Source organism: Triturus cristatus, chromosome 6, assembly GCF_964204655.1.
Source record: "Triturus cristatus chromosome 6, aTriCri1.1, whole genome shotgun sequence".
In the NCBI taxonomy this organism is placed as follows: domain Eukaryota; kingdom Metazoa; phylum Chordata; class Amphibia; order Caudata; family Salamandridae; genus Triturus; species Triturus cristatus.
The window spans coordinates 733,487,976-733,560,064 of record NC_140589.1 but is presented as its reverse complement, the minus strand read 5'-3'; the positions used below and the strand labels follow the sequence as shown (position 1 = coordinate 733,560,064).

The 72,089-nt window shown below is 43.0% G+C and overlaps 1 protein-coding gene and 1 pseudogene across 1 annotated transcript; both read left to right on the top strand.

Annotated features, from left to right (window-relative positions):
* Nucleotides 1-41,800: 41,800 nt before the first annotated feature.
* On the top strand, nucleotides 41,801-43,522 carry LOC146817788 (E3 SUMO-protein ligase KIAA1586-like). The gene has a single exon (XM_085609685.1). The coding sequence runs from the start codon at nucleotides 41,801-41,803 to the stop codon at nucleotides 43,520-43,522; it is 1,722 nt and encodes a 573-aa protein (XP_085465811.1).
* A 6,311-nt stretch (nucleotides 43,523-49,833) lies between these two features.
* On the top strand, nucleotides 49,834-57,961 carry LOC146817787 (E3 SUMO-protein ligase KIAA1586-like; annotated as a pseudogene).
* Nucleotides 57,962-72,089: the final 14,128 nt, after the last annotated feature.

The window sequence follows — 72,089 nt, the reverse complement described above, 5'->3', positions numbered from 1 at the left end:
AATACGCGTCCCCTAGAAGTTCCTTCTAGCACGGATACCTACGCACTCACGCTGATGAGGGGGTTGGTAGACAGCATAGGTAGAACCCCAGAAGAGGCGTACCAAGGGACTTTGAGCACAGAGGGTTTACAGAACACCGGTAACCAGGCACAACACCCTAACACAGACATTTCAGCGAGGCTCCCGGATTACAACGACAACTCCTCACAATCCTCATACCCTTTGTCCCCTGGTACCCCACCGGGAGCATACAACCCTTCCAGCCCCACGGCCATCCCCTTGTACAGTCCTGTGTCCAGCCCCGTAGCCATCCCCTTGTACAGTCCTGTGTCCAGCCCGGCTGCCAACCGCGTGTACAGGCATGTGTCCAGCCCCGCTGCCATACCCGTGTACAGCCCTGTGTCCAGCCCCGCGCCCGCTATTGGCAGTATAGATGGTGCTGCGGAGTTGCCGCCATTTATAAGACCGCGCAAGGTGTGCCCCCCTAAGCAGGGTCAAGATGTGTCTGTAAACGCAGAAGATGTATTCAAGGCTCATGTAAAAGAGATGCAGATGGCTGTTCGAAAATTAAGGCGTCAGGGGAGCCGCGCAATCATAAGAATGGATATGGGGTTTTCCAAGCTCTGTAACAAGAGGGAGGCCCAACATCTGATCGCTGCAAGGACTGGGCTATGTAAAAATGGGGTCATAGATGTGTCAGACAACTGTTGCCGACATACATGGTATACAATGGTGACTAAGACAAGACCAGCCCCTAAAGACCCCCACAGCGACTGGTGCTCATAAGAGGCCTCTAAAATATAGCCGTCAGGTCCAGAGGTTAGTGACAAAGTCTGTACGCTTCTTAAAACTGCTCAAGCAGCGCCCATCTGCTGCCCCACACCCCCTCAGACAAGACCCCCCTGTTTCCCCACATCCCCTCAGACAAGACCCCGCTGTTTCCCTAAACCCCTTCAAACAAGGTACCGCAGCTTCAACAGCAACGCCTGAAACACTTAAACCAACACTTCCCCACCAACAATACATAGGGTCAGGGTCTAACATACTGAGGGTCGGCCATTTGAAGGGGGTAGGGGGGCTGGCTTTAAAACTCCAAACACCACAGCATTCAGAAGGACCTAGGGGTGGAACTGTAGCGGCGGCCTCCATGAACAAGGCGTCCAATGATACCGGCCTACCTGTTCAGATAGGCGGGGGTTTTGTATCTAGAAAAGCCTGGGCCCGTAAAAAAAAAACAAAAGTGGCTTAATAGTACAAAGCAACGACGGCTTTTAATACATAAGCTGAAGAAGGCTAGAATATGCGCTACCCGCAGGTTTACAAGGACCCCTGAGACAGATCCCACCCCGATCCCCCAAAATGACACATCAGAGAACACCTCCACAAATCACACTCCTACTGATGAGGGACCTGAGCCCTTGTTTTTAGAGAGTGTTAGAAGTTACACTCGCGAAGTAGAGAGGTTTAGGGCCGTAGAACACTAGGAGGAGTTTAGATTTGTTAACCTACACCAAATAACATCAACCACTCATGGTGTTCTAGCTATACATCAGGCTGTGCAGGAGCTCATAGAAAGGTTGTTACACGATATGGGGCCTAATGACTTCTTCCAACTCCGCTTCCAGGGGCAGGGTTTTGACACTCCTTTGTTCACCAGGCGGAAGACCCGAGATGTTTTTGACGCTGTGCAATTTTTAGAAAACCTCTAAAGGCTTTTACAGAGTAAGGCTGAACTAGTCGCCTATGGCACTTTTAGAGTCATAGCCCTTATTGTACGGGGGGGGAGGTGTTTCCAGACCCTTAAAGAGCATACTATACAGTAAACTAATTGGTAAGAAACAGAGGTGGCTGCTCAACTTTAGCAACGCCTCGGCCAATACATGTCTGGCGGCCAGCATCGTGGGGCTGCTGATGGATCGCAAGACCCCTGATGCTGTCATCATGTCTAGAGCTGCTGAAGCCCATGAGGTTCTTGAAATACCTCCTGACCGAATGGTCGGCTTTGGCGATATAGGTCTTTTTGAGAACTATTTCGCCGTGACGGTGAAAGTTCTTTATCACAACGGTTCCTGGAAGTACTTTACAACCGGGGGACCTGTGAGAAACAAGACCGTATATGTCCTCCACGTTGAAAATCATGTTTACGGCATCTTGATCCTTAAAGGTTTTCTGGGAGCCAGGTATGTGTGCACCCACTGCGACCATATATACACCAATAAAGCATGTCACCAGTGTGAAATGCATTCTAAGATGTGTCAGAGGGACGGTTGTATAGAAGACGCCACCCTGAAGGTGAGGTGTGGCACATGTAGGATGTTTTGTCGCTCGCAAAACTGCTTGAGCATACACGAGAAATCTTACAACTGCGTCCCTAAAAAGGACTGCACCGAGTGTGGGCGATATGTGGCAGTGGATCACAAGTGCAAAGGTATGATATGTCCCCGCTGCCACGTGTCTTACAAGGCCGGCGCCAACCACCAGTGTTATATGGTTAAAGGTCCACCGCAGACCAAGACCGAAGACTATATAGTGTTTGATATAGAGTGCACACAAGAGACGGGGGTACACCAGCCTAACTACATTTACGCACACCATCCAACCTCCGACGACAGTTGGGAGTTTGAGGGACGAACGTGTGTTGGTGATTTCCTAAGCACTTTCATTCAAGCCAAATTCCAAGGATATACCATGCTCGCCCACAACTCGAAAGCCTATGACTCCTTCTTTATTCTACGTGACATGATTCGTGAAAAGATACAGGTGGAACTCATAACCCAGGGTTCTAAACTGATGCTGATGACGGTATGCCCTTTAAAAATACGGTTCATAGACACCCTGAATTTCCTACCCATGAAATTGAGCATGCTGCCAAAGGCCTTTGGGTTCCCAGGATGTAAAGGTTATTTTCCACACTTTAACATCTGGGCTAACCAGAATTATGTGGGACCTATGCCTCCTCCTGACAGCTACGGGGTTGAATACATGATGCCTGATGACAAAGTGCGCTTTCTACAGTGGTACTCTGAAAACCGTGAAAAGGAGTTTCACTTTCTAACAGAGTTGAAAGCTTATTGTCAGGCTGATGTAATGATCCTCCGGCAAGCTTGTAACCTCTTCAGAGATGTTGTGGTGTCTATGACTAAAGAAGTCACGGTCTTGAAACCTAAGACAATGCCTAAGAAAGTCAAGGCCTTGACATCCAAAACCCCTAAAATACAACAAGCGGTCGAATACATAGACCCATTTCAAAACGTCACTCTGGCATCCATGTGTATGTCCATCTACAAACACATGTTTTTAGTGCCGGAAACTATAGCTCTAGTACCGCCAGACCTCTATAACGGTAAACAGAAACGTTATCCAACCCCCTCTATCCAGTGGCTCACGCACATCTCTGAGAAGGAAGACATCCAGATTCATCATGCCTTACAGGGTGGTGAATACCGCTTGGGACCCTATTACCTGGACGGGTACTCTGTAATTAAGGGTGTGCTGACAGCCTTTGAATTCAACGGTTGTTTTTACCACGGCTGCCCCAAGTGTTACAAACCCCACGAGTATAACAAAATGCTGGGTGCCAAATTTGAACACTTATACAGACGTACTCTGACAAAGGCCCAGTATGTTGAAAATCAGGGCTTTGCTATGAGAGTTCTTTGGGAGCACGAGTGGTTAGACATGTTAAAAACTGACAGACCTCTGCTCGTTTCTTAAGACTCATGATTTACCCACACCTTTGGAGCCCCGAGATGCCTTATTTGGGGGGCGTACAAATGCCATACAACTGTACAAGGCAGTTGGTGAGGGTGAGAAAATACACTACTATGACTTCACCAGTCTGTACCCTTTTGTGAACAAAATGAAGTTGTACCCACTGGGTCATCCCACCATCATCTATAGAGATTTTAAGCCCCTATCCGAATACTTTGGGCTTATCAAATGTGAAATCTATCCGCCTAAGCAGCTTTACTTCCCTGTGTTACCATGTAGAGTCGATGGTAAGCTGATGTTCCCCCTCTGTCGAACATGTGCGATGTTTAAAGAGGTTGCGGGGTGCAGACACACCGATGAACAAAGGATGCTCACAGGGACCTGGTGTAGCAACGAGGTACAAGCTGCCTTAGAGAAAGGGTACAGGTTAGGTAGAGTACACGAAGTGTGGCATTTTAAGAGCACTACAACACAACTCTTTGCCCCCTACATTAATTTGTTTCTCAGAGACGAACAGGAGGCCTCAGGGTATCCTGAATGGTGTACTAGTCAGGGTGCAAAACAGAAATACATCGCCGACTACTACGCTCATGAGGGTATCAGTTTACGTCCCCACCTGATAGAGGTCAATCCTGCAAGCCGACAGTTACCCAAACTCTGTCTCAACTCCTTATGGGGAAAGTTTGCACAGCGCACAAACCTTTCAAATACTACCTTAATATCAGATCCTGATGAACTGTTCAAGTGCCTGTTTGCCCCCTGCTACGAGGTGTCCAGCTGCGATTTTATCGATGACGATACCGCAGCTTTGTGTTGGAAATATGCCCAAGAGTACCCCACAACGAGTAACAACATAAACATTTTCATAGCCTGCTTCACGACAGCCCACGCTCGTCTAGAGCTTTATGGGGTTATGGATAAGCTCCAGGATCGCTGCTTGTATCACAATACAGATTCAGTGATTTTTCTGAGCAAGCCTGGGGATGAAGACCCTCCTCTAAGGGATTATCTGGGTAATCTAACCAGTGAGCTAGATAAGGATGAGTATATAAAAGAATATACTTCCTCAGGGCCTAAAACATACAGTTACCGTACCAACAAGAACAAGGTGTGTATGAAGGTCAAAGGGATAACATTAAATGTCAGCAACACCCTAAAAATCAATTTTGATAGTCTGAAGAATCTGGTGCAGAATACGCTACAGCAGACGATTCTGAGAATGCTAAAACCATAGTCGTGAACCAGCCCTGCATAGTCAGATCCAAAAAGAAGTGGGAAATTACAACCCAGCCACTACATAAAACATTGCGAGTTGTTTTTGATAAAAGGGTCCTGACTGCTGACTATAAAACACTGCCTTATGGTTATTAGGCCCATTAGAGAACCAGCCTCCAGATCATGGACACCAGGTTACAGCATCCGTTCTTCTGCGTTCTAGCAGGCCCCTCAAACTGCGGTAAAAGCTACTTTATAAAAAAGCTCTTAGAAAATGCCGACTCTGCTTTATCACAAACCCCTAACAATATTGTATGGCTTTATTCATGCTGGCAGCCTCTTTATACAGACTTGGGCCGTCGGACCCCCATATCAAATTTATAGAGGGTATACCGAATAACCTCAACGATGATGAGCCACTGCCCCCAACCCTTGTAAATATGATAATTGTTGATGACCTTATGCGTGAAGGGGGTGATCATCCCGAGTTAGAGAGAGCTTTTACTCAATATTCACATCATCGCAATCTAAGCATCTGCTACATTGTGCAGAACTTGTTTTACAAGGGCAAGAACAGTCGGTCTATAGCTCTCAACGCTTCATACCTTGTTTTATTTAAAAACCCCCGTGACAAACAACAAATATCCGTCATAGCTAAACAGATGTACCCCGGAAACACACACTTCTTCATGGAGGCCTTTAGCGACGCTACATCAAAACCCCACGGGTACCTGCTGGTAGACTTAAAAAATGAAACTCTAGAAGACTATAGACTAAGGGCTGATATTTTTCCGCCAGAGCTCCCTGTAGTTTACACCCCAAAGCCCAAGACTAGGCCCTATAAAAAGCAACGCTGATGTCTTTTAGAGCCATTTACAATTCAGCCATTATAACGCTCAGTGGTGACCATGTCTGCCCGCCTACGTCGCAATCTAGCGCTCCTGAAAATGCTTGCTACAGCCAGCCCCCAACACAGAAAGGCCATCCTGGGCGCCGCTTCTGACGATTTAGTGTCTGCCATTTCAGAAATAGCCCTAAACACCCTAAAAGGCCACGTTCCTATATCAAAGCGTCAGTTACAGGTGTTGAAGAAGAAGAGGGGTCTTATCAGGAAGCTCAGTAATAAAAGGGCCTCGCTCATCACAAAGAAGAAACTGGTGAAACAGTCTGGGGGTTTTATAGGTAACTTGTTGGGCATTGCTATACATATAATTACAAGCCTCATCACGGGCCGGTGATGGAACATGCCACACAAATGTATCAGGTGCCTAGGCAGCAAATGGAGCATCTGGGGTCTTCCTCGGACAACGCCTGGGATATACGTAGAAATGAGACTCTACGCCTGGATACTGAAATTCAAGACATTTTGGGGCAGGACCGATCTAAATCCCTACGACAAGGCTAACCTTTACACCGCCACTCTCAAAAAATTCTTAAATTCACACACCATGTGGAATACCGTGAAAAACAAGCTGACTCTATATACCCCAGACTCTGAACAACCACCAGCTCCAGCCAACGCCCCGCAACCCATGCAGCCGCCTCCCGATCTTGCAACATCCTCAGATACCTTTGTTGGCGATCTCTTAAAAAATATAAGCCAGAGGCACAGAGGGGCTGCGCAGATGATAATGAGTAAACTCGCAGCTTCTAAAGATCTAACCTCCTGGAATGAGCGAGGTGAATTTCTCTACAAGGGACACCCGATTGCAGGGTCGCACATGTACGATCTAGTCAAAGGTCTCACGCATCCCAAAATCCTAACGCCTCAAAATGCGCCTCGTGGTTGGGAGCAGTTTCTGCAAGCCGCTGCTTAACTCAATATACCCTCCACGCTTGTTGGGAATAATGAACACCGGCGCTTGCTAGAAAATTTGAAGGACCCCCTACTACCATCGCCTATAAGTTCTGAAGTTCGAAGGCTATCCCCGACATGGTCGACCCCTGCACCTGCGGTGCCACCCCGCAAAAAGATTATGCCCAAACCCCTCACGTGGATTACGCCTTGATGGTTCCACAGAATTTTTGAATAATTGTGTGTATTATATGTATAAACGTTCCTGGCTTTTTCTACTTCATTTGTTTCTTCAATAAAGTTTGTGAAACTAACAACCCAACTACCAACCTGTTTGTAATAAACACATGTTATAACTTTTCAATCCGTCTCAGTCGTCTTTTAAAACATTTAAGGTGTATGTATATTGAAATACGGAGTCTGAATACATGTTTTTTTAAAATATAATGTCTTTATTTTACATGTTCAACATTATAAACCCTTACAGTTTTGACAAGCTGCATATTCGGTTTTCACAGGTCTGACCGACGACCTTGTGTTTTCTTTTACATATTTCACAACTATACTGTCATTGTTAACAAGATCCCTTGAATATAGATTTAAGAAATTTCCATGGAATCCTGCACCCTCAGCTTGTTATACTCCACCACCGCTGCAGCTTTTTTCACAAACTTGAATATGGGCCGTGTATAGATACTGTGTTCAGGGAACTCTGCTGTACTGTCAAACACTGTAACCTTGTCCCTAGCTATAAACAAGGCGGCCCAGTGTGTCCCACCCTTGTCATGAGGGTCGGTGTTAAAGACTAGGGTGCTCGGTCTTTCTGGCCCTATTTCGGTTGGTAACCCATCGCTAGGGAAAACCCCTAAAAAGTATTTCCTAGCGTATTTAGGCCTGTTTAAGAAGTCCCGTATCTGCACAGTGTCCATTTCACAAATGTTTTAAAGATAGTCTAACAAAATCTGTCTGGCGTGGTTGATCTGTATGATGCTGTCGAATACCGAGAATACGACCATGTTCACATTCGCCCTCAGCGGTTCGGCGAAACGTACTTCAGCTTTTAGATCCCCGTTTTTAACCAGGTTGTAGTGATCACCATCTTCCATGTCGGGTGTCAGGTCGAATGCGAACAGCGTGTATCCGCTCCCATAACCTTCTCGTAACACAGCCACACCACAGTCCCTTTGATGCTTCCCGGTTATCGAAACCAACCCTTGATATTCCCTGACGTAGTTGGCGGTTGTAAAACTGGGTGTGTAGGGTTTTGCAGGAATCACGTTAACCTCGTGGACCAGCGCCGCGTAGTTGATGTCGTAGTGTTTAAAATTGAAGGGGTTTGAGGCATAGGTGCCGCTAAAAGCTGTATTGTCCACAAAACCTATGATGAAGAGTTTGGGTAGCTGTCCCAGAAATAAATTCTGCTGCTGTGTTAAGCGGGTTCCTGCAGGTATACTGAATACCTTCAGAGATACTCTTTCCACAGCATACTTGGCGTTGGATATTTGTAAAGCTTCGGCGTGCGCTACCCTGACGCTCGGTGACACTTTCCCTCGCTTTACAAACAGGCTCGCGGCCAGGATGCTCAGCTTGTAGTGTTCCGCATCCCCGCTGATGAGGCAGAATGAGTCCTTGTTGCGAGTGAGCTTGAGCTCAATTCCATTGATGAGCAGTTTTGGTAGAAGAGGTCTGAATGTATGCGACCTAGGAGGTCAAAGGTACGACTACTTGCCGCCTGCCCTGCTCTTTTTATAAAACCCTTATTGGCTCCATCCAGAGCTGTGATTTCAAAGTGTCCGTATGTATCCCGGTGAAACAGACCCGCTGAAAGTTGTGTGTCAAGGGCATCGCTACTGTAATTTAGAATGCTCTCGATGTAGGCTCTGTAGGCGTACATGTTATCGTTCTGTGTGATGAGTCGATCACCCAAGGTGATGTCCACTTGGTTAAACAGGGTAGCTAGAGGGTAAGCAATCGTTGCCACTTTAGCATCGTCTTCAATGTCGGTCCCATCGGCTTTGACGATTTTACACATAAGATGTAGCAACGTGTTGTCGAGATCCAAATACATATCCGTGGACCCCGACACAAAAAACTCTATGGGGGCCAGCGGCGTCAATGCTGCTAAAGGTGATACCTCCATGAAGAAGCTGTTTTCTATGCTTGTCTGCGTGAGTAAACAAGTCTAACTCTGATTTGGCGCACTCTCCTGATCCACAATGTACGAAGGCCATAGTGCTGTTTACGAGGCTTTAAAAAATATTTACTTTAGAGCCGTTTCACTTCTTGGCAGCTCTCTTCCTTCTTGGGGCTCTTCTTTTCTGAGTGCGTTTTGAAGAGCTCCTCCTTTTTTTTATAGGGGGCCGGAGGGCCCCTGCCTCTGGAAACCCCACGTTTCCTTTTGACACTCGCGCGTGGCTTATACAGCAGCCCCCGCTCCTTCTTGCGGCTGTTTGTTCATGCGCTCTGCAACCGCCGATGTAACAGACCCCACCATATCCTGGGCAAGGCTCGTGGCGGCCGTTTTAACATGAGGTTTTGCAATTTCATAGCCTCTTCTCAGGAAAGGCATAGCTCTTCTAAACAGACTCCTAAAGAATCCCCCTAAGCCAGCCCCGTACATAACTGGTGAACCTTGAAAGTACGGGGGTCCCCCATAACCGGCTTGACTTCTGTAATAGTCCCTGTACATGGATGGGTCCCCGTATGTTTTCATAACCACCATTCCTGCTGCTTAATATCCCCTGTCATGTCTAGGCCTTAAATGAAGTTTGACAATAACTTTCCCGTATTTAAAGGCCACCGGCTCAGACTGATCGTCGTAGATCATAATTGAAATAGTGTCAAAATGGTTTTTAGAAACGGCGACGTAGTCAGGTTTGTTAAATTGGATGTTGACCATGGTATTATCACCCTGTACATGAACACATCTTAACAGCGGCGAGTAACTATCCCCGATCCTCTGAGCCTCTACAATATCACCATACACATAGAGCGTGTAGAACCCCCCGTTAATATCGGGGCACGTGTGATCTTGTTCCACCGGACTTTTCACATGTTGTACTGTCCCTAAAACCCTTTTTAATTTACCGGAGCAGTTAAACAGGGTATTGCGATTTATGGATTTGAGAAACACCTTCCTTCTAACGTTATCTAGCACCAGATGAATATTCGGCAGCGGTTCTATGGCAGCTATGGATTTGTTGATGGCTTCGACAACGCTTGAAACGCTTGGGTAGTAGCCGTGAGGGAAGGATACGTTTATGACCTTGGGGTCCTGTTCACGCTTGAAGTGGAACTTGGTTTTGGCCGCTGTAAAGGTATTCCATGTTCTAGGGTACTGGATTTCTGTTAGGGCAACCTCCCAGTCCCCTTTCAGGTCCACAGGCTTAGCCAATTTGACTGTGTAATTAGAAATCTGATTGTTGGGGAACATGCCCTTAGAGGCGTTGGATGGTAAGGTTATATAAAAGAGTTTTGTCTCCATCGTATCAGCTGTTTTGAGCTCACATACCCTTCAGGGAACTGGCCAACACCCAACTGTTAAATTTCTCAGGCCATCCCCGCCATTTGACATATGCCTGGCTCTTAGCCCCGCTACCTTTCCTTTTCAACCCTGTACACCCTGTTCGGATCATCTGGCACTTTTTGTAACTCTTCCTTGTAAAAAACCCCAGACACCGTTTCCCCATCGTAGTCCTTTAGCCTGTAAATATACAGCCCTTCCTTAAGCTCCACACTTTCCACCATAAATATTTCATCGCAAAAAGTCTGCTGGTAACCCTTCGTGAAGAGACTCCTTTCAATTTTGAAATCCTTAAGTGATCACCTTTTTTAAAAACAGGCTTCTTCACCTTTGTATCGAAATTACGACCATACACATTTCTCCAAACAGTTAACGAATTACTAGGTGTCACATCTTCGGGGGCCCTTTTGATGGTCCTATGATAACTGGCATTATATACAGCTAAGAAAGCCTGCAGGACATTCATGTATCTGTAGGTGTTGTGGGCCATAAATTACCTCCACATCTTAGACTTTAAGGTTCTGTTAAACCGTTCTACAACAGCTGCTTTTACCTCCGTGTGTTACAAAATGTTGAACATTGTGTTGCTTTAATAATTTCTGAAATGCCTTGTTTAAGAATTCTTTTCCGGCGTCTGTTTGTAGTTTGAGGAATACGCCCCTTATCGAAGATGGGTTTAAAAGCGGCTGTGACGCTAGCCCCACTTTTATCACGCAGCTCCTCTGCGTAGGCGTACTTGGACAACACATCTATGACGGTTAATATATAACAAGATCCGTTGTTATGTTTTGCTATATCTTGTAGACTTATTATGTCCGCTTGCCCTTGATAATCTATTTGCGCATTAACGATTGTTGGGCGTCTCTTAAAATGTCTTCTGGCCTGATTATGGAGTGAATACGCCTCCTCGCCTGATAACCAAGTCTTCACAGCTTCTCTGCTTACCGACTCCTTTTCATCCAAAGCCCTTCTATATAGAGCTTCGGCGCTCCCAAAGCTACCAACTCCCCTAGTATCGTAATAAAGTTTTCTTAACACGCCCCCTGCATGTTATCAGCCGTTACACAATGCAATGAATGACGCTTGTTTTGTGTAAGAACATTTTATTAAAAAATAAAGACTATTAGCAAAATCATAGACATTGGTTTCATATCTTTTCACATTCTGCATAGTACGACTTAACACAGCGTCACCCTTTTGGGTTTAACATTCTACTAGTTTGTTCTAAATACACGCTATCATGTAACGTTACATAAGAACGTGTTTAAAACAGTCTTCGGGAGGCCAAAGACCCTGCTTGTCTATTTTTTTATACACATTACACATACGCCTTGCTATGAGTCTTTCTATCATCCTTCTATTGAAAGCAGTGTCCATTCCCTGCATAACGGTTAGTTTTGAGCTCGGTCCTAAGGCGTATCGGATCTCATTGAGTGCCCCTATCAAGATCATCAACATATCGGGGTGGACATATTTCTTTTCATTGTACAAACCATACACCACCCTTAGCAGTTTATATACCTTGTAAGGGTCTAGCAAAGTACAAATATAACGTATTGCTCTTGTTCTGTATGATTCACACAAGCATTCGTGAGCCGCCTGCTGAGGATCTTTGATTTGATGACCTTGACAAAGGCTGTAATAGTCCCGTTTGACACAATTTAGTACCACCAACGCGGCGAAAGCCTTAACTGCCTGTCGGTCGTCGGTCAATCCTGGCTCTTCCTTTTCACACGCGTCAGAGCCGCATACACACTTATCGCAGCCCTCACGGTTTTGACATGTGGAACTTTCAGCTTGGTTTGAACACCACATACAATTGAAAATTACATTGTTCGCTTTTGCAGGTCGCCACCCTGACACATGCCTCCACTCTGTAGCAGACCTTTTTGGGGTCTCTCTCTAGGTTCAAAAGACGAGAGAATGACAATACGTTAGTTGAAGAAATAAAATACATCATTTTTGTAACTATCTGCTCATAACATTTTCCTACTAACCTCTGCATTTTCACAGCCCTCTGCGGTGGCTCTGAAATCTTGCAAGTCGCTAATGTCCAGCGAGGCCCCATCATCTTCGATGCTTGTCCCAGGCTGTTGCAGACCTTCCTTCTCTGCAGCCGTATTCTCCTGAAGGTCCATGTCTTCATAGACGGGTGTGTTAGGGGGTTCTACAGCCTCTTTACCATAGTGCATTATGAAGTTTGTGCATCCAGCAGGTTTTGCTCTCTAGGGGTCAAAAGAAGCCAGAATGACAATACGTTCGTTGAAGAAATAAAATACATCATTTTTGTAACTACCTGTTCATAACATTTTCCTACTAACCTCTGCATTATCACAGCCCTCTGCTGCGGCTCTGAAATCTTGCGAGTCGTTAATGTCCTGCGAGGCCCCAACATCTTCGACGCTTGTCCCAGGCTGTTGCAGACCGTCCTTCTCAGCAGCCGTATTCTCCTGAAGGTCCATGTCTTCACAGGCGGGTGTGTTAGGAGGTGCTACAACTTCTTCAACGTCCTCCATGTCCACTGAACTGAGGCCAGCAAGCACACTGTCACTACACGAGCCCTCACTTTCGCTGCTGTCGCACTTAACCGGGACCATCCGGCATCCGTAATCCTTGAGCTTAAGTTCTTCCATAGGCCTACACAGGCCGGTGCCAAAACAAGTAACGTCGCAGCCCATATCCCTAGGTGTTTCCCTTTGAGCATTCTCGTCCATTACCAGAGGTGTTAAGCTGCGGTAATATCTATTGATAAGGGTCTGGGAGCCATCCACCCCTGTGCTTTTCACGAACGGGTTGTATCTCTTCATTTTGGCTGTGTGTCCCTTTTCGTATTCAAACGTCTGCTTGCTGTACACGGCTCTTGCCACATGCTTATATGTATTCTAAGAAGCCACAACCCCTAAAAGAGGCGGACACCTCTACAACACGGTCACGTGGCCTCAGGACTGCGCCGCAGCTGTTCACCCACCATCTGTCTGCAACCCCCCAGTTTTAAAACATGCCCAGACATTTCCTACATGCACTCACTTTTCTGCGCAATTTTAAACATATACACAACTATCCATGTTTTGCAGCCAGACCTGCCACTTTTAGGACTATCCCTACATGTCACCCCCTTTTAAAACCAGAGTTATTAAGGCCAACAGTTTGCGGCCAGCCCCGTCAAATTTAAGGCCAGGAGTTTGCTGCCAGCCAGGTCCATTTTTGCTGCCAGGCCTGTCAAATTTAAGGCAAGAAGTTTAAGACTAGACCTGTCAAATTTAAGACTAGACCTGTCAAATTTAAGACTAGACCTGTCAAATTTAAGACTAGACCTGTCAAATTTAAGACTAGACCTGTCAAATTTAAGACTAGACCTGTCAAATTTAAGACTAGACCTGTCAAATTTAAGACCAGCGTTTGCGACCAGACCTGTCACTTTTGCGGCCAGGATAGTTTGACGGAAGCTATAACCTCTTACTACTTAGGGCACTGTCAAAACATGCGAGAAGTAAACACTTAATGCAGACATTTACATTTTTAACACAAATTTTATTTTCAAACATGTTTCCCCCCCAAATAGCAGCACTCAAGTGTCACCTTGTTGGTTTGTGCAGAGCTCTGTATTTAAGACAGGGTTGTGCCATCGGTCGTGAGATGGGGTCGTGCCATCGGTCGTGAACACAAATCCTGTTTTCCTGCAGTGTTCATAAGGAACCCAAAAGAAATGGCATACAGCCCAGTATCAGTCTTACAAAAGACCCAGATCCATACAGAGTGAACACAGTGTGTTCCAGGCTTTGTGGAAAGAAGAATTTTTTTTTCGTAATGTCCAAAAGAGAAAGCTACTTGTCTCCTTTGCAAAGAAAAGTTAATGTCCTCAAAAGATATAACCTGGAGCGGCACTATAAAACACAACATTCTGACTTCACAGAGAACTTCCCAATGTCCTCAAAACCGCATTCTGCGAAGGTGGCATTGCTGAAGTAAGCCCTTCAATCCCATTAAAAGCTCCTTTTGTGCCAGATAAAAGAATCTGAGGCTGTAACTGAGGCATCCTTCCAAATATTTTTTTTTTTTTTTTTTTTTTTTTTTTTTTTCACAAAAAGCAACCACTATTGAATTGGCGAAATACCAGATTCAGAGTAGTGGAAAGATGTTGTTCAACTATCTACTTGACAGGTGGAATATCAAAGATATTGAAGTAAAAGCCTCACTCACGTAATAGTGACATGCTTCATCATAGGCAATTACTCCACACCCAGAGAAGATGGTACTCTCTGGGCGGACTCAACCAAAGATATACTGGGAGTTCCTAGATAAATGAACCACTGGTTAGGCAGGGAACCAGATCAGATTAAAAATACCTATGAGTGTACCCTATTTTAAATTATTTATTATTGGGCACTCATGATATCAGTAAAAACTTATTGTCGGGGTTTCTTTGAACTCGATTTGTTCAATTGTACCCGCTACCGTATGCCAACATGTTTCGGCCCGTCTTGTAGCCCAATCGGGTCTTGGGGCCTTCGTCAGGGCGATATCTTTCTTTTCCTTATGCTATAAGGTCCCTGCGATTAAGCTGTACATGTGCTTACATGCAACTCATTCGTACGTGAGGCCTAATGCACTCACCTGTCCGTATGTGCCTTCCGACTTCAGTAGAATTTTTCTATTGGACATGGGACACAAAGTTAACATGTGTTTCTTTGACGACACAACAACATGAATCTATCTACAGCCCGTCTTGTGCTCGTAGTCGTTGGTTCTTAGTTGTAGTGATGGTGTACCACCTGACTATGTGCTCTCTATGTTAGGGCTTAGTGTAATACATTAATCATTCCAGTTTGCTCACCGCCACATCACATCCACATCTATACACCACACAACGTGATCATCATACTGCTTGTGATTGACTATGAGTGAAAAGGATTGTGGCTATAATGTATTTTCTAGTCATCAATCCTATAGCTCTCTATTCAGGCACCCATTCCCTTGTTGGGTGGCGGTGAGCAAACTGGAATGATTAATGTATTACACTAAGCCCTAACATAGAGAGCACATAGTCAGGTGGTACACCATCACTACAACTAAGAACCAACGACTACGAGCACAAGACGGGCTGTAGATAGATTCATGTTGTTGTGTCGTCAAAGAAACACATGTTAACTTTGTGTCCCATGTCCAATAGAAAAATTCTACTGAAGTCGGAAGGCACATACGGACAGGTGAGTGCATTAGGCCTCACGTACGAATGAGTTGCATGTAAGCACATGTACAGCTTAATCGCAGGGACCTTATAGCATAAGGAAAAGAAAGATATCGCCCTGACGAAGGCCCCAAGACCCGATTGGGCTACAAGACGGGCCGAAACATGTTGGCATACGGTAGCGGGTACAATTGAACAAATCGAGTTCAAAGAAACCCCGACAATAAGTTTTTACTGATATCATGAGTGCCCAATAATAAATAATTTAAAATAGGGTACACTCATAGGTATTTTTAATCTGATCTGGTTCCCTGCCTAACCAGTGGTTCATTTATCTAGGAACTCCCAGTATATCTTTGGTTGAGTCCGCCCAGAGAGTACCATCTTCTCTGGGTGTGGAGTAATTGCCTATGATGAAGCATGTCACTATTACGTGAGTGAGGCTTTTACTTCAATATCTTTGATATTCCACCTGTCAAGTAGATAGTTGAACAACATCTTTCCACTACTCTGAATCTGGTATTTCGCCAATTCAATAGTGGTTGCTTTTTGTGAAAAAAAGTTACTCAGGGAGAACGCAACCACGTTGTTTATTCTCTCCCTCTCTGTTTGTGATAAAAAATCCTTCCAAATATGCCACATGCTTGCAAAACATAAAAAGCCATTTACAAAGGCAGAGCTGGTTAAGAAATGTTTCCTTTTGGCAGCAGACATTTTATTTGCCAACTATCCTAATAAAACTAACATTATGAATGAAATCGGTGCATTACAACTGTCAGATTCCACATGCATACGTAGAATTAAGTCAATGGGTGACAATGTTCTAGCACAGGTTATCAATGCAGTCAAGCTGTCCGCTTTCTTTAGCAACGCTGCTGAGTCAACAGATGTAGGGGATTTAACTCTGTTAATGATTTGGGTGAGGTATTTAGAACAAAAAATCATTCCAAAGGAAGAGCTCCTCTGCCTTGTGCCATTGCATGGTCACACAAGAGGAGAGGAGAGAATGTATTGGCCAGCATGTGTCATTTCTTTGAATCTCATCACTAGTCATTAAACAATCTTGTATCACTACAGAGAGGGCACCCTCCATGATTGGACATTAGAGGGGCTTTGTATCTCTGTTAAGAAAAAAACTTCAATCATCCACTTTACTTGATTATCATTGCATAATCCAGGTAGCATTATGCGCGTAAATAAAACAAGGACAACTAAATAATGTTATGTAGCAAGTTGTGAAAATTGTTATTTATAATTGAGCAAAAGCACTCAACCACAGTCTTTAAATTATTGCTGAGGGATGCCGAAACTGAATATGTAGACCTGTTGTTGCATACTGCAGTTAGGTGGTTAAGCAAAGGTAGAGTGCTAGTAAGGTTTATTATTTTGCTTCCAGAAATTGAACAATTTGTCATCAGTTGAGGGCAGTCCTTGCCAGAATTGTATGACTTGCAATGCCTCACCATGCTCCATTTTCTGTGTGACATCTTCTCACGTTTCAACACTCTCAATCTGGCACTTCAAGGTAGACAGAAACTTGTGTCCTCAATGATGAGTGCTGTATACTCCTTCGAAAGTAAACTCGAGCTGTTCCGAGAGCAGATGAACGATGGTGATCTCACACACTTTCCTAAGTTGCAGGCTTTAACACAGAGGGTTGAAAAAGCAGAGGAAATGTTGTTGAGTCTCAATCTGTGTGCTTATCCTGAGGAAAAGTCTGGGGACATTAAGAGGCTATTTTCTCAGTTCTCATCCCACTTTTCAGGCTTGTAGAAAATCCATGGATGGTTAGTTCAAGGAATCTTGAAGCTGATTAACTTCTTGGTTCGAAAAGGGCACAAGCTGAGATGGAACTAATTGACATGCAATACAGCTCTGTGCTTGAGCCATCTTTCTTGGGGAAGTGTGCCATCTGAAAAATTCCTTCTTTTTACCTTGGCACAGAAAATGCTCTGCATGTTTGGCTCCACATATGTATGCGAGTGTTCCTTTTCTACAATGGGTGTTCTAAAAAATAAACTAAGACACAAACTGACTGATGCACATCTGGATCACCTCCTGAGACTTGCACTTTCTGAAAAGGTTCCAGAGTACAAGAAATAAATTGCGGACATGAAGTGTAAAATTAGTGTGTAAACTCTCAGCCTTGGAAAATACTTTTTCCACTATGTGTGCCTTTGTACTTTCTGTTCTACATTCACTAAAGGCCTTCAAATCAGAGTGCACTTTCTATGCAGCATCTAGATTGGGAGACTTGCACTGCAAGTCTTGAACATTGGTGAACACTCTGCATGTCTTCACTGAATCTATTCATGTGTGATATGAAGGAGCCTCTTGTACCTCAGCTACTTTCCATCTTTAAATATTAATTTGATCGATATTTCTCCAACATTTCCAGTGATACCCAATCAGAATGCATTAAGTATCTAATCCGAATGCTACTTTATTAAAATAAAAGACATTTAAAAAAATGTTGGGGGAACGCATTTTCAGTTGACAGAGCTTGATCATTCTTACATCAATGTGAGTGATTTATACCACAACGGGCAAATTTTCTATGAATTACTTAAATATCCTTTGGAATGGTTACACTTCAAACCTATCCACCTTTGTTTCACAATGCAGCATTCTCTCAATCTTTGTAACAGTTTATTTAAACAAGTTCTTTTGTAAATTCTATGCATTGTCTCTTCACGTGGTACAATTTGGCCACCAAAGTCTCCACCATGCCATTTCCTGCCCTACTTAGCCACGCCCCCAAATCACCCCGCCCCGAATCTCCCCATCCACACACCCCTCCCCCCACAGTTATATGTGCGGCCCCCAGTGATTACCTAGACAGTGCATTTCGGCCCCTGAGGAGATGTTTGTGAGTACCCAAAGCATAAACAGTAAAGAAGTATACCCCGGATACTATGTTGTCTCGTAGCGATCATCTGTTCTTTAATGCCCAATTTGTCGAAAGGGAACACCCAGACTGATATTTGAAATTCCTGACTAGCAGCTCAGTGAATTTTTGTGGGGCATTTGCTTAACATACTTCATTGTAAGATGACTTGAATATCACTGTAAAATGTAATATATTACCTTCACTAGACCAGTATTAAGTCTGTTTGTGGCAGTAACTCATCAGAGGGTAAAAAAATCTCCCAAAAAGTCTGTGCGCAGATGATACATTAAGGCAATCACTATCACAAAAAGGAATGGCCACTAATGTTAAATGAAGGTTGTGGTTAATTTGAGGATAACATGCATTTGCTGACTTTAAAGCTGGCAAATCTACTCTGCTGCTGGAATCTACCCATATTAATGCTGCTTACGTAAACGTGGCGTGCGAACTGCGGTAGAGTGCTCTGGGGCTTATGTTCAGCTTATTAAAATCTGGGAATTCTTTTTTTTTTTTTAATGGCAACCCCCCCCCTCCCCCCCCCCCTCCCCACCTTTATACTCGTCTGTAGACCAAAACTAGAGGCGCTGGGGGATCTATAATATCCTGTGATAAACACAAAGCCTTGAATGAAAGTGGCCCGTGCAAAGGACTGTGGCAATCATTAAACCCTGTAAAACCACAAGTACTTGTTATAGCCTTTGTGACTCAATCATATTGCGTCTATATGGCACTATGCACTGCGACTGTTTCACTCGTTTGTGGAGAGGCGGTATATTTCAACCTTTTTACTACAAGAACCTCCCAGTCGCTATGCGCCCTCATGTAAAGTTTGAATGGCTGACTTTCCTTTTTCACCCAAAAAGTCTGCATGACGTTGCCACTCATGTTTCCACTTGTAAGTATTGACAGAAATATCCCAGAATGCAAAAGACTGCTGGCTAAGGGTTCCTCATCGGTTGACAGTACCAAACATCACAGATGGCACTTTTCAGCTTAGAAAGTGGAACACATAGCAACACAGGCCCTAGTTCAAATACTACTACACACCTTGTATTTTTTGGAATGCTGTTGTCAGCAATGGGCATCTTTAAGTGTCTTGTTAGGTGGGTGGAAATTGTATCTTGACCACTACAGGGAAAGAAAGTTTGCCAGCAGGACAAACATAGGGGCATAGGATACTAAGTGGGATGGCAGCATGCTGTGGTTTTGCACAGGGATCTCCTCCTGCAATAAACTCCTAGTGCAGCATAAAGCATTTTACAGGTGTCATCAGCACTCTCACATGTTACACAAGTCTTTCCCATGTGCATTACAGCAGATGTAGTTCTTTCTTTTTCACAATTATTTTGTAGTTCAGTTTACTGAGTGAACTGCATCCACCAAAATGACTTACACGATGCCGTCTACACTTGTAGAAAGATTGAAATGGAGCTAGCTTTGGTCTTGGAGAGTGAGGTCACAGAATCTAAGCATTGCTTTGAGGTTGTATGAGGATTCAATGCCTGGGCTGGAGACAGTGGATTCTGCTACATTAAAGAGCAATGAAGTGCAAAGAGGTGACCAGACGTTTGACAGAGGATGCCTATTGATGTGTGATTTCAACACAGCATCTGTGGATGATTTTAACATGGAATATGTCGCTGGTTTTTTTCCACCTATGGTTGGGGGAGATCTGACCCCTACTTGATTAAACAGCTAATATCCAAGTTCTTTCTAGCGTTCACCTCCTTTTGGCAATGCCCATGGCCTTGGAGTCTGTGCAGGCGGCAATGGCGGGTCATTGTTTTGCTTCCAATCATGGGGCTTCTTGTTGCTAATGATTATTACCTACCTCTACTTCATGCTGAAAGAGGTTATAGCTTTGTGCCACTGCCAGATTTAGGTTTCACTTTCAGCAACTGGTTGCTATCCTAAGTGTAAATCCTACCAGACAAGTGAGGCCAAGGGTTGCAGACTAAACAAGAGATTAAATAAAAACACTTACCAACATGCAGCAATATTGAGATAATTTTACTAGTTATTTAAATGTAATTGGATTAGAAGAAGTAAATTACCAAGAATAATTTCCAATGTGTCATATTGTTCTGTTAGGCAGCAAAACCATGTTCTCAAAAAAGTCGTAAATTTACTTGGATGTTCATGATAAAAATATTGCTTTTAAAGTTCCCATAATCTCTTAGCCGGACACATATAGTTGCATGGTTTATTAATGTTTGACAGGGCATTTTTCTACAAACATGCTTTCATTGAAGCACTGTTATCGCATTTTCTAAATTAAGTAAAATAGTTTTTAAAAAAGAGCATGCATCTTGATACACAGGGGTCATTTTTGATATTTTTTATGGTTTCAATATAACCACCAAGTTAGAACGGTAAACTAAACCAGAAATGACACATGCAATCAGTTTTGCTTATTTTATAGTTCAAGCTGCTTGCTTATTAATGGATGGACTTGTGTATGCCTAGAAGTGTTGGATAGGTTGAACAGGTGGATGTTTGGTTGGTTGAGTGGGAAGCAGGTACAGTTTTGACAAATCAGTGATTTGTCAGACTAGCAAGTAGGTAGACATTAATACCTCAGTGGATGAAAGGGTGTGGAGGACTCCGCAACTTTAACACCACAAAATGTACCTCTCTAGGACGCCCACGATTTGATGAATAAGAGACTGTGTTAATGCCCAGTTAGTTTCATGAGCAATATGTCCCCAAGGTGAGGCACCTCCCAACACATGAATAAAGTAAAAGGCCCGATCCACTCAATAACTGAGTTCTAGATCAGCAGAATAGTTTGAAGAATGTATTACAAAAATTCAAAAAGGCGGAACAGAATTAATGCCATGAAGGCTCTAAGCAAATAGAGCAATACAGAGAAGTGTAAAATCAAAAATACATTAAGTCCAAGTGGGCAGCAAAATTAAGAAGGAAACGGAGAGCATCCCTAGCAGCATCTTGGCCTTTGGGAAAGTAAAATATTCTGGCTCACCCCCAAATACAAGGTTTTTTATGCATAATGTTTGCATATAAAATTTGTAAAACTGTCAAATCACTGCAGTGTTAACAAATGTATTCGCTCATTAGCAAATTAGAAGTTCTATTAAATATCATATTGCCTCAACACCCAAGCATTAACCCACTACATGAATATGCTGCCCAATCTAGGCTAATATCACCTGGAGATTGTAAAATAAACTGGATACATGAACAACAGCAAGCTATTATGAATGAATAGGGTACCGGAAGGACTTTGAAAAGTAGTTACAGTTTAGTGGCAGAGTCTGGCAAAGTTAATCAAAATAGCGACAATGAAATAAACTGACTGAGTCTACTTGAGTGTGTACTGCAGAAATAATAAACAGTGAAATGGGAAGGACAAGGGTGACCTCCATTTTGAAAATCACGACTGCTAGGCCCAAATTGAGGCTTAGTTAACAAAAGTCAGAAAAAACACTTCTGCAGGACATACAAATTTTGTTTCAAACGCAATCATGACTCCACTGTGTATGTGAGTAATCATGTGTAAAACCACATTCTGTGCTTAAATAATCCAAAACAATGTTTAAGCACAAAGATGCCAGAGTAGGATTGTCCGATGGTCACTAATATGTTGTTTTTGGGGGGTCTTTTGTTGTGTTACTGTGTTTGTTGTGTTGAATTTGTGTTATATTGTTCAAGAGGTTGTGTGTTTTCTGTTATCATTGTTGTGTTGCTACTGTGATGTGTTCTGTTAGTATGTTGTGTTGTCTTGTTAACCTCTTCAATGCCCGTGACGAGCTGGACTCGTCATGGGCCGCGGTGGCGCTGTGCCCATGACGAGTCCAGCTCGTCACAAACCCCGCCCGCTAATGTAACAGCCGGCACAGGGCGGGGAAAGGGGCGGGCACCGAAGGGGTTAAGATTGTTATATTGTGCTGCTTTTTTTTGTAAACGTATTGCATGCATTGTGTCTAATCTTACTCCAGTCAGGAAGAGAATTTGAGATTTTTTACGCCTAGTGTGCACCAGTTTACTGCCTTCTGACTCATTCAGAACCATGACCGTAGCTACGGGGGGGGGGGGCAGCGGGCCAGGCTGGCCTATATTTTTTAGTGGTCCCCCAAACATTACATTTATGCTTGCTGTTCATTTATGTGCCACAACAGCCACATTATCATTCAAGCCAGTTCCTTCATAAATTCCTAATGCCCCAGTCTCAGCACACCAGAATGCTCTCTGTGAGTGCGACTGGGATGGTATTATTACTAATCTCCATGAGCAAGGGGGGTGGTGCAGTCACGCATGTTTTCGAACTTTCCATGTAGGCCCGGCCCAGGCACCTAGAATGAAAATAAATTAACACAGCGAGGCAGTGGAGCTATTGTGGGGCATGCCCACCATGACCCTTGTTTGAATTTGCCAGCCCACAATGAAATCATCCTCCGGAGGTGCAGCCTGAATACGTGACACATGCCTTAAGCTCAGGAAAGGTTTCCGTTCAGAGCAGCATGGATGGCTAATCTGCTGCTATTTTAAAGGCTTACCGCACCAGTGTTATGGCCAGCAGCTACGGGCAGTGAGGCACTTCCTTGGTCGGAAGGTGGAATTAGCTGCCAGACTTGTATCTGTTGCTCATCAAGTAAGTGAACTAATAAAAGAAGGGAAAAGACCCATTTCTCATAAGAGGTATGGGTGAGCCAATAAATTAAGAGAGCGCTCCCCAGACCAATATGCTTTCACTGTATTTGGAGCAGGTTCTGATGAACAACTTAGGGGGGGGGAAAAGCTTGTTAGGTCTCGCCTAGCGTATGCGCTGCTCGCTCTGTGAGACATCTTGTGGTAGAGGAGATTTTAGAAGTGGAGATGAAGCCCCGCCCATCTTTTTGATTGGCTTGCGTCATAGTTTATGGTAAACACTGTGCTGTGATTTGCAATTAGGCTTTTTTTTTTTACCGACCTCTCTCCTTTTTGGCTCCGCCCATCCGGACCCGAACGACATTGGACTGCGTTAGAAGCTCTCCTACAGGGTACGAACTTTATTTTTTAATTTTTGGGAAGTAAAAGCTTGTTAAACATTGCGGCAGCCTTAGCAGCTTGTTGTTTTGTGCATAGGCGTTCCTAGGAGCGTCCAGCGCACAGCTCACGCGCCTGTGTCTTGGAAGGGGAGGCTTACAGTATGAGTGCGACCCACCGAGGCAAGGGGTCAGTTCTAAAGTTGGCACAGCCCGTATTGTGTTAGCAGTATTTGGACCTGCATCATCTGCCACTTTTTTTTTATGTTGCATATTGAAGGGAGCACTGTACAAGTTATAACATATCTGTTTTACAAGTAAATTTTAGTCATTAAAGTTTTAATACATTTATGTTTTTTCTAGACATGAGCAAGTTAACGTTGCGTTTTTCCACCCGTATCAACTTACGCGCCTTCATTAACACTGTGGCAACAGTTATAATCGTTATCTCAGGCCTATGATTCATCCCATATACATACGTATGTCTTCTTTTTATATGTGTGAGAGAATAAACATGTATATTAAAAAAGCATCATACTCATTATTTTGTTTGCACCCAAACTAGCACGCTGCTTATATCCAGAGCCGCCTATTTTCATCAGGCTCATGGACAGCGCTAATTCTTGTTTTTATTTTGTATTATAATGTAATACCGAGCATGGTGCACAGTTCAAGGACACCGCGCTTAGCAGGAGCACAGTCTAAGCATTTTTTTTCCAGCTTGTTTACAATAACGTTAGGCTGCTGCCTCGGCCGCTGAGCTCTGGTCGGTGTGCTGTTAACTACCCCTCCCCCAGCTTTGCAGATTACAGTCCGTAATTTAAGGTGGGGTCTGCTGGTATGCACATCCATGAAATGTAATAAATACAAAAGATTTGGACACAGTTCATGTGCCTCTGTCTGCGACTAGCATGAGGAGGCTGCCAAAGAGCCCTTGTGAGTGCAACCCACCGCGGCAAGTTGTCCATTCTAATGATGGCGCAGTGCTGGCGTGTGTGCAGGAGAGAACCTAAATACAGTTTGGTGCGAATTGCTTTTAGTAGAAGCCATGTGAGGTATTGTGTTAGTAGTATTTTTGGACCTGCCTCGTATGCCACCGTTTTATGTGTTACAAATTGAAGGGAGCACTGATGGTTTTTTTCTAGCTTGTTTACAATGGTGTTGGACTGCTGGCTGGTGCTTTCCCTCTACCGCTGATCTGTGGTCGCTGTGCTGTTGACTACTACTCCTCCTCCTCTTCCTCCTCCTCCTCCTCCTCCAGCCTTGAAGATAACAGGCCTTAATTTAAGCCGGTGTCTGCCTGTATGCACATTGACAAATTGTAATAAATATCTAAATTTTGGGCACAGCTAGCGTTCCTCTGTCTGCGACCAGCAGGAGGAGGTTGCCAGAGAGCCCTTGTGAGTGCGACTTACCGAGGGAAGGGGTTAGTTCTAATGTTGGCACAGCCCGGCGCTGTACCTTGACCGTTGAGCTTTGGTGGGTGTACTGTTGACTACCCCTTCCCCAGCCTTGGAGATAACAGGCCTTAATTTAAGCGAATGTCTTTAACACAGATGTAATCACACCCTGGTGTGCTTCACTGCACTTAAATTACAATGTTGTTGTGACAACTATTCACAGGAAGCAGACCAGCGCTGCAACAGCAGGTAAACACTGCACACCTCCCCCACTCCCAAACAGCTCTGCAATAAACTTTATCTCCCTTCATTTGCTCCTCACCAGTGTCCTTTCCATATGCCCCTATCTCCCTCAGGATGTAACTTTTCTGAAAACACAAGTTTAAATAAAGATTTAACTACGTTCTTGTTAGCATGTCTCCCCTTGGAGAGCGCTCATTTAAAAAACATATACATACATACATACATACATACATACATACATATATATATATATATCCGAACGCTGAAACACGGAAGTCTGGAGCTTCTGACGTGGCGGTCCTGGATGGGCTCCGTTACCCTTGTATCGCACACGCACACTTTTGCAATTCCAAAAGAAATACCAGGACACTCAGGATTCTGTTGAAAAGGATTTACTGGGCAGTATAACGCCTCACCAACGCGTTTCGCTTGATAGCTTTCTCAAGCGAAACGCGTTGGTGAGGCGTTATACTGCCCAGTAAATCCTTTTCAACAGAATCCTGAGTGTCCTGGTATTTCTTTTGGAATTGCAAAAGTGTGCGTGTGCGATATATATATATATATATATATATATATATATTTTTTTATTTATTATCTACTGGCAGTCGCCAGTAGATAGTTATAGTTAGGACAGTGTTTCCATAGGAAATCTGAAAATTCTATTTTGAATAACTTTGGCGCCGGTTGACGAATCCTCACAAATTTTTCAAAATAGGTGGGGCGCTCCGCTCCGCTCCTACCCTGAAAGTCTCGGGGTTATTAGTCAAGCGGGGGCCGAGAAAAAAGGAGGGTCCCAAAACGAGTTTTCCCCATGCATTTTTCCATAGGGACCTTTAGTCCAAGGTACAGCCCGAACAGCTGAACAGAATTATTTGAAATTTGGCAAAGAGAAAGTCCTCAGGTCAGGGATGTGCCTTTTGAATATCTGGAGTCAATCTGTTCAGTAGTTCCTGAGAAAATTTCAGTTAAAAGTACATATATATCTATAGGCGCGCACCGTGTGCGTACGGTAAGCATATCATACGCGCACGCTGACGTGCGCAAGCGTAATTCTGATTGGTGGTTACATGACAGTAAACATTCCAGTCGGTCGAAATCAGGAAGTGTCTGCCGCCATTTTGTCTCTCACAGTCTGAGGCAGTGAAAAACAAAGGTGGAGAATGTGAAAAGGGGGCATGGTGGACAGTTCCTGACCCCCTAGCCTTTGTCAGGGGGTCACTGACAAAGCGCGGGTTGCGCGCACTGTGCGCGCACGGCATGCACAACGCATCGTGGGTGCTCGACGCGCACTGTGCGCCCACTGCTTGCGCACGGTGCGCAAAGATCGCCGTGCGCGCACGGTGCGTTCTAGGTGCGCACACGGTTAAGAACCTGAAAAAAAAAAAAATAATAAATACATAACTTAGCATTCAAAAAAACTTGCAAATTCACTTAAAAAACCATAGGTTTCACACATGTTAGTTAGCTGGACATTTCCCTCGTAAAAAACCAATGAAATTCCCCCGTTATAGTTAGTGCAGGCAACTATAACTCACGCGACCGAAATCCTCTGCTGATGACATCAGATATTACATCACTGATGACATATGTGTCTTTCTGAAAAATAAATATTTGTAATATATGTATAGCTAAAGATTAATGGAAGAAGACATGGGTAAATAGGTGTCTAAATACAGTGATGTAATATCTGACGTCATCAGCAGAGGATTGCGGTCGCGTGAGTTATAGTTGCCTGCACTAACTATAACGGGGGAATTTCATTTGTTTTTTACGAGGGAAATGTCCAGCTAACTATAACATGTGTGAAACCTATGGTTTTTTAAGTGTGTGTATATATATATATATATATATATATATATATATATATATATATATACACACACATATACACATATACACACACACACACACACACACACACACACACACACACACACACACTGAGCAAGGCGCACAGTTCAGAGACACCACGCTCAGCAGCAGCACAGTCGAAGCATTTCTCTCCAGCTGGTTTACAATAACGTTAGGCTGCTGCCCGACGCTCTACCTCGACAGCTGAGCTCTGATTGGTGTGCTGTTGATTACCCCTCCCCCAGCCTTGAAGATAACAGGCCTTAATTTAAGCCAGTGTTTCCCGGTATGCACATTGGCAAACTGTATTAAATATAGAAAATCTGGGCACAGCTGGCGCGCCTCTGTCTGCAACTAGCAGTCAGAGGCTGCCAGAGAGAGGCCGTGTGAGTGGGACCCACCGAGGGAAGGGGTCAGTTCTAATGTTGGCGCAGCTGGGCAGTGTCTGTGCGGGCGTGCAGGAGAGAACCTAAATACTGTTGGATGTTAATAGCTTTTAGTAGAGGCCATGTGTGGTATTGTGCTAGTAGTATTTTTGGACCTGCATTGTATGCCACCGTTGTTTTCTGTTGCAGATTGAAGGGAACACAGAATTGTTTTCCAGTTTGTTTACAATGGCGTTGAGCTGCTGACCGGCGCTCTCTCTCTACTGCTGAGCTGTGGTCAGTGTGCTTTTGACTACTCCTCCCCCAGCCTTGAAGATAACAGGCCTTAATTTAAGCTGGTGTCTCCCGGAATGCACATTGACAAATTGTAATAAATATAAAAAATGTGGGTACACCTTGCGAGCATCAATCTGCAACCAGCAGGAGGAGGCTGCCAGAGAGCCCGTGTGAGTGTGACCCACCAAGGGAAGGGGGTCAGTTCTAATGTTGGCACAGCCCAGACAGCATTTGTGCCCGCTTGCAGGAGAGATACTAAATGTTGTGTTTACAATAGCGTTAGGCTGCTGCCCGGCGCTCTACCTCGACCGTTGAGCTCTGGTCAGTGTGCTGTTGATTACCACCTCCTCCAGCTCGTGCGCCTCTGTCAACGACCAGCAGACAGGACCATTAAAGTAACATCCATCTACCGAGCTATACGTTCCTGGCACCACTTTAATTAACATACTAGAGTTCAGGAAAGCCGGCAGCAGTTAACATTAACAGACTAAAGTCAAAACAAAAACACTACAATGAACACCCTACTGTGAATGCTTTCAACCCTTGCACATTCACACCACGTCTGGCTCCATCCTAGCTCCACATTTTTTTTAATGCTACGATTGATTCTTTGTTAGCATTCATTCAAATTTATTTCCTAAATTTTATTACCTTTAACCTTATTTAAACCCAGAAAAAGCAACTCTTTCAAACATGTTCTCCTTGCTGCTCCCACAGACATATTGTAGCGCATGTGCAGCTTCCAGTCTTACATCTTTGGTAAGTACATTTCAACTTTTCCAACAAAAAAAAATTAACAACTGTTAACTACATATATGCTCTTAGGGCTCACTCTACACAGGGGTGTAATGCACACTATTTAAGCCACAGTATTCCACAATGCACATAAGCAAATACAATTAAAAGCTAAACATTTGCGGTTAATCAATACAACCGCATTATTAAAGCAACACTAAGCATCCTAATTTTAATTTGTAACACAGGACAAGTATAACAAATATTTAATTAGGTTCTATAGCGCTTCACTTCGTTCTCATTAAATTATTGAATTACAAATGTATAACTAAAAACAAACACAAAAATTGCTATTAAAAAATCACCCTAAAAAATTGCACATATTTTTTATATTGCAGGAAGAAACAACTAAAACACTGTTTATTGGAGGGCAAGAAACAAAATTGAAATCTATAACATTAAATGATAGCACAGACTCAGTAAAAATTACATTATGGAGAGAAGCAACAGACTTTCCAATACAAATTGGAAACTACATACAAATAACTCATTTGACAGTCCATGAGTTTAATGGAGAAAAGATATTAAATACAACGCAACATACTCCACTACAAGTAAGTACAACTACTTTTAATTTAAAAACAATTACAATTTTTAAAAAAATCGACATATAATTAACACATTTCTTTCCTTTAAAGATCATTCAACCACCAGAAGAACAAATAACAATAACTATATATGGGCTGGAAAAAACAAACCAAGAACGAAGTACAATCACAGCATAATTTGAAAACAGAGAACCTTTTCAATCAATGGACATCAATAATACCATCCTAATGGACTTTTTACAGATAAGTACTGATATTGAAAACTTTGGAGATGCTTTAATGCCACATTTACCAATTACATTAAATGTACTATTTTCAAATGGATGCATAACTGAAATTGTCAAACAACCTGCACACGTTCAGGAAGGACCTCAAGACCGGGCTCTTCGACTGATCCAGAGCCGCTCCCTCCCCCCCAGGGCCTTGAGACTCTAACGGGTGAGTAGCGCGCTATACAAACCCCTGATTGATTGAACTTTAACCTATCTCAAATGCAATAAAACCTGATCATTTTTATGTTAACATCTACGTTTATTAAAATACGTTTCTATACCACATGCTACACATGTATCACTAATAGAAATACAATTGTATTAAAAATAAGGTACTGCCGTACCTTGACATACACACTTTTAATTACATAACTTCACCTTTTATATAAGTTGTGTGCTTACGTTCCTCACTATACTGCACGTTATTACAGACAACAATCTACTCCTTAAATTTCCAGTCACAAATACTTCATTTTAGTTGTGTTAGTAGTTGTTCTAATTAGTTCACTTGAAGCATACAAACCTGTTGTTTGAAAACAAAACCATTAATAAAGGGCATTATCATTAACAATGACAATAACTCAAACTCGCATAATTCCATGCAATATGTCTCCCATTTACAAGAGTTTAAAATGTTGGCATAGCAAATTACACTGCCTTTTATTTATATTTTACAAATAAAATACGTCATTTACAAAGGCAATAGCTCAAACTACTGTCAATGCGCGACCTATTGCATTGCAAAAGCTTGTTTTCTCACTTAAGCTAGCAATGTTATTGTTTACAGCTTGACACTTCTAGGAAGCATCAACCTCTTTAGAGAGGCCCAGTGCCAGCAATCTTTCTCAGATTTTTGCTGCTTTTCAAGGGGACATATTCACAATGAAGCTCCAAACGCGGCTCTAGTTTACAGAAGACAGTGATTCATTGCTAGGCACAGTTTATGTTTACTGATCGAGCCACCCAGTTCCCAGAGTTCATTTATGACTTAATCATGTGTTAATTGTGCTGACAAACCATGGCAAGCATGCTCTCCTTATAGCACACTCACTGCCACTACACGCTCCCAGATCATAAATGCAGAACAGTTATAGAATGCCCCAGATGCCTATGATGAATCACTGCCCTGCCTCTCAACGGCAGTAGCAGAGAAAGGTACAAGCAATATGCCAATGTGTTGATAAAAGTCACAAACATTCAATAAATATAGAAGGGGGATTGGACACCGTTCAGCCCTTCCATAATGGTAAATGCAGTTCACAGTAAATGCTTACTTTAATATTAGCTGTATTACAGAGCAGTGGTCACTTATTCCAGTTGAACTTGTGATTCTGTGCAACTGTGTGAAGGAGGAACACAGTTGACAAATATTAAGAAGGCAAAAGTAAGTGAAAATACAGGAGTCAGTGAAAGGAGGCTGCTGAAGAGTTTAAGATATGCAGATGGACGAGATGTGGAGAGAAAAGGGTTCACATGTTTAATGTAGAATGAGCATAACTGGCATGATTAAGACACTCCCCTTCCAAAGGTTTGAGTAATGTTCAATTCAATCTTACAATTGAAACATTTAATTTATTAACTTTCTTGCTTTCTCAAATTTTCTTCAAAATGCACCATTTGCCTACTCTTTCTTCAAAATTTTCCCGGGGGTAGAAATTTCCCCCTTATGACAGTCGGGCTCGGTCACCAGAGGGCACGAATCCCAAACGTTTACGCCCCAATACTTTCAAATGTCACCAGCTGCCACTGCCCAGCTATTACAAGCCTGTGCATGAGCAGAGTCAGGAAAATATTTGTCATGTAAATTATGCCCCAATTGTATTTCCTAAACATGAGAAAAGCGGAAGCGTTTCACCTTCACAATTATTTCAGAGAGTCACTGGAAGGCATTGTTGAAAACTAATGCTTTTTTTTAGAATTCAACAAGAAATACATTCCTGACCCCCACGGCCTCACCTCACGTTCAGACCAATGCTATTTGTGAACTCTTAGAGGCCGAAGCTTGTCATTATATCTGGAGCAAAATTATAGCTTAATAATTCAAATACAATGAGTTTTTGTCCACGTCACATCCTAAAATCACATGTTTGAAGGTGCTCCATTTACTGTAATGAAGAAAAAGGCTGCACAGGCCGAAGATCACATAATTTGATTAAGCAGGGAAGCTGGGATTGGTCCCATGTTTTATAGTTTCATGGTGTGCAATTTAAATTAGACACTAGATGGACATTTTTTCTCTCCAGTTTTACATCAAAGATTGATGCTTTGATTTAAACTTTTAATGATTCCGGAAAGTAGAAGCATTTTATCTTATATCACTGCATTGAGTGCAAGTTATTAAAACAGCTTTTGAACTTCAACTTTAAAAATGTGTCACCTTCCCAGATGATAGTGCCATTAATGAAAACTAAGAGCCAAGGACACTTGTCACGTGTCCTATGTTATTATATATGAAGCACCGTTATAGCCTATTCAAATCAAACACTGTTTTTGTACAGAACATACTCTAAACTCAAATATTTGAAGGTATTTATTCTCATACGTGAAGATATTTATTCTTATATGTGAAAATGAAGAAAACTGTGGCACCGGAAAATAAAATATTGATCTGGGATCACACAATTTGATCAAGCAGGGAACGTGGGATGATCCTATATTTTATAGTTTCACATTGTGCCATTTAACCACTAGATGAGAATCTCTTATCTTCCTGTTTTAAAACAAGTTAATGCTTTGAATTTAATTCATAAATCCAGAAAGCAGAAGTGTTTCCTGCCCCCGCCACCAAAGCCATTAGTGTACACTAAGAGTCAAGTCAGTTGTCATGTGTGCCCTATATTCTTATTATACATGGAACATTACAGCCTATTAACACAATAGGCTTTTAACAGCTCACAACCTGAGCTTGCTTATTTGAAGGTGTTCTCACATATGATAATGAAGAAAAACTCTGCAAAGTGCAATTAAATTGTTGTAAGATCAGACAACTTGGTCAATCAAGAAAGAGGCAATTGATCCCATGTTTTGTAGTTTTCACATTGTGCAATCTAGCCTCTAGACGGAACCCCGTCTCTCCTATCTGTCTGTTGTGCATCAATGGTCAATGCTTAGATAGGGAAGAGAAAAAAATCCTGTTTTACAGCAGGGTTAATAATGTGCCTTTAATTCTTGGCATCTGGGCTTAGGTTGTGGGTGGCAGGCAGAAGCCATAATAGAGGTAGTTTCATTTTGAGCCAAGGGTCCAAGAGGAACTCGAGTTGAGTGAGAGCAGGCATTTGGCTTGAACGTTCAGTGGCTTACCCACATCTACTTCACCACGGCAACTGGCAGTGCCAGGTGGTGTCACAGTTAATTAACCAAGTTCAGTCTCTCAATGGCTTTTGGCATATGGCTTAATGGCTTCAAAGTGTTCAAAGGCTATTATGTGGGGTGTTGAGCTACACAAGTGTAGCACCATACATTCTGTGACTCTCTTCATGGGACTTAGGCACTTTTTATTTCTGAAAATTGTAGGGTGGTCATCTTTGGAAAACCAAACACAAGGACATACAGTAAGTGTAAGAACAGGAATACAAAGATAAGTCATTGATCTAGCACTGTGTTACCACATAGCCCTAGAGACATTGCTACATACACTTAATTGTGTAGTTATTAAACAGTAAACATTAAATAGAAATGTTGTGCTCCACTTTAAAATTGCTCACTTTAGGGTTGTACATGAACCCAGGCCATGGGGATCTACTGAATCTATGATAGTATATTATCTGGTCTGGCTTCTTGTGTGCTCACAGTTAGCCATTTTCACCAGCGATGTCACTCAGTAAGCACAGCATTAAACAAAAACACTGCTGCAATGGGGTTACCTAAAAAGGTAAAGATGTTTGATAAGTTCAGCTTTGGCCCCTTCTTTTGCAGAAATGGTAAGAAAAGATGGCAGGTCTCTTCTAGCGTAGCTGCCAGCATTACCAGGTCTATGCGTGACTAGGTACTCCACACCAGTTTTTATTCCTTTTTATTCTGGGACTTGTGGTCCTTGTTGATAATGGATTGAGAAACACTACAAGTATGCCAAGAAAAAGCTTAGACTGTAGCAGCTAGTTACACGGGGACCTGGGAAACTTGGGAGGGCTGTTGGGGAGGACTACCAGTCTTCCTGCCATGGTGAATATGAGATCTGGTCAGATTTAAGTGTTAGACATGCCATGCTTGTCCTCATTCAACCTCAAAATCCACGAGTATCAGGATGCGAGTACCATGATTATGCCTGCAAATATGGTACATTTGAGCACTGTAAATGGTATCACCTTTTGCCATAGTGTATCATGAGGTCTGCTTTAAACAGACTTCTAATACTTCCTAGGCACAAACATCTCTTTTTAGGTCGAGCTTGGTAGGGCATGCGCTGTCTCTTCGAGATCTGCTGTAATGACTCAGTGGGCTTGCAGCCATGTTATCTTCTTGCCATTGGCTGCTTGCATTTTGACTCGTACATTTTGCATTGCGATTTGTTAAAGGCATCCATTTGTCATGCCTCTTAGTGTTGCTCCTCGCAGCGAGTAATTACAGTGGTACTACACGAGTTAGGTTTATAGCATTTGTAATTGGACCTTTTTTTGTTTTATTTTGTTTAAAAAGGCATTGAAACAATACTTTGTTATGTGAAAAAGCATTAATACCATCCTTATTATTTCTGGTTTATGTGACGGGAAAAAAGTAACCTTGCGAAAGTATTTGAATGTTTGTTTTCCCGTGATGTTTGGCTTCCTTCTTTTAAAGTTCGGTTGTTTTGCAGTAATGTTTTTTTTCTGCCCTTAAAAGTATTTTAACGTTTGTTTGTTTTCCCATGTTTTGTATCCATTTTTTAGCGTTTGGTTGTTTAGCTGTAATTTTTTTTTCCACAAAAATATATTAATTTTCATTTGTTTTGCTTTTTTAGATGCCATGTAGAGGAGATGTCCACTTCCACGCACTTAAAACTGTGGCATAACATGCATGTTCTTTGGTGCTGGGGATCAACGTTGCAGGCTTGATAACGTAACATTTAGTAATTCTCGGCAAATTTTTGAATCGCCTTATGTTTACAAACAAAATTTTAGCAGGGGAACAAAGTTCACTTCTTGGCATTACCTAAATATTCTGCATTGTGTTATTTTTTTTTTTTTTTCCCGCCTAACTTAAAAAAGACTTTTTGTTGGAGGTATACCGTGATGCACTAAAAGTAGGTTTGCTACCACCTTCCATGCGGGAAGCTGTGATCTTCACGCTCCTCAAGACCGACAAGCCTGCTGAGCACTGCAGTTCTTACAGGCCCCTATCGCTTATCAACATCAATAATAAAATATTCGCAAAGGTACTAGCGAACAGATTACAGCTGCTGCTGTCGGTAATGATCAGGCCAGATCAGTCCAGTTTTATAGCGGTTCGCTGCACCCTCACACAACAGCGCTGGCAGCCTTACTTGACGCAACTAAAGCATTTGACACATTAAAATAGGACTTCCTGTTCCCCCTCCTGAGTAGAATGGGCCTCGGTTCCATCTACCCTGCACAAATGCGTCTCCTATATACACTGCCCATTGCCCGAATAAGGCTAAATGGGCAGATATCAGAACCTTTCCTGGTCAGCAGGGGCACAAGACAGGGGTGCCCCCTCTCACCCCTGCTTTTTGCTAATGCAATGGAGCCCCTTGCTGCACACATTTGACAACATCACATGAACCGAGGGGTGGGATTCACAACCTGAAGTCTCACCGTGTCCCTATATGCGGATGACGTTACACTTTACGTAATTCAACCGAAACACAACCTATCCCCTCTAATTAGTGAACTCATTTGCTTCGGCTGCTTAACTGGAGTCCAGATTAACTGGAGTAAATCAATACTCTTTCCTCTAACCTTTCCTCTAACGGAAGCCACAATCCCATTCCCCGTAGAGTACAGTGGGCAACAGGGCTAGTTAAATATCTAGGAATGTACATCAGCAGAGACTTGACCAAGCTGTGCTAGGCCAATTTTGGCAAAGTGATGGCATGGTTTGAGGAGCGCATCCCTATATGGACGAAGCTACCTTTATCTCTGGCGGGCCAAATCGCCATTGCAAAGATGGTGGTTCTGCCAAAAGTTTTTTTTAATCTATTCATAAATATTCCCACCACAATCACACAGGCCTTTTTCAAACGACTCAGGTCGAACCTCATCGCATTGGTGTGGGCAGGAAGACAGCCCCGGGTTAAATATGAACTGCTGACCCTGCCACAGCTTCAGAGAGGGCGAGGCACACCAGACTTGCAGCTATACGCGCTTTGTGCCCAGGTACACTTCCTACATTACTGGACGCATCCCATGCCATTTCAGCCACACGCCGCAGTAGAGATAAACACAGTCTCACCTTGGCCTCTCTCCACAGCCCTATTTGCCCCATATTGAAGGCCCGTTTCCGAAATAGACACCTCAGTGTATGAGATGGGCATGGATTGGGCTGGCGCGGCGCGCAGGTGTTTCTCTCCTTCGTGCCCCGTCAGTATTGATAAGGAAACACCCCTTAATACCCTCACTAAAGGATGGCAGCGCCTGCAGCCAAGCAGACAGGCTCAACATGCACACCTTTGCTGATCTCTTCCCAGGGGATCTTTGTAGCGGTACACCGACGTCACCTAGCACACCGCTGGACACATTTCTATACCACCAACTGCGAGCGACTGCTGAGAGCTCTTCCCAACATTCCCAGCGACCCTTCCTGCACTAAATACACCTACACCGCCACCTCATCGTGGAAACTCATAACGTCACTGTATCAAAGTATGCAAAGTAACTCGCCTGTAACACAAACACCAACTCGAGAGGCCTGGGGGGACCTCCCTCTTCCACTCACAGATGCACAATGGTCATTTTGTTGCGGCCAGCTCCAATTACTGTCCCCGAACTACAGGCTGCGTCTCATTCATTTTAATTTTTTACATCGCACCCAAGTGTTATTGCACAAAATGGGCTTTTTATTAGACTCTCAATGCACACAATGCCATGCAGATGCAGAAGATTTAATTAATGTTGCCTGGCAGTGCCCAGCAGTAGCAGCGTATTGGGTGGAGATCTTCCGGGTGGTAGGGGAAATCATACAACTACAGCTGTCTTCCTATCCCCTAATTAGACTATTGGGACACGTGGCAGATACCCAAAAGCTCTTGCAGACTCACCGTTTGGCTACTTCTCCTCGCCAAACGCAGGGTAGCAATGTGCTGGATTGGCACCCTGGCGCCCAAACCAAGAGACTGGATTAAAGACATTGTTTACGTTCATGGACAGTTATCTAACTACTGGGACTTAATGCCTTTGAGATCTCGCCCCCGTGACATTTGGGAACCTTTTCTCAGTTATATGCGCCAACAGGAAGCAACCAGTAACCCACAAGAACCCCCTTAGATTCGTGATCAAAAATGGATGTCCCTTGTCTTTGTGCTCATGTTGTACAAGGTGTTGCCAATACACGAAATGCCAACTGTGAAATTGCACTGTTTAATAAACGTTATGTAGTAATGTACATGAACGCCAACACTAACATTTATTTTATTTTTTTTAAAGAAAAAAAATGACTTTATGATGTTACTAATTGCCTCATTTGGACATGAATTAGAAAAGTAACCTTGAAAAAGTATATTAATGTTCATTTGTTTTGCTATTAAAAAACAAATTTAAGTCCGCCAAAGTTAGTTTATTTTGCCGTAATGTTTTGTTTCCGTAGAGGCCATATGCAGGAGATGTCCACTAGCACGCATTGAAGAGGATGTGGCATAACGGCAACCTTTATGTACTTTGGTGTTGGGGAGCAAGGTTCTATTCTTGATGTGAACGCAACATCCAGTAATTGGGGGAAAGTAAAAAATCACCTTAAGTTTACCATAAAATTTGGAGCTGGCGAGCAACTTTGACTTATTAGCATTACCTATATATTCTGTATTGTGGATACATTATATATTTATTTCTGAATAACAATGGAAAAAAATTATTTTAGGATGTTATTAATTGCCGCATTTACTTAAACGGCATGGTTTACATTGTTTACCAATCTATAGCTCTAAGTGCACGAAATACTGGATGCTTAACAAAAAAAAAAATTTCTGACCATTTTTAGCTCTATTTATAATAGGGCCATGGTGCTATTTTGACAAAAAAAAGGTACCTGCTGTGTTCACTTGTCAGGGAGCCACACAAACACATGGGGCACTACAAGGTACGCATAGGGCTAATTCTCCGAACTATACACACAAAAATGTATATCCTTGTGCCCTACAAATAGTGGTCCTGTAAAGCGCTCCAAAACATAAGCCATCTGTTCAAATAATATGGTGTCACAGCTACAGCAGCCAACTTTCAAGCTGGGAAATGAGGTTCACATGTTGGTATCACTAACATGTTGTGTAATTCTAGTAAAAAAACTATTTTTAATGCCCCAAACAGTTACAAAACATTTCCTTTAATAATCTCACTGCTGCTTCTCTAAAGCACTCTTATACTATCGGAATTTTTACTTTAAGAGCATGGTTCCTATTTTTACCAATTTAAACACTTCCAAGCAAAGGCATGGCCCCATTTTTACACAGACATTTATTTACTAGTGCACAACGTGTAAATGTGCATGTACATTTATGTAGCGTGCCTCACAACATTACAAAAGTTCTAAAGCACATCTTCCCAGGGGCCCTCACACCCACTGCTTTTAATTAAAAATAGTACACACACAGCTACAGTCCTAGAACGCTGATTAAAAGCTAACACCTACATCCAACACTGATCTTTTTCTGAGAGTGTTAGTGTTTATTTTTAGGTAATAAAATAAATACATAACCTTCAAAAGGCATTTAAATGTTGCTTCTCGGTCGTGTTCCTATTAGTGTTTCTGCAGTTTGGGGGTTTGGAACAAATAATTATTTACAAAATGCATTTAACCATTTTGTTCCCAGTCTTCTAATAAAACACGTTTAGCTAGTATTCGGCGTTTCCACACTTCTTCAGACTTCTAGGCACACCTTTATCTCTTCTTCTGAAAACAAGGTGCGAACGCATTTCAAACAGATTGCAGTGAAAAGGTACAATATGCTACAGCAATACTGACAAGGATCTTAACTACAAGGCCCTGTCTCCGTTTATTAGAGGAGTTCTGTTTCTTTTCACAGCAGATTGTGAAACCATTCACAGCTGCTTTGCCACTCCAGACTTTCAGGCACACCTTACGGTCTTTTTGGAATGAAAAAAGTGTGCTTTAAATACAAGCTGCTTTCTTTAGGCAGCTTACACAATCACTTTATTGGGTAATCTTAAGACATCACATTTAAAAACTATTCAAAATGCAAATTTTTTTTTAAAAAAACACCACCATGCATGCACGAAAACTGTAAAACAAAAACAAAAAAAACTAAAAAAGTGGTATCACTGTAAGAGAATGTATTCGTATAACATTATTAAAAATAAATCACCAGCACTTTTCTACTTTGACTATTGGGTACTTCCACAAATGGAAACACTCTACGCTACACTATTTCTTAAACGCACTGTACACTTAAGTACATGGCAACATTCACAGACAGAAATATGTACAGAGCAACTGTTTATATATTAACACCAATAATAAGACGTGCTCCTAATTATACCTGCAACCCAAACTAAGACAATTCTCCCAGTAACACATTAAATTCCCGCCAATGTAACAGCATGCAGAGCCGATCACACTGCTTTTAGTCTGCTTAAAATATTAAGCACCTGTCTTGCTCCACGGTTTATGCACTCAACGGTACACAAGACACCCAAATATTAATTTGATAACGCAGTCTGCAGGATTAATAGATACCAGTTTTTAACATTTATAATGAGTGTGGCCACTGTCTATATTATTTTGATTCACTTTAATCTGCTTGGAACGTTTTTTTAATTCCTTTTACTATTAGAAATGTGTCTACATCGTTTATAAGGGCTTACTTAATTTTAAAATTTAAAGGGACTTTTTATAAGCCATGCCCATATTCCTTGTAAACAGTGGAGGAATTCTATTTCAGTATACTTTGGCAAATACATGCTACAAGCATGAGGTTACTACACCCAACGCTGCATACAGGAACACGCAGGCTACCACTGCCAACAAAACATGGGTGATGTGGAACGTTGTGGTATAGATGAAGGTGCTTTGCAAAGGACTACACTTACACAGTGATTACCTGTTCACATACTTTCAATTCTTTTTCACCCCAATGGCTGCTGCAGCACTGTTAGCATTTCTTACTGTATACCATACTTGCGCCACTATGGTTTCTGGGCTCTCTGCCCTCAACCCACGGCGTGGCACGGCCACACTGCACATATGATACCACTATCAGTTCCTCCCACTTATAAAGGCGTTTGCCTCGGAAATTTTACAAATAATGCAGATGTTTTTTGGAACATCTAACATGCTCTGTGAGAGAGAAACATACAGGGCACGAGTCGGGGTACCACGCGGGTGGACGGCATCCCCCCACTTATTTTCCAGGGTTTTCCAGGGTGGACGCCATCCACCCTGCTCAATCAAAACGCCATCCACCCTTCCCAAATACGCGCGCACAAAGTGAAGACCACAAACAACAATGTATTTCCGGGTGGCTGGCTGAATCCGGAAATTTCTTGGACTGCCGCCAATCATCACGCCCCATGCCCCTGCACCTACCAGGTTCACCGTTGCCAGGGTACCCACCAATAGACGCCGTGATCTTCAACCGGTGGGTGGGTCTGCAACTCGGCAGTCCCGCCCTCCTGCTCCAAGCCCTTTATTTTTCGGGCTTTCCTGCTTTGGCTCCTTTGCTTTTTCGAAGTGACCCGGAACCGGATGTTGACGTGGCTGTTCTGCCTGGCCTTGCCTGCTGCCTGACCTGCCTCCGCCTCCCGCTGCAGACTTCCCTTCACTCGATAGTAAGGGTAGCAATAATGTGAATGGCGGTTGTGTTAGAGTATCAGTTGTAGTATTGTGTAATGGTTAAACAAGTAGTAATGTGTTTGTGTACTGCAGTATATAGTGTAGTGTATGTTTTTGTGTGTTGTAGGCTTCAGGTATCTGTATATTAACGGATGCAGTACACGTGGTGCTGTTTTAATATTGTTTTATGAGAGAATTTGTATATGTAGAGCACAGCTAGAGAACCATGTTAGATTCACGGCGTTAGCTCACCGACCTGTGATTCTGGGCAAATCAGTTAATATCCCCACGCCTTCCAATAGGCAATGTGTTCGTGTGACTTTTAGACACACAGATATTCCACCGTATGCAGCCTCAAAAGGCTTTTCCTGTAAATAGCACGGGAGCTGTACCCCCTGGACCCATCGAGCTAGTGCCACCTATAGCATTGAGTGCCACCTATAGCATTCAGAAGTTACATCTGCGCAGTCACTACCGCTGTGGCACGGTTAGCTTTACAAACGGAGATACCGCAGCCTACACGCTTTATAGGTTACACACTGGTGGGCCCAATACTCCAAACAGTCGTGGCAGTCTTGTCGGCTGATACTGCACGCTGAACAGTACAGGGATGGCCACTGTTAGACAAAAAAGACAGGATAGGAGCAGTGTCACAACGGCCTAGGAATGGTTGATGTTGAGGCAAACATAGGGCGTGGAGGTATTTTCCTTGCTTGCACGAGGGTTAATGACATTAAAGTCTGCCAGCGTTACAAACAGTGCACTTTACGGACGCCTGAAGCCTTGTCATTGTTAACAAGTTTCACGCAATGCATCCACCCCACACTGTGTTTGCGGAAAAGGGGTGGGGGGGACACCCCAAAAAACGAATTGCTCCATTCCATTATCACAACAGCACATAACAGTGGGCATGCGCAATTAAAATTTTCCAAGCTACAAACTCAAAATAAAACGTGGCAATGAGGGCATGTTGCTTTTGTAGCGAAAATTCAGAGCTTACCTCCCAAGATTGATCGAAATCTATGGAATGCCTCAGAATCGTTTCTAAGGAATGAATGACGGTGACAGCAGGATGCCACCATTCCTTCAACTATGAAAATGCTTACAGTTGCCTAATGTGGAATCTTTTATTTGCACTACAGCTTACAGTATCTTGGGAGCCATCCTATTCAACAGATCTCCCTGCCTTGCATTTGTCCTGCTCACGCCTGCAATGGTCCATCCTGCAGCACAGCAGGGCCGCGTTGGGTCCCATGCTCACCCAGGACACAACACAGATCACCAGGAATTCGCACAGCCATCTGCTGCCAGACAGGAAACTTTACCTTCTACCCCTAGCACGGAGGCTGCAACAGTGGTAGCCAAGAGAGGTAAAAAGCGCTAATACTCCTTGGCAGAAAATGTTTGGTTCATTTATGACCACAAATCTTTACAATGTAATGTTCATACATGACATGGGAAACGAAATGAGCAATATCACACCGGTAAAATAGAAGATCATCAATTGCTAATTGAGGGAATTTTTCTTTTTTAAAAAGGGCATTTTGTGACTCTCTCTCTTTTTTTTTTTTTTATTGTAATACCACCACAAACCGGGATGGGTGGCTCATTGGGCCACAAACATTTAGCTAGGTGCCAAAAGTAATCCAAAAAATATTTTTGCCAAGCAATTTTTCAATTTTTTATCCTCGCCAACCATCAGTGAATATGAGTGACAAATGTAAACAATAAAACCGACCCAATGCTTTCTGCTTTCAACAGAAACAAGCAAACGCAAATCCAGCATCATGGATTTCTTTGCAAATGCGAATAAGAGATCACGGTTTGATTCTGAAAGTAGCCTAGTACAGCCCAGTGCGTGCTTGAACGATGTACCTGCACAAGATTCGGAGAGTATGATGTCAAGCCAAGGATCGGTTCCACCTTCTCCACTGGAAGACTCTTCAACAAAGATCCGGGATGCGGGCGCCAGTTTTGAAAGGGATACCAGCTTGCCAGAGTGTTGGGACCACAATCTGTGGGCTCAATTTAAAGAAAAGTATCCATGGCTAAGTTGTGAAAATGGCCGCCTTGGCTGCAACATATGCAGTGAGGTTAAGCTACTTGGAGCATCACAGGGTGTGGGTTTGTCTAGAGAATGGGTCACTGGGAGCATTGCTGCATCTGGCCCAACAAAAGCTAGCCAGTTAGGCTCACTGCGGAAAAAAATACATAAGCATAAAATTTCTGAAGCACATTGTAATGCATGTGCTATCCAAGATGCATCCAAGAAGGAGGTACTGCCGTCAACGATCCTGGAGCAGCAGAGGCATTATCATGCTTCAACGGTTAAGGTGTTTCGCACTCTTTTCTTTTGTGCAAAAAATAATCGCCCCTTTTCAGACTTTCCAGGTCTAGTAGCTTTGCAGGTTGCTAATCAGTCAGATATGGGCTCGATTCTACACAGCGAGTTCACTGCAGCACAGATAACTGATTGCATTGCTGAGGAAATGCGGAGAAAGCTTTGCATAGGCATTGTTGAACAGGCTCCAAAAATCTCAGTTTATATTGATGAGTCAACAACCCATTCTTCATTGACTGTTTTAATTATTTATGTTCGTGCTGCATTCAATGGAAAAGAGCCCCTCACCTTTTTCCTTGACTTGCTTGAGTTGCCTAGGGGCGATGCAGAGTGCATTGAGTCCTCACTCTTGAAATGTTTGGAAAAACATGGGTTTTGCAACCAGTTCCTTGCAGACAATTGGATAGGGGTGTGCAGTGATGGTGCCAGTGTAATGCTTGGGAGAAACTCTGGTGTTTTGGAGAGACTATGTTGTAAATACCCTCGACTTGTAAAATGGCACTGTCTATGCCACCGGCTTGAGCTCAGTGTAGCAGACACGGTTGATACAGTGCCAGGCCTTAAGCACCTTGCATCATTTTTTGAAAAACTGTATGCTGTGTACCACCAGTCTCCCAAAAATCAGCGGGAACTTTCCGCATGTGCAAAAGAGCTAGAGATTGCGATTCTGAAAATTGGGCGAGTATTTTCAATCCGGTGGATTGCTTCTAGCAAAAGGGCAATACGAGCAGTGTGGGAGTCATACCCAGCCCTTCACCAGCATTTTGTTCAGTCCAGCTTAAGTACTTCTCGTGATGCCAAACACCGGTCTACTTTCAGTGGGCTAAATAGAATTCTGACATCTTCCGATTTTGTGCTGAATCTAGCTGGTGTTGCAGATGCGGTTCATGAAATTGGAACACTGTCGGAAGCACTTCAAAGGGATGAGGTAACTCTGCCACGAGCTTACCAGCTCATCAATCGTTCAGTAAGGGCAATTGAAAAGCTTAAGGAGTTTCCAGGGACACACAGGAAGGAGGCTGAAAAAGCTATTGAGAGTGGCTTATTTAGAGGAGTGCCAATCAGCTGTGAGGACTCACGTGGGCAGGTCAAAATAAACCTTCCCCAGTTTTATCAAAATCTGGCAGATAACTTGCGCTCTAGGTTGTATGCACAGTCGGTCACATAATCTCGGACAGATTAATTTTTAGCTCTTACATCAGAGATAGATGTTATCAACCCACAGAAATGGCCATATGACATTGAGAGCCCATGGTATGAAGGTGAGGAGAAACTACAAAACCTGTGCAGGAGATTCTGTCTTAATTTCAAAGGCGTATCTTAAGGCTTCAGAGACTATATTGATAATGGTGGTAATGACATTCCAGAGAAACTGCAACCTGTTTTGAGGGCGATAAACACACTTCCTGTGACTTCAAGTGACTGCGAAAGGGGTTTCAGCACAATGAACTTGATAATGTCACCCATACGAAACTGCCTTGGTATCGGACGCCTTTCCTCATTAATGTTCATTAACCTCATGGGTCCTCCTCTGCCTCTTTGGAATCCAGTGCCATTTGTGAACAGGTGGTTGATTGCCCATCGCCATGCAGATGATACTCAATCTAGAAAGGTAGATCCTACAGCCCAGCACAATAAAAGATATGCAGACGCATGGTCGTTTTTTAATTGATAGCTTTCAATGATCTAAGCGGTCCCACAAATTTTCCATGGCCAGACATCCTGTGGCAATATAACATGTCCCATAATGTCTGCAATAACAGATGTACAGAGTATCAAGCTGAAACTGTACAGTGTGCACCTTGCATTTTTTTCTCTCATGGTCCCAGTGTATTATACTTGTCAATAAATTTAAATGTCGTGTTCTCGGTAGCGTAATAAATTTTAAAGTTTTGATAATCACTATTGTAGTTTCTAGTATGTGGTTTTCTTTGGCTTTTTACAACACAAATTCTGCTTTTGTTCATGGTCCCATATTTTAGTGTGCCTCGCTTACAGCACTTAATGGCTTGACTAATGTAGTTGTACACCAAACTTCATCCACATTTGGGCTGCTAATTCCTCCATACAGGGACCTTAAGTCACAGGCTTAAGTACCAAGCAGCTTCAATTGTTAAATCTTGCAATATATGCAAATGATGGATCTGCCTCACAAGTGATGTCACTTCCTGTCGTGATGTCACTTCCTGTTGTCCTAGGGCCTTGAGGGACTCTTTACCATACTCTCAATTTTTGCGCATTCGGCGTAATTGCTTTTCTAAAGAAAATTACTTCACCGAGGCCTCAGTCCTTTCTGAAAAACTTAAAGCTCGAGGTTACCCCAAGCGTCTTGTTCGCAACGCCCAGAAACGGGCTTGGTATTGCCATAGGGAAACACTGCTCACACCCAACCCCAAAAAAGAAACCAAAAGAATTGTATGTGTCACCACCTTCTCTGTCATTTCAAACCAGGTGCGTAAATCTGTCCTAAGACACTGGCCCATATTGAATGCGGGCAGCCTTAATCTGGAAAGACCACTATTTGCCTTCCGCAAAAACCGCAATTTAAAAGACCACCTAGTGCGCGCTGCAATCCCCAAAAAAACATCTCCCACAACTCTTAATTCATATTGGGGTCTCACGCCACTGGTGGGGCACGCAAAATGTGGCAACTGCAATTTATGTGATCTGACGTTAGAAGGTAAATCCTTTTCGTTTGGTGACATTGTCATTAATTCTAATGGTTTTTCAAATTGCAACACATGTAATGTGATTTATTTGATTCAGTGCCCATGCAAGAAAAACTATATTGGGCAGACTACTCAGAAGATTAAAACAAGGATTGGTCAACACCGCAGCAGGATTCGCTGTAATGTCCCCAACGCACCACTGGTCGAACATTTCAAACAGGCTAATCACCAGGACAATGAGATTAAATGGACTGTTCTGCGAATCATCAAGCTGCCACCAAGAGGTGGCGATCTGGCACAAATCCTGAACAAAGAAGAGCTGAAACTTATCATTCAACTTGACACAATTTGTAATGGTCTAAACAGGAATGAAGATTGGCTTTCTCTTATTTAGACCCTTCTGCAATTTTTTGTAAATTTTTTGTAAATTCTGTGACTTTTTCCCTGCCTGTGACAATTGTAGAAATTACGATATTGTTTTAACTCAACCTCGTATTGCTTTCACTCAACCTCGTTCTGTTTTCCATTTCACCTTATTCACCTAACACTGACCCAACATGTCCGCCGTCCATTCACTCACGTAATCACGTCCCAGCACAGCCGGTACTTCCTGTCACATGACCTTGGCCCGGTTGTCACGTGACTCCTGAGGCTTTCTTATACCTTCCAGCCTAGCCAGTCACTACCAACTAGCGATCGTGCAGTTCCCCTTGATGCTGGTAAGTGCTTTATCGGCGCGTATGTGTTCTCTCTCCACGACCCTGCTCCCCTCACCCCTAACTCCCGCGCTATGGTTCTCCACAGGCGGACTTTGGATTCTCAGGCCGCCTTGCTGGGTAGTTGGTCGTTCCCTTAATTCCCTCTACAGCTGCAGCGAACAATTGGTGAGTTCACATTCCCACTTTCCGCTCTTCCCTTCCTTGGATGTTCGGGTTGTAATTGGTTTCCGTCCTTAGTTTCCAGCTGAACCCCTGGTATTATCCTGGCTGATCCGCGCAACCACTTCCTTACTTGGAACCTTGTGCAACTACTCAAGGAGCGATTCGGTTCTGAATTGGGTTAGTTTCCCGCCTTCCTTGCGTTCCTAGTCACGACGTTACCGGCTCACCGTTAGTCCTCACGTCTTTTTGACTTTTCGCCAGCGTGATCATGTACTACTTCACCGAACACTATCTGGCGGTTCACTACACGCTCCACTACGTACCATTGTTAGTCCCTTGCACTTTTTCAACTCACCATCTAAACGTGCGTGCTAGCCTCGTTCTTTCGGTTTACCTCACCGGTCATACCAATTCCTTCGCATCAACAACCAGCCGTCTGGTGTGTTTCTCACGTATGGCATGCCGTGCATGGTTACTGACATTATTGTTTCTCACAGTATTGTTAGGTTTTAATGTACCTCTCCCTTCTCTCTTATTTTTTCCCTTTTCCATTCGTACAGGAATTGTAAATTCAGGCTTTTATTCTCTCAAGTCCTGATGATGATCTATGTATTTGTTGAATAGATCGAAACGTCGTCGACCCCATGTACAAACATGCATTTTAAACGCATTTGTTAAAAATCGTGCATGTCATTGTACCTTTAAGAAAGCTTGCCCTTGTATTTCGTACTGGCTATAAGCTTCATTCTTCAGCCTGATGTATGTTTCTTGTGTTTGACTGTCTGTACTTTCTGTTCAGTTTGTAAGGACACAGGACTGTGTCCCACTCTACATTCTATTTGTATGTCAGAAATTAATTCTATTGATCATTAAAACTTCAATGTCCGGCTGGGCATTGTACAAGTGATATAGAGCCGATTCTGGTCTATATTTATCGCATGTTGCATTGTTTTTGAAGGACCTCTTGTTTTTCAAAATAACTTCCTGTCGTGATGTCACCTCCTGTCACGATGTCACCTCCTGTCACGATGTCACCTCCTGTCACGATGTCACCTCCTGTCACGATGTCACTTCCTGTCACGATGTCACTTCCTGTCACGATGTCACTTCCTGTCACGATGTCACTTCCTGTCACGCCGCCTAACTTGGAGAGTCCCCCCACTTCTTTTTTTTAGGACTTGTGCCCTGGAAACATACAAACATCTAACGATTCACTCACAATATATACACACACAATTGGAACATCTACACCAACACTAACAACCCCCAAACAAACATGCAAAGCAAAGTCCCCGAGTAAGACCTCGCCGAGTCAAACAAAAGGGCACAGACTCCAGTTGTAGTGCTCAAAATGTTGATTTTCCAGTGATTAAGGCAACGATGACGTGGCTGACACAAGTGCTGAAAAATCGAGAGTCATTCATGTGAAATGACATCCCAGGTGACCGCAAAATAAAACAGTGACTAACTTGAATGAAAGACTGTCGTTTTGTGAAAATGCATCACCTGCACACTGACAGAGTATATTAACAATGTATTCACAACTGGCAACGAGGCTCAAATATATGGAACACAATGCGCAGATGTGGCACAGGTATGGACAAATTGAACTAAGGCACGGAGGTGTCCTAGTGTTAGCGATGTCTAAGATGTGTACCCCATGGCTCCATGGTGGAATGCTACTGCCCTCTAGTGTCCGTCTGCGGACTGGGTGTATCCGATTAGCATCGGGTTAGTCAAAAACGCACGCATTGGGCGGGTTGTGGAATTGTGCCGTTAGCCTTGGCGAACCTTCCAGGATGGAAATGGCCAGGACAGCGAGGAAAAGCGTCCCCAGGGGAGAGGAATAGCTTGAACGGGCGTTGAAGGACTGAACCGCAGAGTGAGTCTGGGTAAGAGGTTGTGGGGGTATGTCGGCAAGGAAAGATATCGGGTGCAGGCGCTTGCATGCTCCGTGGGTTGCAGTGGGTGGCGCAGTGATAGAAGGAATCAGTCAGCAAAAGGTCAGCACAGAGGTAGGCGGTGGCCTGTCCGGATAAAAGTCATGTTGAGTTCCTAGATCTATCGTGTGAAGAAAATGGGGGTGTAAGGGAAGGTGCGCTGGGTGTGTGAGTGAAGTGATATGGCAAAGTAGTAGTGCGCCCATGAAGGGGATTGAAACTAAAAGGTAGCCTCAAGTGCATTTGGTGACGTGTGATCAATGAGAGTGCGATTAAAAATAAACTAACAACCAGCCAACAGTAACACATGAATCTCATTGTGTAGTAAAAGCTGGAACTGACTAGGGTGCTCGACAGCAAGCATAATGATCATAATGATCTTCCTGAGGCAGAATACGACATACAGCTGGTAACAGAATGGGAATGAAGCAAGAGTGTATGCAAAATATATACAGTGCGGGTTAAAATCACAAGATACACAGTAAGGGTCACAGAAACAAAGGCACCAAAATACAATTACATGCAACAATTACATTCACATCCCCACGGAAACACCAACATGTTCACATACACACACACATTTATATATATTAGTGCAAACAGATAACTAAGCATATAAGTTTAGGTAGCGTGCCTCAACATCAAAAAATGTACAGCACAGCTGTTCAGGGGTCCCTACAGTCAGACCTTTTAATAGAAACTGTTTGTTGAATGTATTTAAACTGCATGCTTTAAAGGCTTCCCCATTGAAATTGTAAACGTTGCGCTATGTAGTTAATTTAGCATGTGGCGTAATAGTAAGCTCTATCAACTTTAATACTGAGGAGCAAGGTTCTAGCCTTGACGTACATTTAATGTCCCCTAATTCTGGCCAAAACACTAAATTTGTTATGTATGCAAATAGATTAATATGTCTTTCTGTAATGTAACTAGTGTTCCTGTAAAGCGCTTCAATACCATCACAATGTTTTAGCGCCACATTAAAAACAATGTGGTCTGAGAGAGCTACACCTGCCAACTTTCACACAAGGGGACAAGGTTCACGCTTAAGCGTCACTTCATTATGGTGTAATTCTGATCAAATCACGTACTTGTCACGTGCCTAACAGTAGCAAATTCAGGTTCAATAATAAAAATGCTGCTTTTATAAAGCGCTCTAATATTATTTCAAGTATTTGCTTAAAAAGCATGGTTTTTATTTTTAACCATGTCAGCACTTATTACCACAGGCACGGCCTCAAGTTCACACAGACGTACACATTAATATATTAGTGCACAACGTGTAAATGTGCATCTAAGTTTGTATTGCATGCCTCACAACATCACCAAAGCTCTAGAGCACAGCTTCCCATGGACCCTCACTCCCAGTCCTTTTAATTAAAAATACACAAACATCCCACACAACTACAGTGCGAATACGCAACCTTATAGCACTCGTACTAACATCTACAGCCACAACAGCACTTTTCTTACAAATAATTGTTTTTTTAAGTTACTTGTAAAAAAAAAAAAATCATCCAACCATTTGTAGCCTCATTCAAAAGCGCGCCACGCTATTTCTTAATTGGGAACTGCTGTGTTCACTTACAGAACTCCTTCAAACCTCCCCCCATAGTACTACGCCAGCAAGCCACAAACACACCTGATGCACTATAACTTATGTATAACGCCATGTCTGCAGTCAGGGCTTTAAGTGGGCCGGGTCTGTCCGGGTCTGACCACCGGCAGTATTTTTTTGGGGCCCTCGAAACGGGTCTCTATCGGGCTCTATTTTCGTGGCTACTAAAGGTAGTCCGTTCTTTATTTATTTATTTTTTTCGGACCCGTTTTGAGGGCCCAAAAAAAAACTGCCGGTGCTCAGACTCTGACCACTGTTGCTGCACTGTTAGGTAACCTGACCCCTTCTCCCTTCGCCATCCTCCACTTTGCTGAACTTGTTGGGAAATTATCAGCTCAGTGGTCATGGCCTGACGTCCACGGCACGACGGCATGACGTCATGCCAGGTGAGCTTTGTTGGAGGAAGGGAAATCCTTTAAGAGAGCCATTTTCTCTCGGGATTTCCCTTCTCTTCTCTTTTTCCGGCGGGAGAGCAACGTCGTGGTGGTGCCAGCGTGGGACAAATCCAGGAGCAACGTCGAGGTGGTGGCAGCGTGGGACAAATCCAGGAGCAACGTCGAGGTGGTGGCAGCGTGGGATGCTGAAAAACTGAAGAGGCAGAGGACCCCAGGCAGCCTGCTCCAGCACGAAAACCCGACCTTCAGCATTTTCACCTGTGGAGCCCCATCCTTTCTCGGTAAGTGCAGTTTATGGCAGGTTGTGCACTATATAAATGCTAATTATAGCTCTCTGACAGTCTGTCCACGTATTTGTTGACTCCAAGCCCTCTTCATCACCCAGAGATGGTATCCGTTGAGAGTGCTTTATGCATGCAGTCACGTGTTACTTCATCTTGCATTCCCTAAGAGGAATTGTCGTCGTCGCCCCCCCCCCCCCCCCAACCAGGAAGTAATTTTTGTTTCGTGCAACACACAACTGTTGTGTACTGCATTCTTTGAACTGAGTGATCTGTGGGCGTCGGAGTTTAAATTAGGGATCGGTGTTTATGATGTGGCAAGGTTGAGATGGTTGAAGCCGAGGCAGAATGCAGTGTGAGATTCTCAGTGTGTCAGTAGGTCATAGAGGCGTGCAGACTGCATGCACATCCAATCCGTGGCCTCTTTGTAGGCCACACGGAGTGACAGTCTCATATATGCCTATGGGAATAGTTGGATGATGTGAGATATGCAGATGGAGGATTTAAGGGGAGAGGTGTTGGCCTAACGGCTAGGGCGCTCGACCTCGGACCTGGGAAACTGGGTTCGAGTCTCGGTAATGTCGCTAAAACATCCTGTGATTCTGGGCAAATCACTTAGGGTCATATGTAGGTAAATTATTTTTACCGATTCTTAAATACCGAATTTTACCGAATCGGTATTTAAGAATCGGTAAGTTATATGTAGGTCAACAATCGGTAAACATTACCGAATCGGTAAAATTCGGTAAACATGAATCGGAATTTACCGAATCGGTAAATACCGAAGCGGTATTTTCCGAATCGGTAAATACCGACGTGGTACATTCCGATTCGGTAAATACCGAATCGGCAGTTCAAAAACACATGACTTCAAGCAGCCAATCCTGTGCAACCTCAACCCCACCCAACCAGGGAGTGGCCACACCCAGGCAGGTGCACACAATTAGCAGACTCTGGAGAGGCTGGGAGTGCTGAGGAGAGGAAGAGAGCAACTGCCAGATTCAGACCTGGAGACTGCAAGAATGGCCAGCCAGGACACAGAGAGGGAAGGAGGGGAGAGGAAGCGAAAGCTCAAATTCAGCCCAAAGGAGCTGCAAGTTCTGGTGGAGGAGGTCGTGAAGCAGCACCAGAAACTATTTGGGAAACTGTCACAGCAAGTGCCCGAGTCAGAAAAACGAAAGATCTGGCTTGGAATCCAGGCACAGGTGAATGCCATGGGAGTGACCCCCCCGGGACATCGATGTCCTGAAGAAGCGGTGGCATGACATCCGCATCATCACAAAGAGGAAGGTGGCAGAATTAAAAAAAGAGGCCAGCCAGACAGGAGGTGGACGCAACAGAGCACCAGCCCTGACAGAACTGGAGGAGCTAGTGGAGACAACGATTGAGCCAGAAAGCATCGTGGGGATTGGGGACGCTGACAGCTCCGCCAGAGGCACCTCCAAACAAGGTAAGACGCTTGCACAGCAATGTGCCCCCCCCTACCCCTATCCCAACTCCCAAAATGTGCCATGAGAATCCCACTCCAGTACAGGTATTAGTGCATGCCTGCAATGCATCATGGGAGATGTAGTCCCTGAAAGGCCAAACATGATACGAGGACATTGAGATACTGTCTAGAAATTGTATTGTCATGTCATCAAGACAAAGCTTCAGGTACACTTAGCTGCTGTTGCTTTTCTGTCCACAGGCACTACTGCGCACAGAACTGGCCATGAGAAGGGAGAGAGGGCACACCACACACCCAGCACAGAGAAGGCCACCACCAGTTCCGCCCAGGGAACGGCACCACAGGCACTTACACCACCCCAGCCAGCATCGCCGCTCCTGCCAGCATCCCCAGTCCTGCAGGTTTCACCACCATCTTCACCTCCTGCATTGCACAGGTTGAGGAGGCGTCCTGCAGCCAGGTTGGATGTGACCGACTCATCATCCGAGGAGTCGAGGGGCCCGGAAACGTCCACTGTACCCCAGGATGTAACCCATGCCAGTGTGCCTTCCGAGTCTGAGGGAGAACACACAGTTGGCAGACGGCGCCGCAGGGCTCGGCCGCAGAGTCCACCTCCCCTTGGGCAGGGCCATGGAGTGTTCTCAGGTCTTGAGGGCACCATGGTGAAAATACAACGCGTCCAGGCAAGGGCAATGGTGTCCGTACAGCGACAGATGCGTGGCCTCAACAACACCTTTGGAAACATTGAAAAGGGCATCACCACCATGGCAGGGGGCATTGCTGATATGGCAGCGGGCATGCGGGACATGTCCCAATCCATCATGCTGCTGTGCTCAAAGTTCGATGAGGACAGGGCCACACGGCGCAGGGGACATCAGAGGAAGGATCAGACCTCGAGGGCAGTGAACCGGCTGGCGACTGCCACATCGCTGATCTGCAGGCGCTCTGTGGCGATGCAGGAGGGCCTTGCACAGTGCAGCACAGATGTGTCCAGGGGGATGGTTAGGGTCACAAGTGCACTAGAAGTGCTGCTCACCAGCCAGTCTGCAGCAGCTGGCGCTTTGGATGCTGGCGACACAGAAGACACGACCAGCAGGAGCAGCATAACCCCCCCCTGTCCCAGACACTCGTCGGAGCAACAGGCGTCAACGTGGTGCCACTGGTACCCCAGCCAGTGAGGACGCCCCCTCAATTCCATCCCGCACTGCTGCACGTGGGCGCAAACATTAATGCGCCATGCGAAACAATGACACATTTGGGTGAAGTAACCCTTAACTCACAAATTTATTTTTCATTGTTGTTGCAATACAATTTCCTTTGTGTTGTGGCGTAGTGCTGCCTGATTAAACTACGTTATGGCATCCAACTACAGGCTGTGTCCCCCTTACTCATTCAGAAATAGTTGGATGTGATCTCTGCCCGTCTCACTCTTCCATCTGTTGCTGTTTGTACTCCTGCTGCGTTGGCCTCTGCATGTGCAGACTCATCATCATTGTCCTCAATATATGTCATTTCGACCTCTGTGCCTCTTTGTGGCAAGGTTGTGCAGCATTGCACAAGTGGCAATAATCTTGCAGCAGAGGATGGGTGTGTACTGGCGTGCACCTCCACTCTTATGGAGTCAGCGAAACCTGCTCTTCAGTAGTCCAAACGTGCGCTCCACCACATTGCGTGTAGATTTGTGTGCCACATTATATCGTCTCTCACTCTGGGTTGATGGGTGTAGGTAAGGAGTGAGGATGAATGACCGCACGGCATATGCACTGTCCCCTAGGTGAGTAAAAGGGAGACATCAGTCACATGCCTCAATACACTATGATTTGCACTGAGTACTATGTAGCGTCACTGTTACTTACCTAGCAGGTATCCTTCTCCAAATTCTCCCGCAAGCAGTCGTGTGTAGATCCCACTGTTCTGGAAGATGTAGGAGTCATGGGTGCTCCCAGGGAATTTGGCAACAATATCAGTGATGATGTTCCCTGCATCGCAGATTACCTGCACATTGATGGAGTGGGTTGACTTTCTGTTTCTGTAGGTGTGCTCAGTGGCAGCTGGTGGGCAGATTGGGATGTGTGTGCCATCTATACAGCCAATGACATGGGGGAACTGTGCTATGTGATAAAAGTCAGTTTTAGTTTTCTGCAGTTCAGCCTGTGTGTTTGGAAAGCTGATGTAGTGGTGCATTCTCTGCATCATGGCATCCAGGAACTTCCTGAAGAAACGGGACAGGCAACTCTGGGATACACCGCCCACCGCAGCTATCACCCCCTGGTAACTGCCAGATGCAAGTAGGTGTAGGCTGCAGAGCACCTGCACATGTGGTGGTATGGCATGCGCCCTTCTTGTTGGCTGGTCCAGGAGTGGGTGCAGGTCCCTTATCAGGTCCATGATGGTTTGGGGGTGTAGCCTGTACCTTTCATGTATCTCTGCGTCAGTCAGTTGGAAGAGTGTGATGCGCTGTCTGTAGATGCGTTCCTCCCGTCTCCATATCCTCAGTCCTGCAGCCTGTAGACGTAGCCGCCTTGCAATGACATACAGAGCGGCCATGTTGTCCATGCTGTTGCATTTTGGGATTGCTTAAATGCACTGTTGAAAATTACCACCTGCTTTCTATCAGTGTTAATTACCGACTCTTATTTACCGATTTTGTAGGAGTTCTTAATTACCGAATTTACATACATATCATTTTTCCGTATTACCACTTCATATTTACCGATTCGAAAAATATGTATTCGGTAAATTTGAAGCGGTATTTTTGAAGTCGGTAAATTTGAATCGGTATTTACCGATTCATATTTACCGATTATGGGTTTTTGGCCTCCTACATCTCAACTATCTAAATACCGGTCGGTAACGGTTTTTTTTACCGAATTTCGTCCGTTACCGACTGGTATTTGGCTACCTACATGAGGCCCTTAATCTCCCCGTGCCTAACAAAAATGAATGTGTGTCCTTATGTAACGTAACTGGTGCTATGTAAAGCGCTCTGATAACCTATTCGGTTCAAGTTCGCGCTATATAAAACTCTAAAAAACAAAAACAAAATAATACAGCCTTTCTATACTATTAGGGAACAAAGGTTAACATGGATATTTTTTTAACCAGTGTTTACAGTCAAAAAGTACTGGATTACTAAGAACCGTGGCTGCACATTATTTATGGTTAGGTAGATGTAGGAGGCAGATGTACTTTAAGCATATGTGAGAACCTCATGCTTCCAAGAGTCCTGTGTTCGGGGAGGGGGGGCTTCTGTTCGTGCTTGTGACATCCAAGTAATTTTTAGTCTTGTGCCAACCTGCATTTTCTGGATGGGAGGGTGTTGGCTGGGCAAGAGGCGTATTCCTTCCTGACAAAATAACTGAATAAGTTACCAAAGCAGAATGCTTTAGGGAAGAAATATGTGGAAGGTTCATCCTCAGCACTGACGCTCCTAAGGCCACAGATGAGGCCCTAGGTGCACAGCCCATTTCTAAGAGGTTGATTTGTTACGGTTTTTACTGCTCAGGCTTTCCTCACGTTAAGTTGGGGAAAATGGTTTAATTTAAAAGGGAAACCTGGATTTAAAATTGCATAGTAGTAAAATGTTTATACTTGGCTGCCCTTGATAGCCCCGGCTTTCCACCTGAAAGGTCAAGCAGAAAAACGGTTTAGTTGGGAGAAAGTCACGGGAGTGGGGGGATTAAAGGGACTGTACAGGTGGTTGGGGCCTGCATCTGTGCTGTTGAGGTGGGGAGGGCCTGTGTATGTGCTGGAGGGGTGGTGGGGGCCTGCGTATGTGCTGGAGGGGTGGTGGGGGCCTGGATATGTGCGGGAGAGGGGATGGGGCCTGTATATGTACAATGAGAGATCCTTTCAGGAGCAGCACAAAATGAAGAGTAACACCTGCCTACCAAATAGCACTCCAATTAAACATTGTTGATCACTGGAGTAAACTATTCAATTTTTGTTGCAGATAAGAGGCTCAATATTCTATTTTCGTGACGCAAGGCCTTATCACCTGGAAACCAAAATCGGCAGAGGAAACCAGCAGAGCAAAATGTTTTTCTTTTTCAGATATACCAGTCCAGCCTTCAAGAAGGAAGTTGTACATTTTAGCATGGCTACTAGTAGCTTATCTGCTTCTGCTCTGAAGCGCAAGTCTATGCAGTCTTCAATGATTGACTTCCTACCGGCACTGAAGCGCCAGCGAGTTACAGGGGAGTCTTGTCCAGTACAACCAACTATTGATGAGGCTAGTCAAACTCAGCAAGAGTCTGACAGGGACAGTCCACCTTTACAAAGAATTCAATGTGAGCCAGAGAAAAAAAAACTGTCGAACTCCCTGACTGCTGGAACACTAAACAGTGGTATTACTTTCAGGAGGAATATAAATGGTTGTACCTTAAGTCAGGCAATATTGGATGTTCTTCCTGTAAACGGGCTAAATCAACAGGTCTTTCAGCGCACAATAACACCCAAGGCATGCGCGTAACTAAAGTGTGGGCAGATGGCGAGGTTGGTCCTTCCGGTGACGGAAAAGCTTTTAGGCAGAAACAGCTCAGGAAGAAGATTATGGAGCATAAGGCGAGCGCTGGTCACTTGGCAGCTGAGGACATTCTTACAGCTCAGCAAAAAAATACATTTGTGGTGACAGTACACGAATGTAATGCAAAACATATGGAGAGCACATGCAGGGTATTTGACACTGCCTACTACTTGGCAAAAAAAGATCGCCCTTTCACTGACCACCCTGATCTAATTCTCCTTCAGGCAAAGAGTGGCAGTGCAATGGGCCGTGTTTTGCACAGCAATGTGACTGCAACAGAAATAATAAAACACATTGCATTGGAAATGCAACAAAGATTGGTCTGTTATATCAGACAACACAAACCAAAGATCACAGTATTAATTGATGAGAGCACTTCTATTAGCAATGCTTCTACCTTGATCATCTACCTCCGTGGCATTTTTGGAAATGAAAGTACCCCAGTGACCATCTATTTCGGCCTTCTGGAGCTGGCAGAAACTAATGCTATTGGCGTAAAGACAGCTCTCCTAAGCTACTTTGAAAAAGTTGGACTCACAAAAAATATGCTTCATGATATCTTGATTGCGGTATGTACTGATGGAGCAGCAGTAATGTTTGGTAAAAAAGGAGGAGTAGTAGCATTGTTGAAATCAGAATTTCTAAATCTTGTACTGACATGACACTGTTTGGCTCACAGACTAGAAGTTGCTGTGGCAGATACAGTTGATGAGGTTGCAGGGGTCAATCACTAAGATTTTCATGGACTCATTGTATGCCACATACAGCATGTCACCAAAAAACCAGAGAGAGCTAAATCTGGCCGCCAGCGAGGTATGTGTACAGCTTCAGAAGATAGGGAAAATGCTTGATACTAGATGGGTAGCATCCAGTTACAGATCTGTGAAAGCTGTTTGGAACTGCTTCCCTGCCTTGTGCAAACATTTTGAGAATGCTTCTAAAGACCCATCCAGACCCATAAGAGACCGGAGTAAGTATGAAGGTCTCTTGAAGAAGCTTACATCCTATTCTTTTATCAGAGATTTGGGGGTAATGTGTGATGCACTTCAAGAGCTCAAAGACTTACCACTCTCCTTACAGAGGAGGGATATTACAATTGTTAATGCCCACAGACTTGGTTAGTCAAGTACGCATATTTCTAGCAATGAAGAACTCACCAGGGGAGTTTGCTTCTGCGGCTCAGAAAGCGGTGGACGAGGGCAAATTCAAGGATGTTCCTCTTTCCCATGGTAGAAGGAACTCTGTTGCCTTTAATCAAAATCAGTTTTACCAAAGTCTTTCAGTAAATATCAATAAACAATGTGCCCCTGATTCTGAGAAAGAACTTATAGCCAGCTTCAGTGTGCTAGATGCAGGCAACTTGCCTTCTGGTGATGAATGCATTCTTTATGGGGAAACAGATATCCAGAAACTGTTCAGAATTTCAGCTGCCAGCAAGAGATACTATACAAGCTTTTAGATTTTTCAAAGATTTTGGTGGAAAGAAAACCCCTGAAGCATTAAAAAAGTTAGTAGTTTGCATGGAAACCCTGTCAGCAAGTAATGCGGATTGCGAGAGAGGTTTCAGCGCAATGAACTTAATTGCTTGTCCAACAAGGGCCTCTCTTCTTGTAGCGACCATTTCTTCATGCCTATGGATAAAACTCAATGGTCCTCCATTTGAAACATTTGACCCAAAGCTGTATGTAAAGAGTTGGCTTGCAAAAGGTAGAAGGTCTGCTGAAGAAAATTGTTGTGAGAAACCCCAGCAAAACAAACACACTGAATATCTTCGAGGGTTTTGGGGAATCCTGCAATAGATTTCTAAGTAATATAAATATTCTTTACATGTTTTTTAAAGTGTTTGGTATTTTTATGGGTTATACTTAATAAATATACCTTTTTGCCTATTTTATTATCCTTTGCTGGATGCGACTTCATGATTTTCTTAAGCACACAGTGCTAGTTATTTTGATTTAGACCACGCCCCTACTCGGATAGGCCACGCCCCTTCAAGACATTAACCTCGCCCCTTTTAGAGCACCCCCAGTTTTTTTTCCCACTTCAAGCACTGTCTGCAGTAATATTGTTTATTGATTTTATTTATACTACGTTTTAAAGGCTTCACTATTAACAGTGTTAACATTGCATTTACAATGCCAATAGCTCTAAATCAAACAATTGCGAGACCAATTGCATTTCCAATGCTGGTTTATTACTTGTTCTACATAGCTCTGACATGTCACCTCGCAGTCGCTTCAGAGCACTAGTATATAGAGTAAGCAAATAGTAATGACAAATACAAAGTGGTACCCATACAGTCACATTGAGCAGAGGCCTTCATTAATCTCTTAATATTAATTACTTTTATAAAAACAGTTAGAGCACTCAAGTATGCACTGTGGAACCCCCAGGGACCCACAGCTTAAGAATCGGTGTCCTACACCATTCTTAATGTCATGGCATCGCATAGGTATCTTTTGGAGCCTGGAAACTTTACGGACCACACGAGAAGGCATATCTATTAGGCCCCTAGTGTGATGCTTCGTCTGCCACAACCGTAGACTATACTCCTAGGGTGGCATTCCCAAAGTTGCCTTAAAACATGTTTAACAGGGCTGCTAACCTTAAAAATGTCAAATGTACACAACTGCACATTCATGTTCCCAAAAACTCTTGTGGAAAACCTGACCATTCTGCCTCACCATGTAATATTGTAAGATAAAATGATCTTAATTTTTACTTAACTTAAAAATACATAATTTAAAGCATAAAAATCCTCAGGAAAGTGTATACTGCAATCAACAAAATGAAAATACGTCATTGGCTTTATAATCACATTTAATACAGCATATTATTTTCCAAAACTTTAAGTCAAGATAAACTGTCCAGAACTTTCTCATGATGTTGTCATTACAGGAGCCATGCCCCCCAACCTCATTTCTGGCTGCGGGCCTGTTCAGAACCATGAACGTTAGTGTGTGAGGGAAATAGATGGTTCTAGAGGGAAAAGAGACAGCAATCTGACATTCATGATCAGTGTGAGCACACAAACATCTGATCACGTACATGAAATACTTATCCCTAATCAGACTTTAAAGCAGTGCACATCCCAAAAAAGACATGGTCTGAGACAAACACTAAAGGACAACCACTAAAGCCAATGCCTAAAGGTAGATGAACGGAAGTGGCCAAAGGCTGAAAGGGGGCTGTCCAGAATCTCCTTTCCGCGTATATGTGTTTGCGGTTTACAGAGTATTATATGTGATTACATGACCCTATGCCATAAAGCAAAAGTTGTCTGTAGGCGAGACCTAAAAATGTACGCTCCACAGATATTTTTAGTGTTTGAGAAACCGTTTCATCAGTGTATTTAATCCGATTTTCTCCTGATTGACGTACTATTATTTTGTGGTTTTTTTGGTCTATTGTGTGTGACAGATGTGATTGTTTTGAGTTTTACTTTTTTGTACCCTTTTGCACTATTTTCTCTCTCTCTTTTATGGACCAGTTATGGAAGATGACCAGTACATCATTAATTATAAAATGTTGGGTTTCACACTAAGATTTCCACTACTGAAAGCAGCTGAAATCACAGTGGAAAACGTGGGAATCAGTACCCAAACAATTGCTGTATTTTAGTCCTCAAAAGCTTTTAACCCTGGTTATCTTCCCATCCCTGTTATTAATGGGATACACGGTAAGGGTAACTGTGGGCAGAAAAATGATGGGGATTACATGGAGCAACTTGTAATGCGGGCCTTCTTGTGTTTTCCCTACTTCCTTTCCATCTTGCTGTTTAGCTCACCTTGCATTTACCTGAATTAACTTGTCATTTATTACATACATAATTAGAATATTAGTAGGTCTTTTTGCCTCATTGGCCATTCTATGGGTGTTATGTGCAAGAACATCTTTGGTCATATTGCAATGCTCGTAATGTAAAAAATAGTATCAAAGAAGTGTTTATTTGTATGCTAATGATTCTAGAACATTAATCACCACATTTTGCTGTTTTTGCCGTTCTCTTATGTATTCATGTGTGTGATTTTGAGTCACTGAAGCTCAAAGCAGCATTGTCAACGCTGCTCTAAGGAGGGTGAAAATCCATTTTTGCTTATCATTGTGTAATATTTTTAACATGAAGCAGGTGTTTATTTTGGTTTTTTTATCTGCCTTGGTTGCAACACGAATTGCAATAGCATATTGAATTGCTGCAATAAAAAAAATCTCAAAGTATAGGTAACACCATAAAACATGAAAAACGGTTTTACAAGTGGCACTTGGTGCTCATGGTTTACAGGGCACACTTACCATGCAGCTTTCTTCATTGAAAGTGACAAACATTCCCGTCCACATTTAAGGAGGTCCAGTCTCATTGCTTATAAAGCAGGGACACTCGAAGTGCAGCCCTCCTGACCCTTTACATGTGGCCCCCTGGGTTGATGTTTGACTTATGACTTAGCAGTGACATTCAGGAAGCTTCAAATTGTATTTATTTACACATTAATTAAAGTAAAAGGAAAAGAAGCAAAAAAAAAAAGTGGCCTGCACCACTTATCTTTAGGAACACATTCATTTTAAAGACACTGTGCATATACATGCAGAAATGTGATAAGCGCTCCTCAAAATTCAAACAAGTGCATCTATCACTACATTTAAAGGCTTTTGTTAAGTAAGGGTTCAAAAATGAACTTGGAAGCATTCATGCCTTGCCCGCCCTGACAACACTGCCATTAGTGAGCCAAGAGGCAAGTTGGTGGTCATGTGCACCCTTGATGTGGCCTAGGTTACTGTTATACACTTAACATAATTGTTTATTACATAAAACAAGAGATTTTGTGCAGCACAAACCCTGAGCTCATTTCAGGGTGCTCATTTAAGCAATAATGTAAAAAACGAAGCAAAATGAAATAAATCAATTGCCTAGAATCACAACTTGGTCAAGTAGGGAACCGGTATTGATCCCGGTTTCTAACGATATCAGACGCTCGCCCAGCGTGCAGTAGAAGGATAGCAACTTAGATACAACACAAACAGTTTTGTCAAATCTATGATTTTTCTTAATACTATGAGCTCAATTTAGAGAGAAATGTAGAATAAAACCCTCAAAATAACTGTACGACTCACTGTGCACACTATACATGCTTGGATTGCCTTGCGCTCACCTTCCACCCCCCATAGCATTGATGCGGCCCACCATCACAACACAGACCATACTTTTTGACCCCCAGGAAAATGCGAGTATCCATGTTCTAAAAAAAAAAAAATCACTTTAGCATCTCAACATATTTTCCTCGGTTTTAATAAGCAAATACATTTCCCATACAACTTATATTAAACTCCAGTGCAGCTGAAAACGTTTTAGTGCTTTCTTTATTAATGGCTTTACATACAAGTCTCCAACACACGAGTTGAAAGATACACACAAGGACTCGTGTTTGTTTTAGTTGCGTACACAAAAATCTTAAGAAAACAGATTCACTGCCCCACTTTTCACCTTCCCAATCGCAATAAAATACCTTCGGCTCATGCATCTACGATTTAGAAGTGTATTTTTTACTTTTAAACACGCATGGTGAAATAAGTCTAAACTCGAAACGACTGGTCGAAAATAAACAAATCACTTTCGCGAGCACTATTTTAACGTTATGGCATTCTGCGCATGAACAGAACAAATAAGAAAACACAGGAGACACTGCTGACCGCTTATTTACAACCTAAAAAACAGCCGTTACAGCACCTACAGAAATAGGTTTCTGCAAAACCAGCAATCTACACGAGCACCTAAACAAACCAAACGACGACCACTAAGTGATTGTATCGCTTTCCCTTTATGCTTTTCGCACCCGTGAGGAAAACGCCCAATACCCTGCTCTGATTGGTCCCTCTACCTCAGAGACAGAAGAGTGGCTGCGGCCTCAAACCAATTGGAACAAAAACTCAAAACCATTCTAAAAAAGAAATCAAATTTAGCTCCCATTCAATAGTAAAGCACGATACATTTGTCAAAGCGTGCTTCCTAAATTATGTCAAAACCTTGCCAGTAAAATGAAAGCCGATCGTTGATTGGCTAAATAAGAATACAAATTATTTTCAACCCTCCACTACAGATCTTTCGGTTGATATTGTGGTTGGAAAGAGTCGTGTGTTTGTAGCGCAAGAAGTGTTAGCTAATACAAACGTTAGGGGTGTTGGTAGTGTTCAGTTTTAGTTACATTGTGTTTATTTATTTCGCTTGCCTTGCTACATTTTCTGAAGTTTGGGTGAGACAGTAGTTTAGTCGTGGCTTGGTTATTAAGTGACAGGATTATATGGACAGTTATTGCTTACTGATTACAGAGCCCATCTTTTTCACCCTTTGCTTTTAACGCGAATCGAATTTGCAGTCCGTTTAATTCCTCTTAGTTTGAACCTTTCATTAACACCAGCCTGACGATCTGAAAATCGGGTAACTGACTCATAAAATGAAAGAAGCGTGAGATGCATGAACGTGTAATGTAAATACGGTGCTCGTTTAAAGCGCTTCAATACCTTTGTGTCGAGTTCGCGCTATATAAATATGTACAAAAAAAAAAGTGAAATAAAGATCAAGGGGTAAACCTTTTATTGTAAAGTGGAAAAGATATTCTAGACCATCGTTCTCATGTACAAACTGGGCACAAGTCGGGGGTCCACCCGCTGTTTTCACAGGGTAGAGGCCGTCCACCCTGTAAGATGCTGGGCCCCGCTGAAACATGATGAACTTGTCCCAGTGTAATTTTCAGGCATCAGGACACATTCAGCTGCGTCTCCCTGCACGTTGTCAACTTTCTTTCAGAGCAGCAAAGTGCAAGAAGTGAGGGGGCTTTCCTATTCAGACTTCATAACAAAAGTCGCTTTTAAGGGGCCATCAGCTCCTGGCTGGGAGCTATCTTAGCAGGCACACCTAGATGCAAGGGAAGGGAAACAAAGGCTCCCAGCTTGCTACAAATACTTAAGAGAGGAGTTCTTTTTGCTTTCTTCAATCCCTGTAATTAAGGGATATGCATGCACTGTAAGAATGTCATATGTGCTGGTCTCTTAGTACCTTACAAATAGCATTTTAAATACCATCATTTTTATCTTTTTATAGCCTTAAGATATTTTAAAATGTGGACGTTGCAACTAATTAAGCAGAAAAGATTTACTGTCCTGTTTCTCCTTGTTGCCAATTTCTCTGTGGCAGAGTTTTTACAAAATAAATGTATGAGTTGGTGCTCACATTGCGCATCAGGGACTTGTCACTTTTTTGGCACAACCCCAACTCGTAATGAGCTGAAATGTACTCATAATAGACCTGCTAAACATGTGTAAGGTGTTAAGATCTGATGTCACTTCCTGTGAGGTTATTGGTAGTGATATCACTTATGTGAAGCCGCGCCATGATGTTGCGCTGTGATTTCATGCGCCATGAATGTCACTTGCATACTGCCTAACTTGGTTAGTCCCCCCACTTCTGTTTTTTAGGACTTGTGCCCTGCATACAAAAGAGACACAGGTGTTCAAATGAAAATGTTAGTAAAGTTCAAACAAAAATGTTAGTAATATGTTTTAAATCCAACTTCGTCCAAAATGTTTTTGTTTTTTTTTTAAAGCTTTTGTGCTCCTTAAATGTCCCACTTTAATGTAAGCTAATAGGAAAATTAATTTCCTTGAATTTATTTTTTTGTGATTTTTTTTTTTTTTGGATCTCTTCTCTGTTCATATAGGTTGGCATGTGTGTAAATGTGTATTTCAGGTAGTGTTCTTTTTCTGTGAAACGTGTTCTGTAGTCTGACAATGAAAATTATGCTGGAAGAAAAGTCAGTCCTGCTTTTTAATGCTCAGATTACTCTGCGGTAATCTTCATTTCTCTTAATTCTACTCGTCCACATCACAATGATAGTGACAAGGTCATGAGGGTAACTCCCGCCACCCTCCTGGGTGCTAAATTGGCGGTAGACAAGTAGGACTATGAGCAATGAATATTACTGGTTAGTAATCAGGGCATTACCTCTCACCCTGTCTTCTTCTCAGTCATTACGTCCTAAGCAGCCCCAGCCAGTGCAGGTAAGTGGTGGGGTGAGGGGAGGAGTCGACATATGAAGACGAGGGTGAATAAAAAAAATTTAAAAAAAGAAAACCACTTGCTGCTCGTCGCATTGTCGATGCAACGAGCGCAAGTGGCTTTCTAAAAAAATAAATAAATAATTCACCCTTGTCGTATGTAGACTCCTGCCCCCACCGCCCCACCTATCTTATAGGCAGCAGCTGGTCCTAATGTATATAAAATCACATGCCTTTGACAATACAGGAGACCAGTTGAAAGTATGCACACCCAAATAACCCTTTAATGCATACTCGTACGTGAAAAACAAACCAAGATACCACAGCTCTGATTAATCCAGAGCTGACTTCAGAACCCCTACACACTCCTACACCAAAGTCTGTTGTGCTGCAGTCAATGAGCTTGTTCAGTCTATAATGTTTGATTAAAAATAGAATCCGAAGACTAAGTAGCTGCCCGGCATATCTCATTAATAGAATCTCCTTGAAACTCTGCTCAAGAGGCGCCCATGCCCCTACTAGAGCTCCCCTGAACACAACCAACTACAAAGGAGCCTTGATCAGTCTGAAGAATAGTGGCTTTCAACTACCTGATAAGAGTGGACTTGGTCACTACTTTACCTCTTCTTGCTTGTCCAAATGTCATAAACCGATCTGTCTTGTGGTAAGTCTGTGACCTGTTGAGATAAATTGAAAGAACTCTTTTAATATCCAGAGATTTTAAAGCATGCTCCTCCTCCTTGGCGGAAGGGGAAGGAAAAAAAGAAGGAAGAATCAACTCTTGAGAACAGTGAAAGGAGGAATTAATCTTAAGAAGAAAAGAGGAGTCTGGTCTTAATATCGCACCTCTGCACACAAGAATGAACCTGATTTTCCAGATTCTGAAGTTGGGCCTGGGGTGTCAACGTTTGCATCCTAACTACCAAGTACATCAAAAACACATGACCTACTCGGCAGCTCTCTCACAGTGATTACCCACTGCATGGGAGCTCTCTATTCACTGTGGCATGTCTTATTGTATGTGAAGGATGAACCAGATTCACAAAACATTGTTAGTTATGGCCTCACCCACCCCATGTGTGTCATGCTACAATGCTGGCTATGCCACATTCAGCTTGAAATTTCTAGTGGTGAATGGGATGTCCATGGTTATGGGGATTTCGTCTCCTGGGGGCATTCTAATGAAACAAGGACCCAGAAATTAAAAAAAAATCCCTAAGCCCAGGAATTTATATTTTAATATGGGTGAGCCTAAGGGATGATTAAAAACTGTGGTCATGCATGGGAATGACCGTTATCCCTGCATCATAATGGGTTGAAATGTTTCAGCTGTGACATCGGCCCAAATAGGGTCCCAGGCTTTCTTCATAACTTGCATCACTACTTTCCTAACTCCTGCCTATGGTAAAGCAACCATTCTGTGCTCATGAGCACAGTCCTGTTGGGCAATGTATGCGGAGTCTGTGATTTATGATGGTCCTGTCAATAGTGTAAAACATTTGTGGCTCGAATATGAATTCACCTTGGAAAAAATGAAAGAAAAGAGGCGTTTAGCAAAACAGGAATTGTTGGTTTCATTAATCACAGTGGCAGGGGGATCAGGCAACAGAGTTGGGATCTGAAGACTATCTGAAAATACATTGGTTTTGGCTGTCATTTTATGCATTTCAGAAAGTGTAATATAGCAATTTGTGCATTCTTTTTCAAACAGGAATCAGAGTCTAGTCACAGAGTTATAAATCTGGTCACTTGATAAGAAACACAGGTGGGTCTCTTAAAATAAAGAGGGTTGTTTGCGGGGGGAGGTGTTGAGTAAACCCTTGTAGTTACACTGAACCAAGTAACATATATGAGAGCAAATATTAGCTGCAAATGATTGGTTTAGTCTCATTCATCGAGGTTTCAGACAAGGCTGTGTCCTGGTGTCCTGGCTCCATTTTTATTTCCATTATATCTCAAAGGGGGGAAAGCAACATTGACATGGGTTAGAACAGATTTACCACACTTCCAATTCAGTCCCCTTGCCTATACTCCTCTATGCAGATGATGTGGTCCTCATAGCTAGAACTGGGAGGAGTATTCTAGTTTTATGTAAATTTTGGACCTGCGGGTTAATATGGCGAAATCTTATGTATTGGTGGCTGGGAATCGACCAAAGAAGCTCCCATCTTTCCTGCTAGAGTCCAGAAGAATGGAGGTGGTCGAACCATTTGCTTACCTAGGGATCCTTGTCGTACTTTAATATTCGGGACCGCGTAGGGGACATGGCCCTACCCCTGTCTATCTTGGTATTAGCGAACCGCAAATGGTAAATGCGGCATGTATGAGTGCTTTATATATCGTTCTAGCTATGAATGCACTGTGTACACGTTATTCTGCTTCACTACGCGGGTTCCATTTTGGAAGCAGTGGCCATCTTGTCATTGCCCTCACATAGGCTATAATGGAGTAAATACGGGCCTCACAGTACATGGGCTTTCCCTCTGACTTCTCTGTGACCTGGGCAGCTGGCTTTGCTGCCCCGGGTCAAACCGGTCTCACGAGCTCCCCTTCCTCCGTCCACCTGTGATTAGCATCAGGGCTTGACCCGTCATAAAACCCTTTCATTCTACACAATCCCCCGGCTAATCTCTTCCACACCTGCTTGTTCCTGCTTTATGACTTGTTTCCCAAAACAGGAGATGCTCATGTTTATTGGGGGGTCTATTGACATACGATGTGGGATCTGAACCTTGCTGTGTAAATCATTGTGGGCTGGCCGAATTGGAATGTGGGATGGTCATCATGACTCTGCTTTTTCGTTTGTAATGTATACCTTTATATGGCCATATCGTAAACCAAGGAATGTGTGCCTGGAGCATGATATTTTGTACTTAAGGAGAAGTCCGTTCCTATGATTTTCAGCAGTCTCCTGAGAACATACACGCTGTTGTACTTCTAGGATACCTGTCATTGGTCTGCAGCCAATAAACGAATCTTTGACTTCACCAGAAGACTCTGTGTTTCTGTAGGTCCGGAACAGGGTGAACCCAGAAGTCATAGGGTGTGTGCCCCTGCACCGCTGGGTCTAAAATACCCAGTACTTCATCCTCTTTGACAGTAAACACTCCTGGAAACACATGATAGCCAGCAGAGTGTTTCTAATAGAGAAAAGTATTTTGGCCATATCTTCTTTTATTAAAAAACTTCACTCAAAAGCAATTTCTGTAGGCACATACGGGACAGGGGTATGAGGCATTACGGACACTGGTGTCTTTAGTATAAGGAAGATGGCGTTTTTAAAAGACTGTTAGCTGTGCCACGTAGTTGCTCAGATTATAATTGTCTTGCTGAACTAGATGCCCAATATCTTTCAGACATTGTTCGTCTTGCTCATATATTATTGTGGCATTCGATATGGCGCAGGGAGACGTGGAGCTTGAACCAGAATATTCTAAGAGATTGTTTATAGTTGGAACTAGCTCACAAAATCATATGGCTGTAGTATGTCAAGTGCCCATTGGGGGCTCTTGGTCTATCAGAACTATTTGAGAACCCATCAAGTTGTGCCCTCATCTTTAAGGTGAGGATTAAAGAAATCTTACAAAACATGGTGTATGAAAGAAAGGAGAATAAAAGTGCGAAAGCCACGGTAATACGCCAGCAAAATTCCCCTCCCAAAACAATTCCTATTTAGCCTCTGTGTCTAAACCCAAACACCGGTTCATTTCGGCGAGCTTTCATTTAAATTCTATCCCTCTGATACTGGATTATCCCAGGAATGTTCATTCAGCTAGTGACCTAACCCCTTGCCCCTATAACAGGTTCGCCTATACAGACAGATTTACATATACTCTCTTTCTGCAGTTTTTATCATGCCCATCGGAAGAGATTTTATTATTCCAATTTTGCGCAAATATAACTTTAGGTGTTGCCAACCCGCCCTATATTTCTGTCAAATGTTGGCCAACCCTTTAGTATGTTATTCCCTGGCTTCATTCCTTTGGGTCGCTATGAAGATTAAGAGAGCCCAGCTCCCTTATGATGCATGATAATAGAGGCTGCTAGTTTAAGAGTCATTGTTTGCATGATTTTAAATATACAACTTCATGAACTGGACATTTTGGAGAATGCTGTACGGTTTATAAGGAATTATTTTTTGTGCTCTGTTTTATTTATAAAGGAATTTACTTGTGTTACATTCTTAACATTTGTACTGTAACTTATATTTATGCACTTTATATGCTATGAATATATAGCAAATTAAAGAGTATTGATGATGATAATTGGTTAACTTTTGGAAAAGAACTCTTAGTTCCCCCACTCCCCTTCCACACTAGGAGATTCTGGTGCATTTTCTTTGTTAAAGGTGTTTCTCTCAGTATTACTACATGCTGTTGTGCCCCCTCTGAATCTTGGAATGTTACACGTAAAGGACACTCTTGAGTATTTGCTACTCTGTGTTCTGGGATTGTGTGTGTCATGTGACACACCTACATATTGACACCGTGACGTAATTTGATGAGTGAGGCTACTGGGAAATGCAGGCTAAGTGCTGCGCTCATCTTAAATGGATAGATAAAATGCAGAGAAGCCCTAAAAAGCAGAGATGATCATGTTTTTGCTAACAGGCCACTAGGAAATGAAAATGAAGTACCCCGGTTGTTAAATAGATTAAAATTATACCATGAGACCCTGACAAAAGGAGGGCATATCATAATTAGCCAAAAGCCAATGATATGGTATAATAATATTTTATGAACAAAAGTATTTTTATAGACTACATTTTATGACCTTAGCATCTATTACCTAAATGCACCTAGAGCTGTGCATACCAGGAAAACCTTGGTATAGGTACTCTGAGGGTGGGCATCACGAAGTTTTTTTATCACCTGTTCAAAGGTAATTGTAAAAAGGTTGAAAAAGTAGATGCTGGGGAGGGGGGCGGTGTCTGCTGCAAGGAATTATTTTGCCTGCCCTACCATCTAGGTGTCACCTGTTAACATGGTGTATCATCATTTAGGCCATCAATATGTGTCTTTAAACGGTAAACACACCTTTGTTCTTCAGGAAAGTTTATAAGGCCATTTTTACGATGATTTCTAATTACTTTCTCTAGAATCACCCATTGATGGAATTTTTGTCTGTTTTTTTTTTTTTGCACAAAGTGGTTTGTCATCTTAGTGGAACTTTTCTTGCATTTTACGGTACTATGATGTTTACTAATTCTAATGCATATTTTGCATGATGTCATCCAGACATTCCTGATTCCACTAGGGCAAATAATCACATATAAGACATTTTCACTTTTGTAATGTGTCCGATTCTTGAGCACCCATGGCCTGCCAGTGCCTGAGTCAGTTTTCTTTGGTGGTTTCAGTAAATTGGCAAACAAAACAATCTCCTGTATGCATAGTGGCATGTTACTGGTGGTAATCCTCATAATATATTACTAGTTGTAATTGCTGAAGCCATGTTTCTGATATATATTAGCCTATCACTGATAATCCTGCCTCGTTTGAAAGAATATAGTGGGAGGCCAGAGTTTTGCCCAGCGCTGCAGAGGATACTCCCTGAATGTTTCTTGGTAATTCTTGTGACCTGGTTTGACATAGGTGAATAGGTGGTCACACGCGTTAATCTGTCCTGATATTTGTTATGTTGAGTTTCTAAAAGGGAGTCTTAGTTGTTGTTCTGAGCTAGTTTCTTTGCCGTCCTGATTATCTTTTTGGGGATTACAGGTTGCAAGTTTATACATTAATGCATCTGCCTATTAATTAAATATCTTTAGGCTACAACAGTTATGGCCAAAAGGCAAGTTTCCACATAAGGAGCTCGGATGGAAGCTATCAAATTGTAATATGTAATTTCTACCAGTTGGCTTTTAAAAAACCTGTGTTTCGAAGTGTTTCTCTTTGATCTCAATCTTCAAGTCCAAGGTGGTAATCTTGCTGTGGTCAGTCTTGTGAAGGAATTTAAGAAATGGGTCACGATTATTGACCCATTCCTCATACCCAAGTGCCACAGTAGTGTTATAATGCCACATAATCAGTACATCATTGATGTACCTCCGCTATAGTTTTATATGTTCCTTAAAAGGGTTCGCTTCATTAAAGACTTATCCTAATGTCACACTGTCATCAAAGACCGTGAGGAAAGGAGGAAGACAAAGAAGAGGAGATAGTTCCCCAATGCTCCAATATGACGGTATAGCTACTAGAAAGATGACTTTAAAAGAGACCTTTCAAGTACACCTCCCCCAGAGGTTCAAAAAGAGGCTTTAAGCACAGTGGAAAGAGCCCAAGATGGAGAAGTAGATTTTGTCATAGGCCTAGAGGTAGGAAAACACTTAAACATCCATTTGATCACAGAATCAATCCCTTTATGAGGTTTCAAAAACTCTCAATTCTCATATACCAAACCAATGATTCTTAGGTGCAAAAATACAAAGATTAGGATGCAAGTATTGTACCAGAACATGCAAGAGAGCCGAAAAGGGAGCAGAGGAAGCAGAAAAGTCATGCACCTAGCACAATTTGTGAAAAGAATCCCTGTGTCTAGAATACGCCTTCAAAGTCAGTCTTCTAGAATTCTGAATCGTTTCCACTAGAATAGGAGGAAAACTCTTGCTCAATACGTTTTACCTCTCTACCTCCAAAACAAGGGAGTCAAGTTTAGAGGATGAGGAGGACGGGAGCTGTTGAGTGGGATGGAGCTGATGGAAGGACCCAAGGAGGACAAAGGCAAAGTATCCTGAGAATCTTTAACTAAGAATGTCTCGGCCAGAAAGGGACCACCAAAATCACTTCCATCCTCAACCGTTGAATTTTGCCAATGTTCTCAGAAACGGATATACTCCGGATTAGAGGAAAAAGGCAGCAATGCTTAAAGGAGCCTTGGCGGCCATTGGATCAGCAACGCATTCATCCCTCTGGTTCCTTTCACCTGAAATCTGAAGCAGAATTTGCGCATACTGAATTGGTCCTTGATTCAAAGAGGTCCAGATATGGGACCCACAATCTCCTCCAGATCTGTGCAAAGATTTTCTTTGCCAAGGACACGTATATTGAAAAAGGAAATGTTCTGTTGAGAAGGTCTGCCTATGGGTTGTCCACTCCCCTGATGTGGATCACTGAAAGTCTTAAAAGATAGCTCTCTGCTCAAATAACGATAGCTGTTGCCACCTGATTTAAGGTTTATCACCTGGTACTCCCCTGATGGTTTATGTAAGCCATGGGCACTGTATTTCTGTCCAACTCAAGACATCCGTCTGAGAGATAAAGGGTCTGAACCTCATGAAAGCTCTGTAAATGGACATCGACTCCCTCCAGTTTGACAACCTCCTCTACTCAACCTTCAGCCATTTCTGTTGAGCAGATGAATTCTGCAGCAAGGTTGTCCCCACCTTGTCTTGCTGGCATTGGTTGTGTTCACAACTGGCTGTCCAGGATGTCTGCTCATTCCTCTCAAAAGATTCTACGTAACCTATCATCAACCCAGCCCTTGCTTGACCTAGCTGGAGAACTGTTTTGGATGGTCCGATGGATGAACCTTTTTTTAGAGTAACAACTGAGGAGATGCCACAGAATGGGGCAGAGATAAAGATGAGCCCAAGGAACTGTGAAAACACATACTGTAATGTGTCCTTGAACTTCCAAGCAAGTCTTTGCTGACACTTCTTTTCTTTACAAGTGAATCATAATTGTGAATATTCTGAGGACTAACTTACATTTAACCATAACAATAACACGAATACCAATGATATGAGTGGTAGGTAACACCAATGAAATGACCAAAAATTCAGTATGTATTGTGGGGAATACACAGTTTTCATGTGCAGAATTTGCTTATGTGACTTTTGCAAAACAAAGATTTGTTTTTTAGAAAAAATTCTTTATGAACAATTCTATTTTTTTAAAAGACACCCCATCACACATACTAGAGGGCATTC

Bases quoted from the DNA above. Each gene is read 5' to 3' on its own strand.
- LOC146817788 (XM_085609685.1), top strand. From the start codon at position 41,801: ATGGATTTCTTTGCAAATGCGAATAAGAGATCACGGTTTGATTCTGAA.